The 72,089-nt window shown below is 37.8% G+C and overlaps 3 protein-coding genes and 3 non-coding genes across 7 annotated transcripts; 5 read left to right on the top strand and 1 right to left on the bottom strand.

Annotated features, from left to right (window-relative positions):
• Positions 1 to 10,016: 10,016 nt before the first annotated feature.
• LOC145778061 (nitric oxide synthase-interacting protein-like) lies at positions 10,017 to 15,863 on the top strand. Its single transcript, XM_082589465.1, has 6 exons — positions 10,017 to 10,204; positions 11,912 to 12,024; positions 12,647 to 12,801; positions 13,112 to 13,233; positions 13,435 to 13,542; positions 13,962 to 15,863. Exons 1-6 carry the CDS (start codon positions 10,082 to 10,084, stop codon positions 14,214 to 14,216), a joined length of 876 nt encoding a protein of 291 aa, XP_082445591.1. The 5' UTR covers positions 10,017 to 10,081; the 3' UTR covers positions 14,217 to 15,863.
• A 22,003-nt stretch (positions 15,864 to 37,866) lies between these two features.
• LOC145778498 (uncharacterized) lies at positions 37,867 to 49,697 on the top strand. 2 transcript variants are annotated; one of them, XM_082589983.1, is made up of 9 exons: positions 37,867 to 37,986; positions 39,097 to 39,192; positions 39,664 to 39,923; positions 40,001 to 40,273; positions 40,656 to 40,883; positions 41,891 to 42,016; positions 43,386 to 43,542; positions 45,493 to 45,653; positions 46,223 to 49,697. In XM_082589983.1, the coding sequence occupies exons 1-9, from the start codon at positions 37,980 to 37,982 to the stop codon at positions 46,235 to 46,237; spliced, it is 1,323 nt and encodes a 440-aa protein (XP_082446109.1). In that variant the 5' UTR covers positions 37,867 to 37,979; the 3' UTR covers positions 46,238 to 49,697. The 2 variants fall into 2 exon arrangements, with proteins under 2 accessions (XP_082446109.1, XP_082446110.1); XM_082589984.1 differs by lacking the exon at positions 37,867 to 37,986 and adding an exon at positions 38,104 to 38,352 and having other exon boundaries at positions 46,223 to 49,696.
• A 3,922-nt stretch (positions 49,698 to 53,619) lies between these two features.
• On the top strand, positions 53,620 to 53,692 carry Trnaa-agc (transfer RNA alanine (anticodon AGC)). The gene has a single exon. It is a non-coding gene; the product is annotated as a tRNA-Ala (tRNA).
• A 200-nt stretch (positions 53,693 to 53,892) lies between these two features.
• On the top strand, positions 53,893 to 53,965 carry Trnaa-agc (transfer RNA alanine (anticodon AGC)). The gene has a single exon. It is a non-coding gene; the product is annotated as a tRNA-Ala (tRNA).
• Positions 53,966 to 56,262: 2,297 nt separating this feature from the next.
• Positions 56,263 to 56,335, top strand: Trnaa-agc (transfer RNA alanine (anticodon AGC)). Its single transcript has one exon. It is a non-coding gene; the product is annotated as a tRNA-Ala (tRNA).
• Positions 56,336 to 61,865: 5,530 nt separating this feature from the next.
• LOC145778060 (cyclin-dependent kinase 20-like) lies at positions 61,866 to 67,468 on the bottom strand. The gene is made up of 8 exons (XM_082589463.1): positions 67,072 to 67,468; positions 66,661 to 66,786; positions 66,238 to 66,426; positions 65,189 to 65,310; positions 64,659 to 64,773; positions 63,873 to 64,082; positions 63,446 to 63,618; positions 61,866 to 62,609 (listed from the first exon to the last, which is right to left on the bottom strand). Exons 1-8 carry the CDS (start codon positions 67,144 to 67,146, stop codon positions 62,510 to 62,512), a joined length of 1,110 nt encoding a protein of 369 aa, XP_082445589.1. The 5' UTR covers positions 67,147 to 67,468; the 3' UTR covers positions 61,866 to 62,509.
• Between the last annotated feature and the right edge of the window lie 4,621 nt (positions 67,469 to 72,089).

Genomic DNA, 72,089 nt, shown 5'->3' with positions numbered 1-72,089 from the left:
ATCAATAACAGAGTAAAACGGCATCTAAATGCGCTGGTCGCTCGTGACCAATCAGGCTTCATTCCTGGTCGATATATTGGAGACAATATTCGTTTATTGTTTAACATAATGGATTACGCTGAACACAAACGCATACCCGGAACAATACTCTCAATAGATTTTTATAAGGCATTTGATACCTTAGAATGGGATTTCATATTCGAATGCTTGAAAGCGTTTGGATTTGAAAACGAAGTTATAGAGTGGGTCAAAATCTTTTATAAAAATCCTACATGCGTAATTACCAACAATGGTTTTTTCTCAGAAAAGTTTGATGTTCAGCGAGGCGTGAGACAAGGCGATCCTTTATCGCCGACAATTTTTGCCCTATGCATAGAGATGCTTGCAATAGCGGTGCGATCCAACGACGATATAAAGGGGATTAAAGTGCTAGACAATGAGATAAAAATCTCTTTACTGGCTGATGACACTTTATTGTACACTGATGGCAACGAAGAAACGATAAGTAATGCGTTAACATTGTTTGATAAGTTTGGCTCACTTTCCGGGTGTAAAATAAACCAAACAAAATCTACAGGTTTTCACATTGGTACAAACTTTGGAAATAGCAAGCCTTTAGCTTGCCCGAACCTAATTTGGGCAGAAAACAATTTTACTTACCTTGGCATTATTGTCCCAGTCAGACAGGCATCACCGACAACTATTGGCACTCTAAATTTTGACCCTTGTCTACAGAAAATTTCAACTTTGATAAACATATGGTCTTCGCGAGGCTTAACATTATTGGGGAAAAAAACAATCATTAAAAGTTTGTTGACGTCCACGTTGATGTATAAACTTAACGCTCTTCCTGTTTTGATGCCTAAAAAACTTTTGTCTAACATCAACAGAAAACTTTTCCAATTTCTGTGGGGTTCGTCTTGGGAACGAGTAAGTCGCATGACTCTTTGCTGTGATATACATGAAGGAGGCATAGGAATGCCAGACATACAGTCTTACATCTATGCGTTCCAATCTCGATGGATAAGCAAACTGCTCGATGAAGATTATTCTGCTCCTTGGAAAGTTGTTGAACAAGCTTTGGTATCCCCAACCATGCTCATGTGTCTAGCAACCAGCACCTTTACTTCAATAAACAAAAAAATCAAAAATATTATACCTTTCCAGTCAACCTCTGCTTGCATGAAGTCTCTGCAAATATTATACTGTCACCACAACGCATCACACGCCGAGACTTTGCATCAGCCCCTATGGTTAAATAAGTCAATAAAACTCAATGGGAAACCTCTGTATAATAAAGAATTAGCTGAGGCGCAAATTCTCTTTTTTGGCCAATTGCTAGACCATAACGGACAGTACCAGTCTTATGATGACATATGCTCAGCTTACAACTTGACACCCACCAACGAAACATTTATTAAATTTATCGAACTCATCTCATCATTACCTCCTTCCTGGGATGGAGACAACGGCAATTTAAATCACCCAAACTACACCACCAACATTACCACACTCACATCCAACCTAAACACAATATGCGAGTCAACAAAAACTGCATATCACTTTTACCTTGACAAAGTCAAATTAATTCCTACAAAGCAACAAAACAGATGGCAGCACATTGCTGGAATGAATTGGAACCTGACGCGGTGGGAAAACATTTACAAATCTGTACACTACAGCACGCTAGAGAGCAAACTACGAGCATTCCAAATAAAGTTGAACCTCAGAGCAATTGTGACCAATGACGCGTTGTTTGCGTTTGGTCTGAAGGAGAGCAACCTCTGTACATTTTGCAAAATTGCTACAGAGAATACCTTTCATTTGTTTTCCGAATGTCATGTTGTAAAGAATTATTGGGAAGATGTTTTTTCTTGGATATCAGCAAAACTGAGATATCCTGTTATAGCTAATGACCAGTTGATTCTGTTTGGAACTGTGAATTCTAATTTGTTGAATTGTTTACTTTTATGCGCAAGATATGTTGTTTATCGATGCAAATATGCCGAAGCTAACCCGACGATTTCCCAGTTTATTCAAACGGTGAAAGAAACTCGGCAATCAGAGCGAGTGATCGCCGTAAAGTCTAAGAATTTGAAAAAACACCAATTGAAATGGAACCACATGACATAGATAGTTTGTGAACTAGAACTTGCATGCATCTTGCTGATGTGCTGATGAGTACAATATCTTTGTGTTTGTTATCTGTGTTGTTATTGTTGTGTAATAAAAAAAAAAAAAAAAAAAAAAAAAAAAAAAAAAAAAAAAAAAAAACTGCTTTGACTCAATCCTTTGGGAACTCAAAATGAAAACTTTTTCTCTTCGAAGTAAAAAATTAATAAAAATGAAACAAATATTCAGTATACGCGAACTACAGTAGGCTATGTGAAAGTTGGTTAGCTGAGCTACAGCTCGGACTGCAATTCGTCGTATGAGTGACGATAATGACCTTTAGACAGAAACAGCGGGCGCATATTTCTACTGAGAGCTTTGGCAACAATTGTTTTGTGACGATTTTCGAAACCGTAGGAAACTTGCAAAGCTTCCGAAACCAGTTTTACGCATCTCTCCACATTGCGAATGTGAAGGTAGGCCTACATCAGAAATGTTCAGTTTCCGATCGTTGTCAACGAATGATTGAAGGTTCTAATTTGAAACTTCCTGTGTCAGTGGTGGGTTTGGGCTTTTAAGATCGCTGATATCCACTAACTCTTGCCACTCATTTGCATTCCAGTTGACTAATGGAATCTTTTTTGCTGCCCTGTGCTCACTAGAAAAATACAAAATTAAGTTAGCAACTGCTAAAATTTTTACTATCGACGCCAAGAAAAAAAAAAAAAACAGTTCAGATTTTGCTGCTCTCTGTAATTTTTTGCCGATAACTTTGGTTTTTGCTTTGGCTCGATCCAGTTTGGACTTATTCATAATAGCCTAATGTGACGGAGATCAATTTCCGGTGTCAAAAGATGTTTTTAATAGGCCTGATGCATTGCCAAGCGATGATACAGTCACTCCTCACAAGCTCTAAACGGAAAAAAGGAAATTTTACGGTGCTGTATTCGCAGACCGGCATTCTTGCTTGTCCTAAAATAAAACATGATGACATTAAAAAAAAAAGTAACTTACGGTAATAATAGATCTGTGATACAAATCAAATGTTACCGGCCTAAATTGTACACATTCAAACATCAGGGATTTATGGCAAACAAAGGTAAAATAGTTTCGATATATAAATGCAATCGACTAAATAAATCGTGCTTACCTTGTCTGACGCCGAACTTGACGTGCTTATGAGCTACTTATCCATTCCGGTAATTCTGATGGTCCAGGTAGCCTATGTCGCCTTCCTCCTCGTGGAAGTCAGGGGGAAGTTTTTGTAGCCGTTTTTCATTATTTTGTGCTTTTGAAACTGCTGATCGATCAACCAATAACATTTGAAAGATACCTTTAGGATCAATTTTTAGCGTTTGATCTATTAGATAAGCTCTTTCTTCCAATGGAATTTTGGCATTTGCAGAGAATACAGAGAATGTGCTCTTTCTTGCAATCCAAGTGCCTGCAGTTGACTTGAGTAGCCTACCTGCATGCCACGACTTCCAGCGAACAAATACATGCCCAGATTAGCTTTTGCTCGGCCTTTTGCGTGTATGCAGTTTATATTCTTAACCAATTTCAATAAATCTTTAATTTTGCTGTTGATGGCTTTGTCAGAAATTAAACGTAGGCGAGGATTTAGCTTAGGCCTACTGCCTGCCAGATACTAATTAAATCCTCGCTGATGCGCAAAACAATACCCCAAATATTTCTTTTAATTTTAGCATTGTTAAGGTGGTAATAATATTGAATTAGTTGTTTATAAGTGCTAGGTTCCGTTTTGGCAAGCTCGCAAGGGCCTCCTCCATGATGCTGTTCACTTTGTCGTGTTATTCGCGGATTTTCTTTTGGCATGTTGCAATAAGAGTTTGTAAACAAGAAAGTTTATCACATAGGCTACTAGCTGAAATTAAATAAGATTTAAAATTTTTTTTTATCTAGATCAACTGATTTACTGGCTTGTCAAATCATTGCTCAAAACGATCTATTATATTCATAAGAAGCACATCACCAATGCTGTAATGATAAGCTGATTAGGCTACTCAATCTAATGAATAGCCTATAAGTAGGCTATATGGAGACGCGTCAGACTTATAACAAGCACTAGGCCTACAGTCTATCACTGAATTAAGTGCTTAATTTCAATTCGAGCTAAACAACAACTTTTTCACTGTTCAGGTCTCCTATTCTTATAAAATCCCACTAACTTACTGTGATTAGGTAGGCCTGCATCATCTATAAAGTATGGAGAAAGTCATCGCGCGTTTACGGCTGTTATGACGACTTCCGCTAACGGCGCTACATATTCGCGCTTTTCAAAAAAAACGCGGGGAGCAACTTTTAAGAATTTAATCGTATTTCCGCAAGCGATCGTTGCATTTTACTTATTTTTTTTACTTGCGAAAGATGTTTTTCACATATTGGCACCTACCGGTACTTTATTCCATATCAAATTTTAAAATCGACCTGCCCTACTCTTTACTGTAGCCATTGTCAAACAATGGACGTTGAAAAAGCAACATTGTGCCTCTCCTGGCTCACTTTACGTTCAGTCAGCAACAATTGGAATCAATCAATCAATGGTTTATTTGTCAGTAACAGGAACATAGTAGGGGAGACTGGGGTAAAGTGTGCAATGGGGTAAGATGAGCAACCCCTGTTTTTGGAAAAACGAGTCGGCGGAATTTTTTTATTTTTATTCTGGATGTATCACTCATAATGCCACTTCATTCAATGTATTTGTTATGTCCACTGAGAATTGCATTTTACAATGGCACGCAATTATATCAGATTATATTGCTTATGTCGAAAATTCGAAATTTTTATTTTTTTGCCAAAAACTGAATAACTTTATTGTTACACTATGTAAATCAAATCTGTTTTTTTGTATTGGTAAGCATAAAGTGTGAGCATATTCAATAAAACGTTCAGGTTGGTTAGTCTTGTAGTTTTTTAAATATTTGTAATTTTGTCACAAAAATCAGGATGGGGTAAAGTGTGCAATGCTAGTTGAAGTACTGTATGTTGGAGCAGTTGCTCAACTTACCCCAAAAGAAATAGCCTTAGCTTATTTAATGTTTAAACTATTGAATTTGTGTCTTTTTAGGTTCGTATTGGATAAAAAAACAGTGTTGTGTTGTGAAGCATAATGCCTCGCAATTATACAAACAAACTGACAGGGGAATGCTTCAACTTAATCGAATTGCTCAACTTACCCCAGGTCATTGCTTAATTTACCCCATACAATTTATGCCGGGGTAAGTTGAGCAACACGCGAATAAGTATAAATATAAAAAAATATAAAAATCGCAAGGTGATAAAACTCAATCTAAAATGTAGCTGATTCACTAGTGCTTTAAGTTCACCCAATTAAAATTTTCCACAACAAACCGTTCTTTTGTAAAAGCGACTTAAGCAAAAAGGTGCTCATCTTACCCCACCCTCCCCTACAGTAGGCCTACATGTTGGAAATATGCAAGTAATATACACAATGCAAAAGTTACACAAGTTTCCATACCGACAGGGAGACAACGAGACGACCTAGTCATTTGCCACCCTACGGAAATGACGATTTTGCCATTTAAAAATTGGAAGTTTAGTAAAGTCGCTAAGCAGCGATTAGTTGAAGCTTAGAAGTAGCTCCAGTACTTACTTATTCATTTTTATAAGAATTTATAAATCCAATCTGTTGTATGACTTCAATTTGTCCTGACCAGAGCACTCAGTCTGTTCTAGGAAGAAATTAGCATTGAAGTATTATTGAGCCTATAAGCATCATTATGTGAAATTTTGAGACCAAGAATTATGCTAGGTATGATTTCTTTTACGTGCTGTGCTGGCACTGCCTAGCACTAAGCAAAGCAGTCTGAAGTTTTGAGGTTCATTGACAACTTCACAAGCTGTGCTTTATAAATATACGGTACCGTACTTTTACCTAACTTCCTCAAGTTGTCAAACGGATAAAATGAACGCAATTCTTAGTAGCTAGTAGCCTACACACCAATGTTGGGATTGATTCGCTATCAGTTTCTTCAATCTCTAGTTAGCATAGGCTATAACCCAACGGTTACAAAACCCGCCGACATGCCAACAAATGTCAGCGACAAATTAAATTAATTAATATTAGTTTTTGAAAAAATCTGCCGGACTTGGGTCGTTTTATTTTTATCCACAGTTATCAGACAAAAATAGCCTACCCCTATCTACAGGTCGGTCACCGCCGGTTGCATCAACACAGTGCTCTATTGAGATGAATTTTTAATTAAGTTGGCTAGGCCTACGTAAAGAACTACGAAAACATTTTGCGTATGCCTAGGCTATATATTGTAGCCTAATTATCGACCAAGGATTTTTTTAATTTAACTTTTACTTGCCCTTTTAGACTCTGAAACAAACCAATACAAAGAAAAAGGAAAGTGGAGCTGAAGGGCGAAAGAGACGAGACTTGCAAGCAGCAGAAGCTGAAAAGTCAAGCAGACAAGCTTATGTCCGATTGATTTTGTCCAATAATTCACTTGGTAGTAGGCTACAGTAGACTATACACACACAGCGTCAGATGAAAAAGTAATAAGCCGCGTTGGCTAGTTTTTATGTTAGAAATAACTTGGAAAGGCGCAATAGCGCAGCATTCTATCAAATTGATTAGCTCTGCAGAGAGAACAAAATTTGCATGACGAAACAATCTCTCGTGACTGCCTTTGAACATTATAAAACGGCAATAATACATTGATTTATTTTCTTCACGATTTGTTCATAAAAGACTTCTATGCAATATTTAACTTAAATTGTTAAAAAGGGTGTACATTTAAACTTTGCCATGGGCGCCATTTTGCATAGATCCGCCACTCGTAGCAGTGGGCTACCGTGTCCGTAGGTTATGTTATTTTAAAGAAATAATAATAAATTAACAAACTGTTTACTCGTCAGCAACAAAATAATTAACCCTGGCTAGCGGACATTTGAAAAAAAATTAGCCTAGAAATTAATTTTTATTTTTGAAATTAAAATAATTTGTTTGTTCATCTGAACAAAAAAAAAATTGTTTTTTCATCAACTAATCCCACAAGTTGTACCAAACTGAAAGAATAACGTGAGCATTGACGCTCGAGCTGAAATGCAACAGCCCGCCGCATTTTGAAGTCTGTTCGGCAGCGTGATTCATGATCACTCACTGGAGACGACATGGGCATTGACGCTCGAGCTGAAATCCAACAGCGCGCCGCATCTGAAGCTTTTTTTTGGCGGCGTAAATTATTGCGCGTCCCGATGTATGAGGGTACGACATCGGGGGTACGACATCGGCAGGGGACGACATCGTCGCCACCCGTTTCTTCAAAGTCTGTAGAAACAAGTAAAGATGAGTTAGTCCCCAAAAATATGAGATCATTTATTGTTACATACTTTAAGCATCTTGTACACAAAATAGCCTGCAACTTTTCCATCAACCTAACATTGACTAAAAACATTTTTTCCTAGGCTCCTTTAAATTTACTAACAGTGAAACAAACCGAACAAAGATTAATAAAAATTGCACAAACAAAGCCTAGTCCTCCATACTAAGCGAAACAGATAAATAAAAAAAAGCGCTAAGCAGCAGGGTTGCCAGAGGTTAATATAAAAAAGAGCCCAAGCTTATGCAAAAAGTAGCCCAAAAGTAGCCCAATTTTTTTGGGGTTCTAAAATAGAGCCCAAATTGGAGCCCAAGCAAAGAAATAGGCTATTATACAAAATTCTTCAAGAGCGCTTGATCATCAGTCCCAAATTATAAGTGTTTTTCCAGCTCTTCACATCTTTCAGACAGATTGGCAACCATGCATTCACTCAACTGTTTGTTAAAATAACTACAAACAAGTACCGGTTCCACACCAAGCAACACAAAAAATGATTTAATTGCTTTTCGTGATGAGCTAACGCATCAAGAGTGTTCCCCTCAAGACCATCAACAGTTTTGATAACCCACCTTGGTCGATTAACGTAGAAACTATCTTTTTTTTACTCATAAAAATTGTTAAAAAAAATTTCACTAGCCTTTCTTTTCTCATCTTTCTACATTTGTAAAAACTTTATTAAGGTGTTGCGACCATGCCATAACTGATTGTCCTGCTTTGGCGTCATGCACGTTATAGCGTCCGTGTTTTGTTGCTTCTACCTTTTTCTAGACCCTTGCTATGTTTGAAATATATTGTTTTTCGTTGTGATCGTCAGAAATAAAAACAAGCTGAACTGATGTCCACTGCATTTTCATGAAAACCTGGATCACTTAAGTTGCCAGGATTGCCAGATGTTAAAGCCTAAACATGCACATTTTTGAAAATTGGCATTTTTATACGTACCAAATTGGTAACCCTGCCTGACCGAGGCCTCCAAAAACGCTACTCCTCAATGAAATAATTATGAATTAGGTAAAAATTTTAAACATGATACAATTTTTACATAAAAAGTTATATTATATTTGTAAAAAAAGTAGCCCAATTGGGCGCCAACCAAAAAAGCGCGCCCAACGCGAATTTTTGGCGCCTGGAGAAATCAAAAGTAGCCCAATTGGGCGTAAAAGCGCCCAATCTGGCAACTTTACTAAGCAGGCAGCAGCACATATTGTTGAAAACCAATCAAGCGTGAAGTACTCTAGGGGCAATGACTTGCCATACCGTACATGACTTGCCGCACTGTTTATAAATGTGTGTGATGTGATAACATATTTATTAACTCCTATATATCTGTTGTGAATTATTATATTCACGTACAGTATTTTCAATGTATTATATTCGTATATTTTGCCGCCCCCAATAATTTGCTGGCCTAGGCAACTGCCTACTCTGCCTACTGCTAAATCCGGCCCTGGGCCTACCCAGTAGCCTACTCATAGTCTTGGATTATGATTACCGGTTCAGCTGTATAGACTTTTGGTACCAGCAAACTTAATTTTCGAGTTTAGCAACGATTGACAGCGACAGACACATATTTCGCTCATTATCTCATCAGTGGTGCAACACAGGTTGAGAGTTCTGTGGCATGAATTAATGATGCGATACTGATAAGCCTACAGTGATAGGCGAAATATGTGTTATCGAATCATGCGTTCTCAACTTTTGGTGCACTTGACTACCAAGAAACATTTGTTGATTAAAAAAGTCTTCATGGCTATCGTGAAGGCAACAACGATATGGTTAGAAAAACACAATATAATACAGTACTCGGCCTTGTGTATTGTATTTTATATCAAGTAGATTGCTCCATAGGCAGTATGTTATTTTTGCATCGAAAAAAAACACCAAGCAACATTATCTGACAACGACAGTTTTTGTTGATCGAGTCCTAGATAATAACATTCGGCATTTTTTCCTGATTTGACAGTGTTTGAAGCATGGCGACCTTTATACACAGATCGCCATGGTTTGAAGTTATAATTGTCATGTTTTGAAGTTTGGGTCTGGCAACTCTGATTGGAAGGGAATACTGTATTTTGTTTCCAGCAATCTGTTTTCCTTCTCTGTTCCATTCCACCTGTCGCCAGGCAGTCATCATTGAAAAAAATACGATTTCTTGGTTGCTACATTGTAAATTTGAAACGAAACCAAAATTGACGCAATTATTTTTTAAAGGTTTTGTTTAGTACGGTATTCTTATTGAAATCCATCAGCAGGTTGCCTGGACTAATAAAGTTGATGAGCATTGAGTAGTCTATCTAAACGCTGCAGTTTTATGTTGTCTGAGAAATAAAATGGGACTTGTAGGTTTTAAGCCGCTCGCGATTTAATGAAAGAGAAATACAGGAGAGACGTTGCTTACCATCAGGTGCAGGCGGCGTAAAACCTACAAGAGCCAATAAAATGATCCAACTTTGTAAAGTTATCACTGTTGGAATGGAATTGATATCTTTACTTTTAAGTCGTTTTTTTTTACTTTAATAGACTAGTCTTGAATTAAGCAGATTTTTGGGGCTTAGGTACATCTTTTAGCTACCGTATTAAATATATCAATATCTGTCATGACAAGACATGGGAAAAATGCTACTGCTAGTTCTGTATATTCATATCATGAAAAGAAAAAAGATACAGAGCAATCAAGCTATGGAACCCAAGCTGCTAGACTAGGAAAAGATTCTGTAAAAGTATGTCAAGCTTAAATTAATCAAACTAAACAAAATCTCGTATTTGCATTATCTCTGATTTGTAGGCTATAGCATTTATTTCTAAGTTGGAAATGTGTACACATAACAAAGATTAAATAATGGTTAACTTTTTATGTGCGGTCTCCAACCAGAAAATTTACACCATTGATATTTTTTTGTGTACGTAGTACCGGTATTCAGTATTGATGCAGCAATTTGTATATCTAATCTTTAAACATCAATGTGTATGAATTGATATCTAATACAGGCCTTGAAATTCGTTTTTATTGACAGCAAACAAACGTGTCCGGTCTGATCAGCTATCTCGGCAGACAAGTTAAGTCTCACGGCGGACACACCAGTTTTAGCGCCGATCATCATGCTTAATCACTTTATCTTGAAGTCTTCACCATTTGAGAACTATAGCTACGGTTCTTCTTCGTTGTATGAGTTGAGCTACGGTTGAGAAGGCTTTTTAAAATTTCAGCAAAGTCACTCTGAAAGGCTTTCATCAGACCAGTGACGTGCTCTTGAAGAGTCAAAGCGCCGTGTAGCTGCTTAATACGCCGCATAACTGATTAACTTCCACCGAACGAGGTTGTGTGGCTTCTTGCGTCACAATGCTCTTGGCACGAGTCGGAAAACTTCTACACTAACGCTACTATTTTCTGCTGTGCAAAGTTTCACAGGCTTTTTTCTTTAGGTTTATATTTGCATGTCATGTGAGCGAAAATGAATTTTCCCTGGGCCTTTTCTTTCTTACTGTATTATACTGTAATACCAAAACTTAACAAAGTTTGTAACCAACCTTTGCTTATCAATATTACTCGGAGATCAAAGCCAGACTCTGTGACGTAAGACTTGAACTACGTTACGCGTGATTAGTGTAGAAGTAGGCTACCGGTACTCCCATCGATTCTTGGCGAAGAATTCACCTTTGTTACGTTGATTCAATGTCATCAATTGTTGAAGCAACGGAAAAATCAAAAGTTTTCCTGCTTGATTGGAAGCTAAGTGATAGAGTATTCACATTTTTTAGATGCGCGGGAAATTATATTCTTGCAACAGTTGTTCGTGCTAGGCAATGATGATTTGTATGGCTAGTTTCTGTGTTATTTCTCGGCGGACAAATATGACCGATCTAGAGGGTACTTCCCGCGAACATCACATGCTATGATGGCGGAGATGTTCGCTGTGAATTTCGAGGCCTGTATTATAGTTTAGTTATTGCACTAAACATTAAACTTCCAGATTTACAATTTTATGAAAAAAAATTGATTCTGTTGGTGTTTCCTATTTGTGGCTGATTGGTGTATTGTACCTGCAAGTACTATTGGTTGATATTGATGAATTGCCAATAAATGATGCTTATACCAAGTAATTAAGATCATCAAGGTTTAAAAACTTGTATGATTTATTGATAAAGATTTTGCAGCCACAAATGTGGATTCTTTAGTATTTTATTCGAATAGAAGCTTTTGTTGGTTAATGTGCAAAACAGATTTTAACACTTACACAAAAAAAGAATGAATGAAACAACGGAGCACGTCTGTTAGGTACGAACAGTTAGGTGCCTGCCAAATAGGTGCACTAACTGCACACACTGTGGCGTCAGGATATTTAGGAGCAGTGCACTGTGGCGCCTGGTCATTTAGGTGTTATTCCCTGTAAGCCACAATTCTCACATTTATTTGGTATCTTGCATAGGATTTTGATGCTTGCTGCTTGACGCTGCAACCATGTCGTGATCCGGTGATAACTCCACATGGCTATTTATATGATAAAGAGGCAATTCTGGAGTACATCATTCACCAAAAAAGGTAGTTTTTAATCAATCAAACAGACATATATCGTATGTTAGTTAGGTAAATGTGAGATGGTAATAATGTTTTGTAAAAGTTAAATCTTTCCAATGATTTCTTTTCATGGCAAGTTATCTCAATTCCACCAAAGACTGAGAAATTCGATACATATCTGATCTGTTGAGAGGTTGAATTAGATGTCAGTTGGAAAATATAGTACATATTCATTGTGTTTCTTAGTTAATTGATAAAAAAAGTTGTTTTATTAATTTTTTTAAATCACCTGGTGACTACCATGACACATTGATGCAGATAATTTAGTACATTGTGTGTTCCTTTTGGTATGTCCTATAACTTGTTTTAAGAGAAGACAAATAATAATGTATTTTTTGTATTGCCATATAATAATCAATTAATCACATCTATTGTGGTCCCATTGCAACCAGTGTACTGCGAATTACAGATGCAACAGACAGTTTGCTGCTATTATTTTGGATTTTAATGTAATTAATTGTCTCATTGAGATACAGCTGCATTTACTGTCTCAATGAGATTACAGCGGTGTCGAGCCGGTGTCCTGCAAGTGCTCGTGCAACTCGTCAACTAATCTGTATATAATTCATCTATGTATTTCATGCAGAGCTAATGCAAAGCAACTGAAGCAATATGAAAAACAGAAAAAGCGAGAAGAAACTGAATTGAAAGAACTAGCAAATGCGGAGTCTAGAAGCAAAATGGAATCATTTATGAAAAGTGAAAAATCTATTGTCAGTAAATCACTGGACCCATACAAAGGTGACTCAAAAAAATCCTGATGTATATAAATAGGCCAAAGTCTAGTTGTCAAACGACCTTCAAAAAATATTTTGCTTTTTTTTTGCAATAAGAATAGGTTTCGGGAAATTTTTGTTTTGTAAATAAAACCAGATAAACAAAATATAAAGTTGTGAGTCCAGGTTTTTGTGAAAAAACGGAAGCTCCTGCGTACCACCTGAAAAACCTTTTTTCTTGTTTTGATGTATGGCTAATATTATTTCCTACCACAGCGTTGATACATCTTCCATGACGTATCACGTAGCCTATAATAATTAGGTTGAAATTTCAGATACACCTTCTACTAGTTCCGGTTTGGTGGAAGCCGAAAAGAAAAAAAAACTTCCTAGCTTTTGGATTCCTTCCTTGACTCCGCAAGCTTCGAAAACTAAAGTCACTAAACCTGAATCAAAGGTTAATCGCTGCTCATTACTTAGTGGTGAACTTTCTGCAAGTAATTAACTCACCATGACAATTTAAAAAAAAACATTAGGTTGATTTTCTTTGCTTAGAAAACCCTATTTTATCGCTATATAAATATGCATTGTACTTGAATTTAAAAAAAAAAAACTTCACATATTCTATTAAAGAAATTTTAACTTACAAGTTTTGCAGATTTTATGTCCAATGAGTAAGAAACCTTTAAAAATGAAAGACTTAAGTCCTGTGAAGTTCACTCCAATTGCCGATCGAGACAAGAAAACAGCAGTCATAGCTAAAAAGGTACGTGGCACTGACAAGACACGCTGGAGTGTATACGCGTCGTAGTGGGAAACCATTTTTAAAAGCCCCTGTGCGTTTAAGTAGTATTCCAGCAATATTTAGTTTGTTTGGGCAAACGCAATAGGTTGTGAAAGCAAACCCTAATCTTTTTAACATCTGTCTGAGTGGTAAAGACCAAAAAGTATTAAGCATCGAAATTCGAAACAAGCATTTTCATTATTATACACTTCTTGATATCAACATGTGATGTGATCATAAAAAGCCTCTTGATTTCAAACTAAATATACGCATTTGTTTGAATCACTGTAGCTTAACTTTAGACAATAATTATATTTTTTAAAGTTAAGATAAATATAGCATAATGAAAGTCAGCATGCAATAAAAGTGAAGCTTTTTGATTGCGCGTTACTGATAAATAGGATCGCTGGATGTGTGCTGTCACCCACGATACTTTGGGAAACTTCGTGCCTTCCGCTGTGCTTCGATCAACAGGTGATGTTGTGACTCTGGAATGCGTTGAGAAGATCATTCGTAAAAACGGAATGAAACATCCGTTCACGGGTGAGGTGATGCAGGAAAAAGACATTATTCCTATCACTCGAGGCGGCACAGGATTTGCAAGCACAAACGCAGATCTTGATGCTAAAAAGTACAAACCCGTCATGATGGTTTAAAAAATGGGTTGAACATTGACGAGCAGTGGCTGTTTTTTTTTCTTCTTTCACCGCATGATTTGGTGTTGATGCTGCTATACCATATATACTTTAGCACCATAGGTCGCTATGTTTAAGCACCATCTTTCTGGTCACAAATGGCGTTGATGTTACAATGTCTCGATGCCTGTCGAACCCAAGATCTGCCGTTTTATTGCACTTTAGAGGAAGATTTGTTAAATATTCTTTCAATGGCAGTGGTTGACTATTTTTTTGGAGTTGCCCATTTGCAGAGACATTAGTTAGCTTCTGCTGGAAAATCACAGCCTGACTTAAAACGTAGCCTAATTGGGTACCGGCACGTTTACGCAGTTCATCAAAATGAAAAAAATTCCGATCCCAGCATTGTAAACCTAGTGAGGTTATCTTTGGTACTAACTAAATCCACTACGATGACCACCAAACACGTATCAATTATAGTTTACGCTCTTTCGCTAGTTTCACACGATCGCTCACGAAAGAAACAACCTACCGCGTTAAACGATTCTGTGCAAACTATCCAGAATTCGTAGTCTAGGCGTTGCTAGACACTACGTTGATGGTACCTGCTGTGAAAATGCAAAAAAAAAATTGGATGTAACATTATTGTGAAAATGAGTCGAAGCATCAAATTTGTTGTTTGTAGAAACTTTTTCTTTGGCGTTAGACTACATTGTACAAAAGAAAAATGTAGAGGACTTTTTTTAAGATTTAGCATTGTTAATGCTGAATGAATTTAAAAACTCGGTCCCAGTATTCATTTCCACATGTGCATATGTTATATTTTTCAATACATTGCCCATAGCGTTAATATGTATCATTATGTTCTGACAAATGTAGATCGACCTGTAGGTTTACGCTGACTGGAATGGTTACGTCTGACCCAAATGCGTTCTTGGGCCGAAATATGTTTGTGTTTTAGAAAGGGCGCAACTATAGCACTATAAAAGAAAGTAGTGTCAGAAAATGCTGAGGAAAGACTACCGTATCTCGAGTTTTCACCGAGTATGCGCGCAACACTTTTTGAAACTGTTGACTCATAAATTATGTTAGCCGATTTGCTTTTCGAAAGGGGCGCTCTTTTCTTTTACACTGTTAAACTACTGCCAGTGGCAACTTTATTGTGCATGCACTAATCAAATTCAGTAGAAACATATTCTATGAAATCTTTCCGATAAATATTCAATGCTGTATTCGAGGGTAGCCTATACGGCGGTATACGCAGTAGGCCTATAGCCTACTCTCTGCTCTGCTTTTTCGAGCAACTATAGTATACATCCTTACTGATTCTTGACAACTACTTAACCCTTGGAGGACCAAGGGTAGGCTACACGGGTGTACCATGAACTTAATTCCGTTCTGCGAGTTTTATGCTTTCCTTTGAACTGCCCCTTATCTTTTATTGAATGTTTTGCTCTTTAAAGTAAAAAAGTTGCCTGGAAACTTGTGCCATGTCAAATGGAGTAGGTTTGAAGCTTTGTAAGAACAACCTAGAATTTTTTTTCTGAGAATTTTGCTTATGATGGCTAAGTGGAATGTATTCATAGAAAAATTAATAATGTTGTACCTCTCGTCTAATTTTAATAGGTCTAATTCATATTATGGTAGAATAAAGTTGTGTATCATTTGGGCAAATCTGACAGTAGGCTATAAATGTGCGTTTTTACTAATACAGCACTGTAAATATTATAAACAATTTTAAAAACAAAAATATTGATGCTAGGTTCAGTCTAATGTTAATTGTCGAAGGCCAAAGGTAAAATTTCGCTGAAACCTATGAAAAGCACAATGAGGCTACAGGAAAATTCTATGCTATCGTATATCAGTGTCATGCTTCGACTTTTATTCTCGAAGAGAGTAAGTTTGTCGGTCTTGATCCCGGCAGTTTCGCATACTTGCAGAAGCTTTAAATCACTGACGCAGGCCCAGTCAGCGGGTTTGACAGAGTGAAGTGTTGTTTATAAATTATTCCATTCATTCATCCACGAGCTGTCCTTGAAATGGTTTGGTTGGTTCGAATGTTTATCCTCCGACTGACAAAGCTTTGGTCCGTTATTCCTGGTAGTTTCGCATGCTTGTAGAAGCTTTTGACACGGGGCCTGTAACTGTTAACGAGATTGACAGAGTGAAGTTAACGATTGGTTCAGTGATGTTGCCGGAAAATTATTTCATCCACAAGGTGCCGCTAAATGGAGAGCAGTCCTCAGAATGCGTTGCTCAATTCTTCGTCAGTAACAGACGCTGAGCTATCGGAGTGGACTCTATAGGCCTCAGTGGCGTATCCTGGTTGATTTTCGTGGGCATGCAATGGAGGGAGGGTCATAGCCAATGTAGTGGGGTCTGGGAGCATGCTACCCCAGGAAAATTTTACAAACTTGCCTTGGGTTTTATAGCTTTCTCTGGCAATCTGAGCTTACCGGTAACTGATAATTGTTTGGGTTGTTTTGCAAAAAACGAGGTTTGAAACCCATCATGAATCCAATGTCTTAATTTTACATGCCATGTTAAACATTCAAAACCAGTTAGGCTAAAGCTTTTGCAATGCAATACAACGAATACCAGTTTAAACCTGACCAGCTGAAATAGGATTAGATAACCGACCACCCAACCGAAAGATCCCTGGTGCTCTGTGACATCTCCAATGTCGAAATATGACTGGAAACTTTGATACAGTAGGGTTACAGTATTTACAGTAGAAAGCCGCAAGGACTTAAACTATGAAGACCAAAAGAAAAAAAGGCCAAACAAATGTCAATCGGGAAACTACAAAAGGCCCAGTGGCCAAACACTTTTCAAAAAAGTCAAATTTTTTTAATTTGGTCGTAAAAACGCCAATCTGGCAATCCTGTCTACAGATTGTGATTTTTGTTTTGCATGCAATTTTAAAATCTGCATGCCTTGGTCGCATTTGCGCCACAGTGTTGGTAAAAGAGCGGCGAATAGGTAAATTGTAAGCTACAGTATTATCAACGCATGCTGAGCTCTCCTCAAGCATGCAGGGTTGCCAGGGTCAGCAAAGTTTGAAAACGAACAGTTGTTTCGAATATTGAAATTAAGAGTGCGAGGAGGTTCTGCTATTAACATTTTCTATTTCTACGCATAAATTCGTTGTTCCTGAAAGATTTCTGATTTCATCAGAACTGTAAGGCATGCATGGAAAATATGCCACTGATAGGCCTAGTTCGTATGTTGGGCTAACCAAGGTCGAGACCGTCGTGCGCGGAAATTTTGCCAAATAGACATTTTTCCGAAACTCATTACGACAAAGTGAAAAACAAAAACATCGATTGCCTCATAATTTATTTGGCAGCAGAAAAACACCATAACTTTTGTAAAAAATGTTTCCAAAATAAATGTATTTTTAAAGCCTTTTGAAACCAATGCATTAATTAATACAGTACTTTGAATTAATATACCAATAAAAAAAAGTTTACAAACTTAATAAACTTTCACAATCACTAGGTAGCCTAATGTATAAAATGCAATGGATTCTTTTAGCAAACAGATACCACAGCAAATTCTTCTATCACAACTATATATAGCATTTATCACACATTATGCAACTACTGTAAGCTGTTGAAAAACCAGTAACATGTCTGGGGTAATTGATTGGTTTGATCTTTATCCTCAGACTGGAAAAGCTTTGAGATCTTAATTCTAGCAGTTTTGCATACTTGTACTGTTGTAGAAGCTTTGAACCACTGATGCAGGCCCGGTCACCGAGATTGACTGAGTGAAATTCCCAATAGAAAAAATCAGACAGTTATTAAAGTATTGTTGCCAAGGAATTATTTCTCCATTCACTAGGTGCTGCTGAATGGAAAGCAATCTTGAAATGCGTTGCTCAAGCGCACACCCCGAGAACCGAAACAGCGTCAGGAGTGTAACCACTGAGCTAACAGCTAGCACAAAATCCTTGATGTTATAGGGATAGATAAGAAAATTTGAAAAAGTACAACTGGTACTGTAGTTCCATAGTGCGAAAAACCAAAACTGGTATGTGCAAAGAAACAACTTTTTTAAATTATTATTATCTACAGGGTGTACAGACATATCGGTACAATATCACGCTATAGCAATATACACACAACAGAAATCAATTGTTCAGCTTCATCTAGTAAAAAAGAGTTGTATCAGAATTATCAAACCTCTAGCCTATTAATGTAAAGTGAATAACCACATGATTTTTCTGGGAACGCAAGCTTGAAATATCGCATCAACATGGTAGAAACGTAGTAAACAACAATGCAGATCATGTTGTGCATTAACAATTAAGAATAAAGAGTCATTTTTCAGTCTACTTTACTGCTTAACCATTGATTGATTAATAGAAAACATACAGTTTAAGATACATTTTAACTGCTTGTGAATCTCAAATACTTGCCATTAACAACAAAAAGTTATACTACAAATACATATGGTATATACTACTACGGTAGTTTATACAGTATTGCACAATTCCACTCTTTTAGATTAATGCTGTCAAAGCAATGAGTTGATAAAAAAATTCATTTCATGCAGCCTACAATAAAAGTAGGTGAAAGCATTTATATTAATTTATATCGCCATGTTGGAAGCATAGGCTACGGTACATCAATTTAATAGCCTACCCAGATCAACTTACAGTATTGGGTTGAAACAAGTATTCTTATAAGCTATTGAAAAACAAATTAGAAAGTATTGAACAATTTAAGGTTTCATCCCTTTTTCTATTTCAAAAGGGCCATCCAATACTGTTTTTAGAAAGACAATGCAACAATACACTGCTGTATATTACAATAGTAGCTTACCAGTAGAGTAGGATATTGTAGTAGGCTACTAATGTTTATTTTTTCTTGGTTTGCTTATGACAGTTGACACTTGATATTTTCCAGATGAGACTTTGCTTATGTTGTACAAACTAATAATAGAAAATATCAAGCAAGTGGTGACGCAGACTCTGTGAACCATAGCAGATGCTGCCATTGACATGGCAAGGCAAAAAAGAACTTCAGGAAAAAATTTTGCTTGAAAAGAATCACCCAGAAAAGCATTTTCAATGTTGTTAATTCCAGTGAGAAATAGAACAAACAATGTAGAGCCCAAGAATCCTCCCACAATAGTAAGTAATTCCGTTGATGCCAGCTGCACTTTGAAAAACTGCATTCCAGAAAATACTAACAAAGAAAGCATCAATGCAACAAATCCAGAAACTGTAGTGTTGAGAGACATTGTTTGGCGTTTTGTTGACTAGTGATCACTAAATAAATCAACCCAGCCCTTCTATTTGCAACAGTGGATCACCAACTCCACAGTGAGCAATTTCTGCACAAGTAGTCCTGACACCAGCTATCGACTGAACTCTTCAACCAAAACAAACATCAAGTAACAACAGGGTTGCCAGGCGGCCAACTGAGGAAATAGCCAAACTACCGGTACTTCAAAAATATAGCCAAATTATAGCCAAGCCTTAATTACAAAATTTAGCCAAATTATAGCCAAACCTTAATCACAAAGTTACCATGATAAATCAATCTAAATGTCTACAAATGCATCATATTCACCACCATCAGCATATATATTGTCTTTTGTAAAGAGTTTCAACATTGTTCAACATAAAAGTAACCTTAAAATTAACACTTAACACATATTTTGAAACAGCAAATGTGTACGGATTCTTAGTATTGCATTCAATGTTTCATTACCAATCAAATTTCTGCTTTTCTACCTTTTACAATTTTTCACAATTGCCACCAAAGAAAAGACCCTTTCCCCCACTGCATTGCTGTCTGGAGTAGCAAGGTACGATGGACAGTGTATATCGTGCAATTCATTGAAACTTTGTTGGATGGATATCCTTCCGTATTTCGATAACATTAGCCTATCAACCAGGTTAACAGCTGGTTGACACCCATTCAACTGACTTCAATTCAAACTGAAAGCACAATACCTGATCGTGTTTTGGTGTCAACCTTAACGACTTGTTCACCTGATTGATAATCGTGGAAAATGCGAGAGGTTTTTCGCTTCATTAACTTCTGCATATTGCAGGCTATAAGTCAGCGGAAAGCCGGAAACGCAGATAAACTTTATCATTCACCAGTAGAACTTTTGATATGTCTTATAGAAAAGCATATTTCTGGCCAGCAGGTCAAAAAAGCCAAATGTAGCCAAATAGGCTTGGCTATTAAAAAAAAATATTCAATAGCCAAGTCACATAAAAAAATAGCCAAATTCGTGAAACTTGGCTATGAAAATAGCCAAGTGGCAACCCTGAGTAACAAGTGAGCCGCAGCCATAGACATCTTATTATAACTAGACCGCGCATCGTCACTTCTCTCGTTTACGGTTTTTGAAGAAAGCAGGTTCAGACGTCAGCCATTATTAGTGTACCTATTCCGCGCGTTTGCCAATGCTTTTGTAGGGACCCGTAATGAATTTTCATTGTTTTTAATTCAATTCAATTTATTTTTCCTTGTCAGAATGCAAAATAAATGATATTGTGAAAAAGAAATACAGGAACAAAACCAACAAAAGGAAAAGGTGGCAAAACTATAATGGTTTAAGACGTGCATGAAAGGATCTAATATTGCGGTATATGAATCGATAAATATACAGTATAGTTAAGCACGGCCACCAAACCTGATACTTTAAAACAAGTAGAAGTAGATGAATTAATTAGTTAAGAATCAGTCGCCTCCTCGTTCCTGAAACAACTGGAGCGCCAATTCAGCAATGAGAACACGACTGAACACAACTTAACTTTTTACAAAATGTAATTCTCCTATAATATTTGCGTTTCTTAAAAAACTCAGTTGTTGTGAACAAATAATTGACAAAACAAATAGTTTTCTATGCAACAACACAACCGCAGCTTTTTACCAGGATTCTGTTCAATAGAGATTGATGGCTTTCGATTTTCTCCGTTGTAGCAAAACGTTGCATTATGACGTAAATTCGTGTGATTTCATCAACAATAACTTTTAAAGAAATAGCTTCAGTTTCAAGTTGCTGTGAGATAACAACTAATAAATATCTCCGCAATTCACCTAGTATGACGAAATCTTTATATGATTTCACCTTTGCTGTTCTACAATCGCAAACATATTGTTGGAATTTGTTAATTTTAAATTACCGTACGTAATTGCTTGCTTTTTCTTTTATTTTGAAAGTGCTTTATATACCTCCGCACAAACAAGTTTTACATATAATATAGTAGGCTAGGCCTATAGTATAGTATGACAATTGCGAAGAGAACATTTCCGCGTTCATTTCACAGGTATGGAAATATTGTGATACTTTTAGCGAGCTATGAGAAAATAGAAAATACTACTATTGTGACGATAACACTGGTTGGTTGGTTTTGAATTTTTATCCTCGGACTGACACTGACTAATTTCTTTTCCTTCTAGGCGGATATTTTTGTAATTTTTTTTGTTATATTTTGGACAAAAATTGTGGCGCTTTTCTTATAAAAAAACAAAACAAATGTGAAATCGGGCTTTCAATATATAGCCTAGCTACTACATTAGCCTATAACGTATCATGCTATTTTACGTTGCTTAGATTTCCAACCAATGAAGAACGAAGAAAATTATGGATTGCGAACGTCAAGCGTGCCAATTGGACACCTTCTAAACACACATTTATTTGTTCTGATCATTTCAAGGAAGAGTTCATGTATCGCTGTGGTGAGCGAGTGACTTTACGAGACAACGCTGTCCCCACTCGTTTTAAGGCATTTCCAAAGCATTTGAACAAGGTAATCATTTGAAAAACATACGAAAAGTTAACTGCCGCATGGGCTTAAATAAAAACACGACTAGCCTATTATTATTATGATTATGCGCACTGTTGGCCAATGATAGGCTATTTTTGAATTTAGTTCCAGTTTTCAAACAGCCTATAGCCTACCTTGTAGCCTATTTTGTATCTGCTTAATGAAGACAGACGCTTAGGCCTATGTGCATTGCGACTTGTAGGCTATGCAAGACGCATAAACATAACTCCAAATAAATAAAATTATTTGTAGAGTGACATATTGTGAATTTTAATTGGGTATATACTATAGGCTACTATGAGATCGCATAAGCTCTGTCGAGTAGAGGGGTTCAAGCAGACATAATCCTAATCTGCCACCATTGAAACATGGAACATTGGTGGGCCGAGTAGTTAAAATATCAGACTTGTCTGGCTGTAGACACCAGGAGGTCTAGGTTAGGGTTACCATATTTGAAAAAGCAAAATTCCGGACAGTGCATGACTATTTTCTTGAGACCATATATATGCGCTACCAGTGGCGTACGCAGGATTTTCTCAGGGGGGGGGGGGCATTGACAGTGACGCAGCCAGGAATTTTGAAAGGGGGGGGTTTGACGACCGGCGGCGAAGCCCGATGGCGTTTTCGCCTAAGACGACACCCAGCGGCGGGGGGTCTGGGGGGCTTCCCCCAGAAAATTTTGAAAAATTACTTTGAATTTGGTGCATTCTGAGAGCATTTTCAACAAAAATGTGGGTATGAATATTCCTGTAAAATGATGCTGTCAGGTGGCATAGCAAAAGGATAAGATCATGTTTTCTTCGGCATTTTTCGGAAATAAAGCTAAGTCTCTATGTTTTCTTGTTGCTAATTCCTGGCTGAGATCTTTGAATGTTTGGTATTGGCAAAACTCGCTCTTTTAATGCTGTTTTGTTTATAATTAGGCAAGTTTTTTTTTAGACTGAAAGCATCATTCCCAAGCATAAAGAGACTGAAAGCATCATTCTCAATATCGTGACGTCACATGCGTGCCAAAGGGGGGTTGTAACCCCCAAACCCCCCCTGGCTACGCCACTGGCCTTTGATATCCCAGACGTCTTCATGATATCCCAGTATGGTTTTAGTTTAGACTTTATCCACTTCTTTCTCACTATAATAGGCTTACAGAACACTATGCTACATTGGTATACCTGGAGTAGGGTTGGTGGATTGGGCCATGTATTTTGTATTGGCTTAGTCCAGTGGTTCTTAACCTGGGCGCTACCGCCCCCTAGTGGGCGCTGTTAACTTTTAGAGGGGCGGAAACATTCAGGGGGCGTTATAGGGGGCGCTACATTCAGAAGGTGTAACGATATTTTTCTCACTGCAAATTTGCTTTAGTAGTTCTGCTGGGGGTACGAGAATCCACCGAGGATGAGGAGCTATATACAGTATAGAGATTGTGTTTAACAAGGGAAGTAGTGATTCTCTCTCAGAGCATTCTATGTTGGCCTATACAGCACAATGCACAACACCATCCGACAAGCGTGGACGTCGGATGGTGTTGTGCATGGCCTTTGTTGTTGATAATGGGCATTGTTTCCCTTTCCTTGTAGTAAGTAAATGGCATTTTGTGGTCAGCTTTTGGCAGGGACAGCGGGCAGGCAGTGCAAGCAAACCATAAGGGCTGGTCATAATAATAGTCAGTCAATAATGGTTATTAGTGTAACTCTTACTAACTACTAAAAAATCAGCAGAGATGTGCCTTAAGACTTTTAAGTTAAGAGCCTTAAGGCACATCTGTGCTGATTTTTTAGTATTAAAACTAACATCGGCTTAAACTAGTTTTTTCTTACTAACTAATAACTAATTACTACTGGCTGTAGGCTAGCCTTATAGTCTTGGAAGAAAATGTCATTAGTAGGCTACAGCCCTTATATTATGGTGGGCGCCAGACTATGGAAATCTCTGAAAAGGGGCGCTGGGGAAAAAAAGGTTAAGAACCACTGGCTTAGTCTATAGACAAACATTGTTAATTGCTTTGACAGTGCAATCCAAAACATATTAAATGCCTTAATCTACGTCGTAACTATTAAAATATTTTTAAGGGAGGGGGGGGCATGGCCCAATGCCCCCCCCTGCGTAAGCTAGTGTGCGCTACCGAAATGCTAAAGCTGCAAACGTTGTACGATACTCATGCTAAAGCGCCAGCTACCGAAATGAAAAGTATTGTCTTCTGTCACGAGCAGAATAATCTCACACCAGGCAGGGTAAGCACTCTCTAAATATAGCTACGGACCGTCACTAAAAAAACTCTCAACTTCAGAGTGAAAAATAATAATGAGAATTAGGTTGTGCCGAAAAAGGAAGAACAGCAATTACATGCTTAAAACAAATTAAAGACACACTTGTAAGTCAAGTCACTACAAATTTACTCTTCTGACCATGCATATTTTTCTGAAGATCTAATTCTCTTCAATATAATAATAACAAATTATAAACCAAAAAAAAAATAATAATAAAAATAATAATAAACCAAATCGAAAAAAATAAACGGTTGCAAAATAAACCAGATTTGGTTTTAAAAAGACTTAAATGGTAACACTGACTTCTAAGTGGTAAACATCATTGATAAGGAAAACGCTCTGTTACATCATAATTTCGTACAACCTCGTAGTAAAAAAATGCACACGGTACGAAATAACAATGTTCTGGATTGGCAGTGTGCACAGTACGATTGCAGATGCAGTAAAATGAGCTGGCTGAGCGAATTTTCTAGGACACCCCTAATTTACAGGATTATTCCTGCAATTTTAATTCCCCCAAAACGCCCATCATAGAATTCCGGACATTTAAGCATTTTTTTAAATTCCTCCCGGACGCAAAATTTAACCCTAAATTCCGGACATGTCCGGAATTTTCCGGACGGTATGGCAACCCTAGTCTAGGTTCGAAACCTGAGTCTGTCTGATGTGCTCTAAGAAGAGCGAAACCGGTCACGGAATCCTTGTTCACTTGAAATAATGTGATTTGAAAACTGGGATGCTTAGACATGATAATATTTTCATAAAAAATTACGATTGGTATGCTTGTAAATTTTATGCTTATAAAATTAAAACGATGTAACTTCAAAACTTTTTTTGAAAAATGAGACTTGGTTTTAATAAACGTTATGCTTATACAACTTTAAAATCAATGCAAGCTACTGTGCAATTTAATACATGCTTTTATTCATTTCATAGATGACTAAAACCTCTATTACACCAAAGTTCTAAATTATAGTTAACAAGTTAGTTTTCTGCAGAAGCGCAACCAGCTCAGAAATGTTATCGTTAACAGCGCAGCTTTCACGCGAGTTTGAGACACTAACAATGGCCGCCGCCTTTTTTCAATTTCTTCAATCGAAATACGAGAAGCGCAGTCTAGTTATAATAAGATGTCTGTGGCCGCAGCGTTTGCCACGAAACTACGTCGCGTGGCAACATTCATAATTATTGATGTAATAAATTTGGAGGGGCTACTCAAGTGTCTAAATAAACCCTACAAATGCAATGATAGTGCAGCAGATCAAGCAAATAAAATATCTTCTTATAGGTGTCAAACCCACAACAATGCTTGATATGAACGACTCGGTTACATGTCTTGTATTACAAACGAATTTATTTTCACACAAGCCAGTTCAATCATAAACAGCTAAAAATCGATTTCGATCAGCTAGCAGTTAGATCATCTTCAGTTAAGCTTATTCAAATGAAGAATTAGTGTGAGCATAATATGATTTTTTATTAATTATTCTGATAAATTTTTTTGCAATTTTATCAAAGAATCCACGACACCGTCACAAGCCTTTTCCAATTTGATATACAATACTGTAAGTGTGAATACATCAAAGCATGATAAACAACTTTTGGAGTGTATGTGTTGTGTCCACATAATTTCTGAGTTTTATTAACGCCCATGAACCTTTTGCAACTTTTCTACATATTTTGTCTCATAGGCGTAGCCAGGGGGGGGCGAAAGGGGCCATGGCCCCCCCCAAATTTTCAAAGTTTGGGTTCCTTTGTTGAAAATATAATATAATTTGTATAAATTTATATCGTTTTCCAAGACATCTGGCTATTAACTCCACCCAGGACTTGTTTTAGACACACAGAAAGACACAAATAAATTTTGCAAATTGTAAATCGCGCAAAGTTTACGCGATTTACGCTTCTTTTAACTAATCTGTGGAAGCAATTTCAGAATCGCTTACTATGTTGGGCTTTTGTGTAGCTGAGTTTTTTGTGTTCTCTAATTTTAGCCGCAGATTTTGCCCGTTCGTGTGTAACAGCTACCTTTAATAAGTTAACAGCTGTTTATCTGCCTATAAATTTCATAAAAATATTACCCTGAAAGTGTTTCCAGAAAGCGCTATAATCCATTATTTTAGTGTAATTTTGCAAAAATTTTCCGGGGGAGCATGCCCCCGGACCCCCCTAGAATACGCGTGCCTTCGGCACGCTCTAACCCCCGCCAGCTTTATTGCTTCCCTTGCTTAACCCACCAGGATACGCCATTTCACATCAGGTGGCGATGTCTTAAATCAAACACTTTGTCGTTCTCTTCAATTCATCAAATATTTGGCCCCCCCCAAAAAATTTTTCTGGCTACGCCACTGTTTTGTCTATATGATATTTCCAAATTAATTTGTTATCAATGAAAACGCCAAGATATAACTGAAAAGACAAGAAGGCTTTCACATGGAAATTCGGTCATATAAAAAGTTGCCTGCTCTGGATTGAAATGTGATTAATCATTGAAAAACAACTTTGAATTGTGCAAATTACTTTTTTTGTCATCAAATTTTTAATAAAATAATAAGTTCATTGGTTAGAAGCAGTGCTGCCAGACCTTTTTACACTATTTGTGCTAAAATTCATATCATTAAAAGTTTGGATTCTTATCATCTAGTTTAGATTCTAAGCTAATTTACTTTTGTAGCTTTAATTTTTTGTACAAATTGTTACAGTGATATTTGCTTTTAAATATGCTCCTTAATTTGCTTTTAAATACATTTTTTTTGCATTTTATCACTTTGGCAACTTTTTTAGGTGAAATGATTATAATTGCATTTATATCGCCAAAACTTTATTTCACTTGTAGCCTTTGTAAAACTTTTGGAAATTGAAACTGGAATTGATTGATATTGGTCAAAGTTTATTTGAACAAAAGTAGCATGTCTGCATTTTATTATATTTAATTATATCCTTATAGGCTACTTATAGCCTAGTGGTTAAGCGCCCGACTGAACATCACACCGCACTGGTTCGGTTCTCGGGATGTGCACTTGAGTATCGCATTTCAGGACAGCTCTCCATTCAGCGGCACTTAGTGTCGATAGAAAAATTCCCAGGCAACAACACTTCAACAGTTGGAAACTTCACTCTGCCAATCTCGGTAACCGACCCTGCGTCAATTAAAGCCTCTACAAGCTATGCGAAACTACCAAGAATAACCAGAGATGTACGTAGGCTATACGCCGCAGACTTGCGGCGTAGACTTTTTGTTTACGTTAACGTTTACGGCCACATTTTTTTTGGATGGTTGTCGCTTGAGGCTACGCCGTAAAGTTTTCGCGTTTTTTTAGCGCATAGCGTCAACGCGTACTTTTTAATGTATGTTTTTCGCTACAACACGCCAATACCTTCCAGCGCTGCAGTTGAAAGAATGTTTTCAATGGGCAAAGACATATTGAAACCAAAACACAGCAAAATGTCAGATGAACACTTTGAGATGCTTGTGTTTCTTCGTGGAAATTCAAAATAAAACTTGTTTGTCTCGAGTGGTTTATACCGTGTGAATGTTTGGCACCTAGCAAACAAAATGAGTTTGCGCTAATGCAGTGGTTCCCAACTCGTTTTTAAGGCGACCCATTTTTTAAAAAAATTCAGTTCGGTAAAATCTTGCGACCCAAGCAAATTGTCGTAATATTTTAAAAGCCATACAAGATTGTGTTGCAAACAAACAGCACTACAAAAGCAGTAACTTTTTCCGAAAATAATATGTTTATCAAATCACTAATGAGATAGCTGTGCTGGCTTGCTGTCAGTGAGTTTTTGAAATCGAGGCGTTATTTTGCTTAGGCATAGCCGCATGTCGGCTTTAACTTCCAGACGGTTTCGCTGTTCAGTTTTCAATACACACATGGCGCTAAATCCAATCTTACAAAGCCAAGTTGTTGCAAATGGAATCTGATTTTGAATCCCTAATTGTGAAACTGTGGGATACACTTTGTACATGGAAGCCCAAAAGTGGATGTTTGCAGAATCTTTGGGGTATTTGTCTTTGAAGGACGCAAAAGAAATACGGTTTGCTACTTCTATCGTTATGTCCATAAACTGTTCTGCAACATGGATGGAAAGTTGAGGCAGATCTTTTCCAACAAATGGATCAATTATCCAATCACTTTGGTTATTAAGTGTTAGAATTTCTCCATAGTAGTGCACAAACTTTTTAGCAAACTGTTCCAGGTGTCTAATTATCGTTTGCTTAATATCAACTTCATTGCCACAGATATATTGCGTTAGCTGAGGAAATATATCGTACTCATCTCTGGTGACATAACTTTTCCAGAATATGAGTTTTTTGTGGTAAGCAGAAACTTTTGCGTCGCGATCAATCACCGTAAAACCATTGCCTTGCATAGATAAATTTAGAGAATTCAGAGAGTCAAATATATCGGCAAGGTAAGCAAATTTTGCCTTGAAATCTTCTTGCAAAAACTTCTCGGCTAATCTCACAAGTTCTGTCGCCTCAGAAAAGTAGCAATCTCCTCTCGCAAATTACAAACTCGCTTCAGGACACGACCTCGTGACAACTATCGCACTTCTGTGTGCAACAGCAATGCTTGATAATAATCAGAATCCACAAAGACGAAAACAAATGCCGATTTAGTGGACTTGTTTTGATGAAGTTTACACACTTCACATCATTCAACACTTCGTGCCGCTCTTGAGACAGCTTTTTTGCAGCAAGGCCTCTCTGTGGAGAAAGCAATAAGTCCATACAGCACTTAGGGCTTTGTCTTTGATGCGTTTTACCACACCAGACTATGCGTGGTCCAACGTGTGGAAAACTTTGTCATAGTTTGTCCGACATAGCGTTCGTGACACATAGTGCACGTTACAATATATATCCCGTAACTTTGTCAAGTTAATTTATGTTTGAGACTGAAATTTTTGTTGGGTTTGTAATAATAATAACAATAATAATAATAAAAGCGAAAATTGTTAAAACTTCTTGCACTACGATCATGCTACAAAGCTTTCCGATGTCTCGACATGAAACGCTTCATGACTTGTGTTTATATTTTCCAGTTTTGTGATCGATCTCATCACGTTTTAAATTTTTTTATTGTTAATTTTTTCGCCCAAGATACAATATGCCTGAAAAACAAGCGACCCAAAAAAATTATCAGGCGACCCAACTTTGGGTCGCGACCCATGTGTTGGGAACCACTGCGCTAGTGTATGCGCTGACGCCGCCAACTTTTTTAGAAGTTACGTTGACGCATACGGCGTATGGTTTTTCGAACGTTTGCGTTTACGCTGACGGCGTCAATATTTTTTGTATGCGCGTACATCACTGAGAATAACCTATCAAGGCTTTGTCAGTCCGAGGAATCATTCAAAACCTAACCACTTGTGCTCATTTACTCTTTTCCATTAGGCCTACCATGCAGGCACTTTCACTGCTAGTAAGCTACCGTGCTTGATTCCTTTGCCCACTTTGTAAGAAAAAAATTGATCTTTTCATTAATAGGCAATAGCCTTTAGATAAAGTAGTCTATTTTGTTCTTGCAATTTATTCAACAGCATTTTTTTTTCGCATTCCGACAAATAAATCATATTGCAAGGTAGATTTGGAATTGATTGTTTTTCTACATTGCAAGATATATTTTATTTTCATAATTTTACCTCAGAAATTAATCAAAGAAGTTAAAGGGAAAAGAATCTATAGAAGCATAGGACTAGAGTTAGACTATGCAATGTCAAAAATTCTCTATCAAAAGTAGAAAAAATGATTAGCCTATTTATACAAAGTATATTTTCTTGAAAAACTAGCAAAACGTTAACTAGCCTACATTAGACTTACCATAATTTCTTGGGCATAATCTGGGACAAACTCAAAACTATGAATGAAATAACTGGACGAAAGGCCGAAGGCCTGAGCTTGGCAAATTTTTATTCCATGTTTATATTTATAAGCTTTAATATTGCATAATAAAGTATTCTTCTTAGATTGAATAAAATTTTTTATTACTTTATAGGAAAATACATGTTAATTTAAGCAACACTAAGTCACAAATCAGACATTTACAAGAAAAAAAAAGAACAAACACTGAGAACAAAGAAATAACACTAACTCACAAATCAAACATTCATAGGGGGATGCATTCAGAAACCATTGGCTTCATCGTTTCATTGAAGCCAATAAAATAATGACCCAATAAACGTCACTCATTATTCCCTAACTAAAGGATTTCTCAAGCTATGCGCGATATTTTACTCAACCTAATAAGCTAAAAAAATTAGGATATTAAAATAAGCCTCGAGTTAAAGCAAAGTTAAGCCTTTTGGGACGGAATTATTTCATAATTTTGCATCAGGTTGGAGTTAATTTTGAAAATTTTACTAAAGTAAAATTCCGAAACATTTTGCTAACCGGGACAGACGTTTAAACCGGGACTGTCCCTGCCAAACCGGGACGTATGGTAGGTCTAGGCCTACATAAAAATAAATTCCATGCACTTCTATTTTCTGGGTAGCCGAGGCAGGCGCGAATCTAAGAGTTTTTTTCGGGGGGGGGGCCAGAAAATTTGAAAATCAATTAAAAAGAAAGAAAAGGCTAAACAGATATGAACAATGATACTACGACATATACGATATGCTATAAAATAGACATTAAAAAAACCACTTTCATCAATTGTGATGCCGAGGGACTAATATCAGCTGTTTAGAAGCTTATCAAACCATTTGATGCGGAAACATACAATTTCTACAATTTTTCACAAAATTTCGGGGGGGCCCGGGCCCCCTGAGCCCCCCCATAAATCCGCGCCTGAGCCGAGGCCTTTATAGCAAAATCGTAGGCTATGTAAAATATTGCATTATTGAATTTTTACAACTTCAAGAACAAGTTAAATCGTTTATTTGATACATATAACAGATCTTCTGGAAATACAAGGAACTTCGGTTTAACTTTAATTCGGCCTACACAGTGTTCTTTTTTCCAAATCGTAAGTAGGTCAATGGGCAAGGTTTTGTAGGCTATCCATACATTTTAACAAACCCAAGAAATATGCTTGGTGGCGTTGACCGGGAGTAGCCTACTTTTGAAACCAGACCCGGGATGATGTTAGGGGACCGTAACCTTTTTAAGGGGTTCGGGAACTTGAAGAAACAACCTCGTATTCGTTGGATATAAGTTAGTGCGTTTTTCTCAGGAAGGTCTTAATTAGAGGCCCGAAGAACACATTAGTGTTGGGTTGAAAATATCATTACAACGACCCTGCATATGCTTGGAAAAGAGAGGAACTATGTAGGCCTACGTGGAATATTAGCCTAACAAGATTGCAACATCTCTGCTTGAAGTCATGCGATTTATTTCCGATATTGAAATATTTAACCTAGGCTACTTTCTTTTACGCATTCCTGGCTGATAAAAAAGCCCTGGAATGGCTTGATAAAAGTTGCTAAAGACTTTACGATTTCACGAATAGGTGGTCTACTTCAACAACCGCAAGCCAACACTATCATTTAGATATGTTTAATGTTAAATTCGTCATTGGAAAGTCCCTTCTGAAATGACCTGAATAGTTGTTGCAACACGATTTTTGTTGGCATAGCAAGAAATATGGGTTTGATCTGACAACTGACATTACAAAAATAAATTTTCAAACGGAAATAGAGGTCATTGAGTTTAATTAGATTGCTGTATAGTTTGTGTACCCAAGGTCTGAAGCTTGTTTACAGTGACGTACGATGGGAAGGGGCATTGGGCCATACCCCCCCATTCAAAAACTGTTTATTTTATTAGCGCTGTTGTGATTGTGTAGTGAAAACATGTTGCGCAGTTGCAGATGGTGTTATCTGCGGTTTGTTCCTCCTTACCACACTCAAAGATCGCGGATGGAGCCATACCCCATTTGTGCATGTTATAGTAGAATAGTCCAAATGTAATTGTTTAAGAGCGATTTTGAGTTGCAGGGCCGTATTAACTCGCCCCCTCATATGGCCGGGGGATGGTCACGGTTGTTTAAGGGTCCACTCTTTTCGGTATGTTAGATGTTTTTTTGGCTATGTGAAATAAAGAACTATTGTAAATATTGTTGTAGAAGCTCGATATTGGTGCAGCGTTTATTGGCAGTTTTAAATAAACAATTTGATAGTATACTGTTATAAAAGCTCTACATTTTATACCTTAGGCTGCATCCATCAGTTTTGTATTGTTGATCGTCATTTGGAATGCCTATTTTAAATCAACAAAAACTGTGAGAGTATATATTTCACCAACAGATAGCCTCGGCTGTCTTAAACCTTGATCAGACTATAAAGTTGCATTAAGGCTACACTCTTGATAAAAAATGTTAAGTTGTATCGAACGCTCTCCTCCCCCAATAAGAAAGCACTGAACGTACCCTCAATACGCGTGGTTCATTGGGAGTAAGCTAACTACATCGTCTAGGCCAGTGCTTCCAAACCGGTGGGTCGCGAACCCATTGGTGGGTCGCGAAGCTATATTTCAGGTGGGTCGCGAAGCATTTTTAAATGTTACTGAATGTTAAAATTTTCTAAAAAAATAAGTTATTATCATTACTATGGATCTCACAAGCCGCAGTTTGGTCTTGAACAGTAGGCCTATACTGCGCCAATCGCCATCGCTACTCTTATCTTCACTTCATTTGTTGACTTTCCGTTTTCATGAATTGTACATCCTGCTTACTATTAGATCGGAAAATTATTGCATTGTCATTACGTAACTATTATGCAACAATGTAACAATTAGATGTGTTGTGTCGCATTAACTCTTTCAGTACGTATAGGCCTACTCCAGTAGTAAAGATGTCATAATAAAGATGTCATCTCTCATTGTGAGTCGCACAATAAAACTTGCATTAAAAATGGATCGCGAACTGAAAAAGGTTGGGAACTCGGAAAGCACTGGTCTGGGCTACGTAAAACATTGTACGCGACGTAGGTCGTGGGGTGTTACATCACATTTTTTTGTTTTCATTACAAAATCTATTCAAACGAGTAAACTAGTTGCTGTAAACTAAACAATTATCATCAATGCAAGCTGAGTATGGTAGGCTTCCAGACAGCCACTTTTTCTGGTAAAGATCTGGTTAAATTCGCACCAGATCTGGTAAAGAAAATCGAAAACACACACTTAGGCAAACAATCGTGAAAGTAACTCAGTTAATTGCAATTAGTTTCCAGGTCATCAGAGACTATGTTGCGGATGTGGTGTTATAATAAACATTTCCTAGCACGTTTTTCGTGCGTAATATAGCCTATTCTTGGGTGAAGTTTTCAAAATAAGCAACTTAACATTTCACGTCCTCTCCTCAATCCTCATTGTAGTCTGTAAATATGATTATAATTGTTCTGAAGAGTCCTCAACCAATTCTTGACCACTGAAAAGGTGAACGTTTGCGTTGCGGTTATTGGTTTGTATGATACGTGAACGTGTTACGACATACATGATCCACAAGATTTTGTATTGAAGAACTTTCCTGAAAACTGTTTTAAGATAAATTCACTGTATTTTTATTTGTTCAAAAAATCTAACAAATAGGCCTAAGCAAAAAAATATCTTTTTTAAATTTGACTTCTATGATACAACTTTTTGACAAGTTTCTACTTGATTGAAAAGTTTGGCTTTTGTAACTCATAAAAATTATCTAAAAAAGTCCATCACAAATAAAATACATTCATTTTTTGTATCGCTTTGATGCAAAATTTGTTTTCGTTTCATTTCAATTTAAATTAGCCTTCAGTAGGCTACATTTGTGACAATGGACATTTTTGCGGCAATCCTACTTTTGTCCTAAAATAAAAAATAAAACTTTTAACCTTTTAGCCTACCAAAGTTATCCCAAAGCCGTCGAAACTTTGTTACCCCTTTTTTTAATATGTCAGTCAATGTCCTTGTTCACTTGAAATACATAAAATATTTTCGCATTTTGAGCATGAGATATTATCGCCTATCATGTGTTTGCTAATTTGTTAAAAACTCTCACTTTATCAATTTCAAACGACTTTTTGCATCACATCATGTGAAAAATGCCATGTGACCAGCTATGCTTTGCCTTCGGGCTTTGCTTTGCACTATAAACAACAAAAATACTCTGGACAATGTGCAGCCTGGGTTCAGTTTTATGACCACGAAAAATGCCATTTAGAGCCTACGTGGTTGAGTTTAATAACAAGCCACTAATTTGAGCAGCCAATTCGATTCGAACGACAGGCATCCTTTATTGTTTCATATACCGAATAAGACGCAGTACCGAAACACAAACTATAGAGAAATAGCCTACGCAACAAAAAAATACACGAAAATGTTACTTTCTAAAATATGTCAAAATTTTGTAGTAGGCTATTCTGTTTCATTTGATGCAAACACAAGTGTTGCACAAATTTGTTTGTGACTGATATATTTTCGACAAGTGACCTCAAATAGCCCACATAAAAATCTTTGGAATGCTTTTAAAAACTTTTACAGTGTCACTGAAAGAGTTGAGATTTACCGAGCCAGACTCATAGTGGCGGTGCTAGGTTACAAAGATGGAGGGATTTTAGAATTTAAAATCCACTTCCGGCTTTCAAGCTAAAATCCAAATCCAAGTCCAAATTCAGATTATAAGCATTGTAAAATCTAAACCTGGTTAAATCTTACAATATAGGTACCGGTACTAATATTATAGGCCTATAAGTAAAAAAAAATACAATGCCTTGTAAACAGAAGCTCGTTTGAAAACACTGTAGCCTATTGCAATTGAAATAAAGATAAAGTAGCCTAATATCCAATTCAGCAGTAGTCCAAATCCAAATCTGGTTGTTAAAATCCAAATCCGGTTGTTATAATAGCTTAAAATCCAAATCCGGCAGCTGACGTCAAATTTGCAGGATTTAAATCCAAATTCAACTCCATGGTGGTTCAAATTTTGCTTCGGATTCGCAGATATAGGCCTACTGTATGCACTATTGCATATGGCTAATGAGCATCAATCACTAGTAACATTGACAGGGTAGGTCCAGGAGACGCTTTTGGATCCAGACCAGGAGCAGGGCCTGATTAAGGCTCACGGGGGCCCGAGGCACAGCTAAGGTTAGGGGCCCCTATTGGCAATCGTTTTCGATGCAGAGCAGGAGTGCACAACTGTTACTGCAAAATCGTTACACAATTTGAAATCGTTACTTAAAAATAACAACTGTGCACACACTGGCACAACAACTTTCACTACCTACGCCTACGGTACTAATGTAAAAAAAAATTGGGGGCCCCCAAAACCAGGGGGCCTGAGGCCTGTGCCTCGTGTGCCTTATAGTTAATCGGGCCCTGACCAGGAGTGATTTTAGGACCCGAAACCTTTCCAAGGATCCCGAGAAGTCATAGAACACGACGCATATATTTTTGCAATGGTGCATTTTTAACGGTGTCTTGTTCTGGGAGGCTGGAAATGTCTTTTGTACCTGGTCCTCAAAACGTGAAAAAAATTGCATGTTTTTTTTTTCTCAATTTGTTTTAAGGGGAGGGACGCATGACCGAATGCTTCCCTCGATCCGCTATTGACGCAGCCTATGCGCAGCAGTATTGACAAATGTTTTTTGAATCCAGGCCCAGGGTGATTTTAGGTGTCCGAAACCTTTCATGGGAGCCATGGGGTTGAAGAAAAATGTCGCATTTTTTGCGATAGCGCAGTTGCGTTATGTATATTTTATTTTTGCGATAACTCTTGTTTTTTTTGAGAAAAACTTCTTCTTATCTCAGTGCAGTCATTAGCACTGTAGGCTACTTCTCCTCCCAAGGTAGTGTATATTGTTGGCGGTGTCTTGTTTTGAGAGCTTGGGAATGTCCATTGTCCATGGTATCGGGTCCAAATTAGCTTCACGGTGGCTCAGCTGATCCCAATTAAAAGTAGGCATGGCCACCTGGAGATGCGGCCTGATTTGTCACATTTTGCAGATTTTGATTACAGCTACTGCTAGTGCTTGACTCACATTTTTTGAGATGTTTTTACTTTTTCCGGTTTCCTAATGATATAAAACTTTTTTGTTGCCTTGGGGAAGCAATAGCAAATGAGAAAAAGTAAGTTGAAAAACGCAAAATCAGACTGTTATTGAAAATTAACAGTCTGACTAAAATCTTCGAAATCAAATTTTTTTTGGTTTTCAACATGTGAGGATGTTAAAACCTATTGTGTCATCTGGGGAAAAGAATAAAGAAAGCGTAAAAATCTAATTTTTAGAAAAATTTATTTAAACGTTCGCCCAAAGTTAGAAAAACCTGGAAATTTCTGCAAAATGTGACAAATCAGGCCGTATCTTTAGGTGGCCATGAAGTAGGCTACACATTATTTGCGCAATGTTATGTTTTCTGATTGCTATTTTAATTCTACATTTTATATTCACTACAACAGTATTTTGTACGTTGTTTGATGTAGCCTGCTTGATGTTGTGTTAGTCTGGTATTTTGTGTGATGACTGTGAAAAATTTGAATTCTATGGACTTTGGGTCTGATTGCAAATAAATAAATAAATAAAATAAAATTAGAACTGCTGCAACAGTCAGCACATTTTTCCTTCCAAACTGAAATTATTTTTTAGCATTCAGTTGACAATGTAGCCAGAAAAAAACTTTGATGAGCCTCTCAAGCTTCAGTCGTCAGCTAGAAGCTTTGTAGATGTGAATATTGCTGAATGTATGACGTCATGGGCCAGTTTTACGACATGGTTGGTTTCATTCACTTGATCGACCTGAAAGCAAAAGCATTTTACAAAAGATTTGCGGAGCAGCTTTGCTCCAGATATTCCTCGGGAGAGAAGGTAATTCTCTTTTTTATATCATCAGCTGCTCCTGTTGTTTTCATTCGCTGTAGTTTCTTTTTTCTCTCAGAAATGCTTTGTCTGTTTAGTTTAGTTTTCGTTCAAATGCTGAGCTCATCGATTTCTGTCAAAAGAATTCCAGTTTGTAAAAATTCTTAAACGATTCACTCACAAAACTAATTTATTGTACAATTCAATAATATGCTACCTCACAAAATGCATTTGATTTTTCGAAAACTGTAGAAGAATTTAATACAGTATTGTGCACAATGATGCATTTTCTTACAGTTGCAAATATAATAAGCCCATGTCCTAAAACTGCATCGAAATTATCGTTTTATACATTGAGAAGCCTATCTCAAAATTATGCGCTGATGTAGAGTGCAAACTCAGAATTTACACTTGTTGGGCATATCAAATCAAACTTTTGCAACAAAGACGCCACTATGAAAAAACTCTTATTTAGCGCTTATACATAAAAGTTAGCTTTTAAAAGCATGGGTTGCCTCGGTTTAGGGCAAAGCAATTAATTTGTATAAACAAACAACTAAAAATAAAATTTTAGTTATCTAAATTACGTAAACAATTATGCAGACTCACAACATATCTCAATTCAAATAAATACTGCAGTTGTGGTTCCATTTTGTTTATGTGTGTTGCGCAATGGTAAAAAAATGAGGAGCATTGAGCCTTCACCGGCACCCGAGGGCTCCAGCGTTCTTCTCTTTCATTTATTTGTTTTAGAGAGCATTGCTTGAACCGCGCTTTTCTGTGACGATTTGAGACGATAGAGTAGGCATCCGTATTTTAAGCGGAGGTGAAACACTGCAAAGAGGCAAGGACTTTTCTCTTTATGCTTTGTTCGCTGACGAGTTAGGTTTTCTTGTTTGTTTCATATATTTTGTATCATTGTTTTTGTGGTCTTCGAAAAAAATTCAAATGGCAGGTAAGGTTGTTTGTTGATTGTGAAGAAACGAGGTTCTCAGTAGTTAGTGAGTTGTTTGTATCAGTTTTGTTTTGGAAAATTTTGCATCAAAATTGCTAAAAGCAAGAGTGAAGGAAAAGCGCAATATTTGAATGGCGATGGCTTTCTCGTCTTTTGTGAACAACAATGTGGTGCCGCATAAACAATTAAACATCTATACTTTTTGACATAAAACGCACAAGCTCGTAATCAAGTCAACTGTATTTCATTTTCTGCGCAAGCCAGGTCTATTTCATGAAAAAATTACCTTCAGGATGTTAATACATAGAAAATATACAGAAAAAAGCTTTGGTGAAAATTGCACTGTGCTGGATGGCTACACTTGAGGTTGCTTGTTTTTATGCAATCAGTTTCGCTTTTCATAGTTGGATCTATGACTTTAGAAAAAGCCACTACACTTCTATCTTTCACGGTTACTATTTTGTTTGGCTGTTGACTGTCGCTGGTTTATGGTTATTGCTATGGTAACCTATTGACCAACCAGAATGCATCAAGTTCATTCCTTAGTTTTACCAGGACAGATTAAATTCAGGATCTAAACTACCCTACACACTTAATAATGTGTGTTTTACTTGGCAAGATACTAAATTTATTTGCAGATTCTAAAATCTAAATTATTGTTTTATACAGTCATTTATTGAAAAACTAAAACACATTACAGTCATTTCTTTCTTTTGTATTGCCACAAATACTTTTGGCTATAGGTAGACACAATCGTGTTTAGTGCAACATACTTTTTGTTGACTCAATTTTTATTATTTCAATATAGGCAAAAGCAAGGCAAATGAAATTAGGCAAAAACGATTTTTACAAGCGCCACTGATGCTGAGTAATCTCATTTTAGTGCTGTAGCTAGTAAATAAACATTGCCTGCCATCATTATGATATGTTATAGCCAACAAAAAGATAGGCACATTGTTTTTGCAGTAAGCAATAACATATGATTTAAACTTCATTTTTGGCTGATAAAGTTAGATTTATTTTTTTGAAGCTATGCATCCAATTGTAAAAGTTTCTGATTTTGACATGTTTGTGTCTGCTAAACTCATACTTATGTGCAATCAATTGCAGATGGACAGCAAGGTCAGGGTGGTCAGCAATTCAATTCTAATGATTACTACCTCAAGCAGCAAGCTGCCCGAATGCTTAGTGCCATTCAAAAAGGATGTGAGTATTAAGTCTCATTTGATGTACAGTACAGTATTAATTATTATCTGTGAAATAGAAGTGTACAATTAAGCCATGTCTACTCTCCATGCAAGGTTCATATCCATTGAAAAGATACCAGTGTCCTGCTGATTTACTATGCACAATTAATCTATTGTGTTTAACTTAGCTATTTCAGTAAGTGTAAAAAGTTATCAATTTAGACTGAGTTGACTTCGATAAAATTGTTTTAATGGTTTAAATGTCTTGCTGTTTAGTAATTGGAAAGTTCAAGAAATATAATTTATATACACACAGTGTGCTGTAGTGAGAAAACAATTTTGATTTTTTGTGAGAGATTGAGGGACATTAATATGCATCATTGGCATGATTGCAATACTGTTCTTCAACTTATTTTTAATCTATTTTGGTGTTAAATTTTTAAAGCATGTCTTTGAAATACTGAACTTCTTGATTAATTCAATTTTGTAGCATATTTGGTCACTTCGGATACGGACAACTTTCCTTCTCAAGTGCCAGTTGACAGCAATTCACAATCAAATGGCCAACAAGTATCAACGTCTGTGTACATGAATCACCAAGCAACTCAACAGCAGCAGCAACAACAAGAGCAACAGCTTCAGCAACAACAGCAGCAACAACAACAGCAAGTTCAACAACAAGGCCAATCATCCGGTTCATCACATCACATTCAAGTGCAACACCAACAATTACAACAACAATTGCAACAGGTATATATATTGTGGCAACCAACAACTGAGTAAAATGCCACTGGTGCATTTTCTTATTCTTTTTTTCTCTGTTACAGGTACAGCAAGCTCAACAACAGTTCCAACAAATGCAGCAGCTTGCTCAAATGCAACAGCAGTTTCAGCAGCAGTACACCCCAGCAAACTCTGCAGGAGCTATTAATACAGTCGTATCACCTCAAACTTTTAGTCCTCCAAGAAGAGGACGAAAACCAACAGACAAGAAAAAACGAAAACGTCATACATGGGTGAAAAGACCAACGACGGCTTATCTCTACTTTGTTTCAAAATACAGAGAAACACTGAAAGAAGCCGGGGAAGTTGTACCCAAGGTCAGTCGTCTGCTAATCAAATTTAAAATATAGTGTGTATATAACAATGATTGTGTCAGAACTACAATTGCAAACTTTAATGTTTTGGATCTGGCACCTATTTTGTCATAAATTTATTACCGTAACTAACTTTAGCATTTTGATTCAATTTTTTATGCAACTGTTTTTAAACGTTTGAGGTTGTAGCATATGCATTTCTATGTTTACATTTTATGTATAGATACTTTCATGTGAATGAATTAAAAAAATTGTTGTTTAATAGCATTAAAATTACGTTGGACTCAGTATGAAAAAATTAGAGATTTCAAATGCTCCAAAATATTAGTTTGTTTTGTTATTAAAACGTTATGATTTGATTTCACATATAAATTTTCACTTTTAGGCCAAGATTATTACCCAAGCTTGCGCTGAAAAATGGAGAAATATGACTGACAAAGAAAAAGAACCTTTTGTAGAGCTATCAAGGAGAGATCGCGAAAGGTGGCAAAAAGATAAGGCACTAGAAAAGAAGCCAAGAGACCCAAATAGGCCAAAAAGACCTCCATCTGCATATTTTTTATTTCTAGGCGAATTTCGAAAGACTTATGCTGGGAAATCAGATCCTGCAAAGGTAATAAGATATCTTGCTATTTTGCACTGTTTTACATGTTATTTAAAGGATATTTTTTGTTATACAGTATAATTGAATAGTAAAGCGTTTCATGCAAAATTGATGTATTTCTGTTTATTTTAAATTTCTATATTGTAGGAAGACAAACTGTAGCTAGAAGCCGCTGCCTCTTTGATTATGACAGGAAATAAACAGTAACTAGTGGTATTTATGCCAGTTCTGTCATATTAATCATGGGTTAACTGGTATTTCGGGCACTTCACAATTATTGTTCATGAAACAGCCTCCTACATCTTTGGAAAGAAAAGCTTTAAATTATGAAATAAACCCTGCAAATTTAAGGAGATTAAACAAATGTTAAACTGTTGCATTCAATGATTTTATGTGCCTCTCGTAAGGTTTTCTGATAACTCCATTACAATACTGTAGAAGTCAAAACTAATCCTTGTCAAAATGTCGACATGAGATTCAAAATGCTATTTTGCTATGCCATTTTATCAGTAGATTTGTAAGTTTTGCGCCAGATTTTTTTAGAGGTTTATGTCAAATAAGAAAAGTTGCCTGATTTAGTGAAAACCTTGCAATTAAATATGACGACACTAAAACGATATGTATAAAACAGCGCATTAACTATCAACTAGCAATGTTTGGTTTGGTCCCAACAAAATAGGCTACACAAATGGGCTAAAATGTAATGAAGGTACATGCGCAGTTAGCCAAATTTAAACGGTATTGAATTACCGAAAATTTTCTTGCCTTAAAATAAAGGAATGATATAGTACAATAGTTACAAAATATATGTTACCATGATCATGCGAAAATTATATAATTTTTAATTGAAACACATGTATGTTTGCAAGAATTTTCATGTGACTGACTTCCCAGACAGCAAATTAACCATGTTTTACATTGATTCAACGTCCGGATGTTGCATCAATGTAAAAAAACGACTGATTTGTAGTCTGGACTGTGGATTCATGTTGTGTTGACATATTGCTTTGCCGCAGGAAATTACGAAAAAGGCAGGGGAGGCGTGGAACGGTTTGTCAGACCAGCAAAAAACTCCCTACTACAGAGAAGCTCAAATTATTCGAGCCAAATGGGAACGTGATTTGGAGTTATATAAGCAGTCGGTAAGTGATTTTTGCATAACTTATACATCGCAAACAACAACTTGTAACCAACTAACCATAATGTATTTGTAAGGCTTCTAAGAAATAAGCATGGTTTAGGTTTGAAAAGTTTCCCGTAACTAGAAAATATTGGTCGTGTTCTTGTTGTGTATAGAGGGAAGTAAATTTTGAAATGAACAGCAATTCCTTATGCAATACTGTACCAGTAGCTGCCAGATTTTTGTTAAAATTCTTGATGCAGTTAATAAAGTTTGAGCCATACAAAATCATGATTAAAATTGAAGGACTTGTTGCTGCCTACTTCGCTTTGTAATTAGTTGTGTAGTTGGTGTGGAGTCATTATTGAACCGCTGCGTAACAGTAGGCGTAACTGATTTACTGAGCTACAGTAATTAGTCCAGATTAGACCATATATTTGTTTCTCTTGATATTATCCCATCTTGGTCCTTGGGTGTTGTTGATAAATATTAACATTTGAAAAATCAAGCAAATGTGATAGTTGGTGCAGTTGCCATAAACTTTATCACTTGTCAGCATTTACTGCTCGTTAATTTAGTTTAAACTCCTTCAATGTGACATACTGTGCTATTTAGAATAACCCAATACAATACCTCAACACTCTCAGCAAGCAAAAGTCTTTATTTTTACATCGCTTCAGCGTCTCGCGACGTTGAAGGGATTACAAATGGCGACTGTTAGTTATGTTAATACGCGGTGGCAGAACTTTGTAAACTCGCCTTGTGTGGTTATGAAAATACGTGAAGAGTGCTTACACGTAATTATTTCTCTAAAGAATCTTTGATTCAATTGTACCTAAAAGAGTTTCCAATAACCGCTGGGCAATAATATTGCTTTCAATATTGATCCAGCACCAGCTAAGTTAGTAGCAATTATGTATTGTACAATGAAAAATAGTTTTTTAACCCAGCCTCAAGTGACCACGTGGGTAACGTATGTGAGGCAACAATGACTATTTTGAGTGGTCAATTCAACGGTCCGGTTAATTATTTATAACAGGTGCGGACACGCACTGACAGGAAACCATGACCATTCTTCCTGTTGAGCGTATCAACATTGCTTGTTTGCGTTGTGCACTGATGCGCTGAACTGTTGTTGATTTGCAACTTCATAAGATTTCGCTGTCAAGTCTTGCTACATCCGGTTTCCTAGAAAGATTTCACGTGAACACGAGGCGCTACTATAAGCCTTGGTTTAGCTGTTTGTGAAGTTTGTTCTCCCAGCCAGCAAATCAGACGTCATTCATATTTACCCGTGACGTATTGTGAAACATAACCCCAGACAGCAAAAGTCTGTCATTGTGCAAAAACGTCCAATTACGACCACTTGACGAGATACCGATGCGTTGCAGACATCTGTGGCCATGCAGAAGAACGGTCCATTGAGTAGGACGCCATCAATGCAGTCCGACCCTGGCCAATTGGACATGGGGGGTTCAGACACCGACCTTGGTGCTTCTTCCCCGAATGAGAATAGTTTGTCTCAAATTAACCACGGGATGTTACAAGGTATGCTATCAATATATCAGACCTTTTTGCAATTGTATAATGTATATATGAAACTTGTCAATGTAGTTGACTTGCTCAAACGACAGTAAGGGGTTATAAGGCTATTGTTATTTTTATCAGCACAATTTTTATTATCTTGACGCTGCAATCATTTTGTAATTTGTTTTTGATGTCGTCTGCCGAAGTTGTTTGTTGCTGAGGTTATTAGAACAAGAACACGCGGGTTTAGTCATTGATATCACCGCCCCTTGAGCAGATTCAACCCGCAGTTGAAAACATTAAACACTCTTCTTCGCCTGTACCGAGCTTGCGTTGAGTGATGAGTAATGCTTGGCCCAATCACGTGCTGCTGTGGTACTGATTCTTACACATTGACCACATTCGTCTAAAATGTACCACTCTGTGCATGAACCGTCATTTAATCTTACGGTTTGTCGACTATAGGGGTGTTCAATTTCGATTATTTGAATATTCGAAATTCAATTTATTTTCGATTTCCGAATTTCGATTTCGAATATCACAACTATTCACCACACTGCAAAATGTGATTTTATTGAAAGAAACGACATGAAAATTCGCTAGAAAACGCGAAAAAAAAGCGATGAAAATTTGCGAAAAAATAACACAAAATAACGTCTACAGCTCCAGGCCCATGTTGGTGTTTAAGAACACAAGCGACATGGTCACCCATCAGTCGGGATCTCAGCTTCGTGACGGTCAGGCCAGCTTTTGAAAACGATCGCTCCGCTGAAGCCGAGGTCGCTGGGATCCCAAACACTTCAAGTTCATTTTCACAGCGAGCGATTCACTGCCGCGACATTTCGCTGCAGAGTGCAGAGGTTTCGACTCGAAAGCGACATCGAGTATGTTTTCAAGCGCATAAAGCTAAACGCACACTCCGTCTACGTAGCAAATTATGTTGTTTTTGGGTGTATTCAACATCTGATGACATTGAATCGACACGAAATGGTAGATTTTTGCTATGTCCCAGGCAGCAAAATCAGTCATTTTTACATTGATTCAACGTCTGCAGACATTAAATCAATGTAAAAATGACAGATTTTGTTGTCTGTTGTTGGATTGTAGCATCGCAACTCGTTCTAGTGATTATTTATCGCGAAGCTGTTGCGGTTTGCATTCAAAAAGTGTTTTCCTGCTGCCGATCGCTAGTTCATCTATTGTTTTATGTATCAATACAGCATAAAAAGTTGCCCCCACACAGAAATATGCGTGGGGGCCTGGCCCCCACGCAGGCCCGTAGCCAGCCGGGGGCCAGGGGGGCCTCGCCCCCCCCCCCTGAAAAAAATTTCGCCCCCCCCCCTCCCTTGGCAAAATCTCAACATTCTGGAGCAACAGCTACAATTATAATGATTTTGCCCATTGAAATTTTTTCGGCCCCCCCCCCCCCCCTAAAAAAAGTTGACCCCCCTTTGCTCTGCGGTCTGGCTACGGCCTTACCCCCACGGCTTAGGCGCCTATGGATTCGGTAAAAAATGGATAAAACTGCGACAAAGCTCAGCTTACACTTTCTGCTATTGCACAACCTAGCTATCTTCATTCTTGAGAGAAATTTGTGAAATTTGGCATTAAAAATGCCAACCTGGCATCCCTGGTGCAGGACTGGCCGTTGGACCCGCGAGAGCGTGTGATAGTCAGGTGATCGACGATGCGCATGCGTCGAAGTCTTTTTTCGCTTGCAAAATGTGACAAGACAGATTTCGCGCCACTCGAGTTACATTCAACCGCGTTCAGCCGAAAGGGCGGCTATGATTTCGAATATGTCCGATACGAAAAACGAATTTCGAATATCACCTTAATCGAAATCGAATCGAAAATCGAAATTGAACACCCCTAGTCGACTATGAACATTGAACTTACACACAGTATAGAATTAGATGACGTAAATAAAATCAAAACAGCCATGTGATCCAGCGTAATTATTTTTTACAGGAACTCGCGGTATAATGGGAGTTGCTGGTGCCCAAGCTCTCGATGGACCTCCACAGACACCGTCTCCAGTCAATGCCGCATCGTCATCCATGTCAACATCAGGCGTATCTTATCAGTCTTATCCTCATCACATCGTAAATGCGCAATCGCCAGGATTGCAGGTTATTTCAAGTTGTATGCTTACCTTTTTATCGAGCAAAGCTTCGCATGTTGGCAGAAAACAATTGTTCCGAACAAAATTCGTTGCATAATTTAAATTATAGTATCAACACAATGTAGTTATGGATATGTTCAATTGTAGTTTTGTAGTAGTAGTCCAGTTTTAATCCGGTGATGTTCCCATTACCAACGTTGGCCTTTCGTTTAGTTTGTAAACTTAATTTTAACAAAACTTTGTAAAACTAAACCTTAACAAAGTTTAGTTGCGGGATCTTAAACTAGTTTGAAATTTGTAGTTGCCTGCTGAAGGCTTTGTGCGTTTACTTCATGGCATTCTATTTTCAGCTGATACGATTTGGTATCACTAGTTTCAAAACAAAGCTGATATATGTCTCTTATAATGATGTCCGAATTATTACGTGACAAGCGTCGTTTAGTTGGCCGGTGCTGCAATTTCCTGTTTCTAAGGTCGCTACCCATTGCATGACGTAATACTTAATGCTATTGCTAAACGTTTTAATTGCCCGCGTTTTTTCATCAACATTTTTGAAAAAGAAAGTTTTTCTTACAGTTTCAAGGGAGATGAAAATCTATGAGCCTCACTCCACAAAGACGTGATGGCGGGTCGTTGATGAGGACATGGGAGTCTACATGCTCGGATACGTTGGTAGCACCACAGACACCCTCTATGATGTAGGAGGAGATGAGGGTTGTGATTATCGGTTGCTGCAAATGAGTTTTTCAATGTTCTCTTGTACAGTTTTTACTATTATCATTTGTAGATTTGCTTCTCACTACCGATTGTGTAATCTACTTGAATTATTTTTTTAGCCTCAGACCTCTTTTACATAACGCAAAAACCTCAGTTCAATCTGGTGCTTTTGACCCTTAGCACTACCCCTTTTTTTAAAGCTTTGAAGGTCTGGTCTGCTACGACGAGCCGACTGTTGTTGTTAAAATATACGGCTCGTGTTGTCTGGAACCATACCGCTTCACTTCTATATCAAAAAGGTGTTAGGTGCAGCTAGCATAATACCTCTTAGCTGTTGCACTTTTTTTTCCACTTTATTTTCTGTACTTTTTTTTTTCTTTTGGTAAAAATTGCTGGATATTCTTAAGAGGAAGAGCTATAGAAAGTTTGTTTGTTGCAAAAATTCAGTTTCAAGTATTTTGTTGCAATATTTTTGACGTGATGAGTGAAATGTGTTCAAGTGGGAGATGACACGCTGCAATGGGTTGGGCAAACATGTCCGGGCACACTGGTTCCTTTACGGCAATACGGCAGCCTTGCACAGTTTCAAGCTGCACAAAGGTCAAAACAGCTTCATGAGTAACACGTCATGGTTCGTAACAGAGGGATGTAAACCACTCAGCTTCGTTTTTCCTAAAACTTATTTTCGTATAAAAAAGTTATTTTAGGTCGCTAAACGTTGTTACGCTGCATTTTGTGCTAAGCTCTTGTCACAAATTAAAAGATAATAATCTCACTAAGCTTAAAGATATAATTCGATGCTAGAAAATCGTTCAGCGTGCAAAATGAACGTGTAGGAATAACGTGAGTTTTCAACCCTGAGTGTAAGTACTTTCACATCAAGCATGGCATGTTTCATGATAAAAACTAAACATATTTTACGACCTGAAATGATTGGCTTCTATTTCCTGTCGTGGAAGGTCGACTGATCGTCTCCATTTTTCTTATCAAATTAACACGAAGCCACCACCATTGCACTATAGTGGTTAAAGTTCGATGGCTTCAGAGGAGAGGAACAGCAGCCAAGTTTTAAATTGAAAAGTATTCAGTGAATTTTTTTATGTAAAATATACGTGCAACTTTCATGAGAACATTTTCGCGAACATCTCTTTGCCAGCATAAAAGTTACCAATTTTATGCCATGTAAACGTCTGAGCAAGTGGCAGCTTTATAAGCTGGGTTTGTGTTTGCCCTGTCTTTTTGCAGCACGTTTCATCGCATAGTGAGTGCCTTTGAAAACAGATTTGAAATGAATGGTTAAAGGCGTACGCTATCTCTTCCACAGTTGTATGATTTTCGCCAGTATACCTTGTCCAACCGCAGATATCAAGGGAATTTCATTCAATTCGAAAATCCACAAATTATGTCAACAACCGGTGTACTGATTTTGGTTTCTTGTTTTAGCTCTGCTATTTCATCGTGCTTTTGACAATTTAAACGTTTCCATCATGTTTTACCTCGAAATAGTTATTTCAACCCAGCCAGCAAATCAGTTCTTTTTCACATTGTAAAAAAATACTGATTTGCTCACTGGGAGCTCAGTCACGCTTTCGCAAATGGCCGTTTTCAACTTGTGGTACTGCGACAGTGGCATTCTGGGTATTCATGAAAGCTAGACACGTAGACAGTGTCCATCAGCCTACCTCATTGACTGCAAAGTTCTTTTTTTTTTTTTTAGAGCGTTTCAATGATTTTTCTTTTGTATCCACGTATAAGTGACAAGGCCAAGGCTGCTGTATGTGTAGCGACCAGTCCAAGTAGCAAAATGACGTAATGAATATTTGATTATTTTTTATGGCTTTTCATCATAAACTTTCCATGACCGAACAATTTATTTTTGGCAATGCGTTTTTAATTTGAAACTGTAGGTGACAAATAAAAAAAGTCACTTGTTTGTGGCGCCTGTCATAAGAATGGATTTCTTCCACCCAGACAGCAAATCGGTCCCTTTTATATTGATTCGGACTGATTTGCAGCCTGGCCACTAGTGTAGAATTTTTTCCATTTCGTGATTTCACAGTTTAGATGCATTGTCGTTTTCAAGAATCTCATCCCAACTATCAAACTCCGTTCTTTTTACATTAATCTGCAGACGTTGAATTAATGTAAATACGGACTGATTTGGCCAACTGGCATGACGTTCCCACGTCACAAAATCACTGGTTTTACCCTTGTTTGCCATTCCACATAACCCATCGTGCATATTGTATCAATGTATATAACACATACGTATTTCCTATTAAAAAATCTTTAAAAATAATCTCTTTGCTACGGGCCTGGGGTTAGCACAGCCTGGGAAGTAAAAAGCGTATCTTGTCGTTCTTCAGCTGATTTTTGAATTGGAATAAAGTGAATATTACTGCGATAGGTTAACAGTTCAGCTCTGTCGTGTAGCGTTACTGCCGTATTGTTAACGTATTGTGCATAATCCTTTTTGTGTCTTCAATTGTAGGCTATTAGAAGCACTACTGTCATTTGACCACTTACAGTCGTTGTCATGTTTTCTGTTTTTCCTTGCCGTCAATTTTATGTTACTTAAACGTTGGCAATCAGCTTTTAAACGGTAATTATTCTAATGAAGGTTGAAAAAAAGTTGCTTGTACCCTTGTTCAAGCTAAAAAAAATGTTGAAGGTTCAATTAAAGAAAGTAATCCTGCCCAGAATCCCACCTATGTGACGCAGTGCTCGAACACCACCTCATAAAATGTCTGTGTTGTGACGAACCCTCATTGTTGCGTCTTCACCACTAATCCCGTTTTAAGATTCTGTTTTGTGTCAATCAGCTTCACATAATATTAGCAAACACATCTCATGGTTTCTTGATGTTTCGGTAACCTTCTAGTTTAAATAAAAAGTATGCTGGTCGAAGTTGTGGCTTAGTAATTGAATTTTTGTGAACCAACACCTCCAAGTAATAGAAAGAGGTTTGAATATTAATACATTTTCCTAATTCAACGAAAGTCTTGATAGTAAAAGGGTAGATGCTGTCGGTATTGCTAGTTTATGTTTTTTTTGCTCACGTGAAAGAAGGAAAAATAGCTGTGTCACGTGGTAACTTCAGTCAAAAACGTCACAATTTTCCTTTTCTGCGTGTTTGTGGTTTTAGTTTGAAAATCTACGCCGGTGTCCGACAAATTGTTCGTAAAACAATTGTTCGTAAAATTTATTCTTCGTAAAACAATTCTTCCTAAAGCATTTTTTCGTGCATGCAGTTAAAATTTGATGTATACGAAAAAATGCTTTACGAAGAATTGTTTTACGGATTTCATTTTACGAAAAACAGTTTACGAACAATTGTTTTACGAACAATTGCTTACGAACAATTTGCCTATAACCATCTACGCCAATGCAAATATGAAGCGGAGCTAAGCATTGGAATGGCTTAGGAAAATTTGTATGAATATCATGCTGCAAGTTGATAAAAAGCTTGAACGGTTATTGATGTGGGTAGCTACGATTTCAACACTCTCCGGAAACGTCATAGCTTAATTAAACGGTCTCTTTCAAATAGAATTATTTTTATCATGTCCAGGCTCATATCGTCTTCCGTTAGCTCAGTTGTTATGCGCCTGGCTCAAGATTACGCGGCGCTGGTTCGACTCTCGGGGTGTGCGCTTGAGCAACGCATTCTAAAGACATGCTCTCCATTCAGCTGCACCGAGTGAATGGAATAATTCCCCGCCAAGAACACTTCAACAATTGGAAAACTTCACTCTGCCAGTCTCGGTAACCGTCCTTGCGTCACGAGCCTCTACATTCTACAAGTATGCGAAACTACCAGGAATAACTTATCAAGGCTTTGTCAGTCCGAGTATAAAGATTCAAAATAAACCATCTAGTGGTTGAAGATGGAGATTAAGTTGACTAAGAAAAACAATCTTGTCCACCTCCACACATGTGTGAGGACTTTGCTGAAGACTCGAATGTCAACAAAGAACCTGGGCCAGCACTTTCACCACAAAGCCAACGAGAAAACGAACTCCTGGAGGTTGCTTTCGTAAGCAATTCTGAATAATGGCCAGGATTATTTTTTCGTTGACCTATAGATTTTTCTATATAATACCGTAAAAAAAAGGTTTAGACGCATTAATTTAATTACCAGTTTATACATTATCGTTGGCGCACGGTAAAGATCTCAACTTGATTGCCAACAAATATGTTTTCTAGCATAAAGGAAGAGTCTGAAGTGGTAAAGTATATTTTGTAGCAAACCTAGCCTACCACGAAAAAATTAAATGAGCCTGTTCATGAGGGATTTTATTAAAAACATGACTCAGTGTTCTGGTGCAATCAAATTATCACAAAGCGTTTCAGGTGGTAATCCGCATTTATTCCGAAAAAGACGTATTTTTAGTTTACTGTATTTTTGCAGTACGAACAGCTAACGGTCGAGAGCAATGACGCATTGTATCCAGGGCCGGATTAACCATTAGACCAATAAGGCTATCGGCCTTACCTGCAAACTACTCCGTCTCCTTCCTGACAGGCACATGGTCCATATGATTATGGAACTTGTGCAAAACCGCAGCTTTACCCTTTCCACCGGTAGCGGCCGACGAAGTAGACTACGTCGACTCAGGAACGGCGTCCCACAGGGCTCTGTCCTGGCTCCCTTCCTCTTTAACACTTACATCTATGACCTGCCTGACACCATCTCCAGGAAGTATGCTTACGCAGACGATCTGGCTCTCCTGCATCCAGCCGGAGATTGGCAGTCAATGGAGAGGAACCTAAGCCAGGACATGTCAACTATATCAACATATCTCCAGAAATGGAAGCTACAGCTCAGCAAGGCAAAGACAGTGTCGGCGGCCTTCCATCTAAACAACAAGGAAGCAAAACGTGAGATCAACATTACCACCGATGACGAACACCTCCCCTACTGCGCCGAACCCACCTACCTCGGCGTAACCCTGGACAGGTCACTCACGTATACCGACGACACCTGGAGTCACTGCGCAAAAAACTATCTGCGCGCGTTGCACTTTTGAGGCAGCTGGCGGGTTCCGGCTGGGGAGCTGATGCGAAAACCCTTCGCACAGCTACCTTGGCTCTCGTCCATTCTACCGCTGAGTACTGCGCACCAGTGTGGTGCCACAGCTCTCACACCCGCCACATTAACACCGCCATCAATGACGCACTACGCACTGTGACTGGATGCCTGCGTCCCACTCCAACGGACTGCCTTCCCATCCTTGCAGGCATCCAACCTGCTGAGCTTCGCCGTAAAGGAGCCATGATTTTCCTTGCTCGTCGCGCACTGGACCCCGACCACCTCCTCCACAGTACACTTCAGCGCCTACCTGGAGGACAGCAGCGACTGAAATCAAGACGCCCATTTGTGCCCGCCGCACGACAGCTTCTGAACAATGTTGAAGATCTTGGAATAAGTGCAGCACACTGGACGAACTACACATGGAACATAGAGTGGCAAAACAACACCTCCCGACTCCGTGATTTCCTACCCGACGTCGATCCCCACCTTCCGAGAATGTCCCTCGCAAGACTTGCGTGGGTCCGGCTTAACCGCCTACGAACCGGCGTCGGTCGCTTTCGTTCAGACATGTGCAGATGGGGCCTGGCTCCCTCACCGGGATGCGAGTGTGGTGCCACAGACCAGACAGTAGATCGTGTCGTCCATGACTGCCCAATCCATCAACCACCACATGGAACGCTTGGACTGAAAGCCCTGGATGACGAGACTGTCGAGTGGCTGATGACATCATGCCCAAACATATAGTCCGGAAGAACAGCTCATACGACGAAGAATTATTTTTTTTGAGAAAAGATTAAAACCTATTTTTTTCGCAATCGATCATTCCTCTACTTGAGGTTATTATATCGTTTAAGCTTTCAGACGTTGCAAGGCTTAAACTATAGGAAAGCATTCGATATTTTTCACCAAGTTCTTGTACGTTGTTTTGTGCAGACTAACGTTTACCAGTAACAACGCTATGGTAAAAAAGCAAAATTATGTAGAATCCTATGCAAAATATAGATTTCTCGCTATCGTTTTCAATAGCATTGAAAAAAATTGGTGTCGGGTATTTTGTTTGGATGTTCTTTCAGCAACAGGTGCACGCATTGAAAAACTTAATAGTTAAAAATATGCAGCACCAACCGAAAACGTAGATTATTCTCATTATTTTTTCTCCTATTATCTAGCTAAGCTCGATAGAAAATGGAAATAACAATCGGAGGAAATGTAATAAAAGCTGTGATAACATCGCAAAAAAACGTTTTTTGTTTCGGAAGTTTACGTTGGAACAGCAAAACTAAACATAACTGGATGTCAGCATGAATCAAATATGGTTAAATTTTGCATTAAATATTACCATAGGTAGCTACTATCCATTTCTTTTTTTCCAAAATCTTTTCCATCAGCTTCAAACTTGGCAATAAAAATTGTGTTTGTTTCCAAAACCAATTATGAGCCATCATTAGCCATTTTTTTGTTATGTTTATGTTATTTTGCAGTAAATAATTTCAATTTTTAATGTAGGCTATGTATTTTTATTACTTTTTGTAGCTTGGTTTGCAAAATAAGGCCCTTCTCTAGTAAACAGCCTTAGGCATACAGTAAGCTTAATCCTGCCCTGATTGTATCCAACCCTTAATACGAGGAAGGAACATAATGATGATGATGATGATATTTTTGATTGCTAAGTTGTAGATCTGACACTCGATAGGGCACTAATTGGATCAGGAAGGGAGAAAGTTACTTGGGTAGGCCTACGTGCTTCTTTAAAATTGAAAAATAAAAATCTGTTGTCTACTTTTTATCTAATTTTGCAAACATTTCTCGCTCAATTCCATTTCAGTAACCTAATAAACTACTGGCCACGAGTGCTCTTAAGCAATGGATTTAGCCTACGTTTTAGTGGATAGAATTGTTTTTATATGCCCTAAAAAAGTTAACAAGATAATGCATTAAGCTTATTCTGATGTAAAAGCATTGCTCACTCAACCATAAGTTAATTATTATCCTACCCTAGTGTCAATAAAGGTATTTGTAATAAACTGAAGTACAGTGTCATCGTCATGGTATCTAGTGCCTCTACAGTCGTGGCAAGGCCTGTGTATTCAGATCGCTATGACTACAGTATAGGCCTACTTCAATTAAATATTAAGTGGTTTGACTTTATTGTATTGGTGAGTGGGCAAAAGAAACAACTTGACAGTGCTTATGAAACTATCCAATGTCTTCTTTATTTCAAGGGGGTGTAGCTCAGATGGTAGAGCGCGCGCTTAGCATGCGCGAGGTACCGGGATCGATGCCCGGCACCTCCACTTTTAATGTTTAGCAGCATGCACTTTAACAAAGTTTTACTTGACCTGCTGACATTTTCATGATGCCTTGATATGACAGTTTAATAATTGCATTTGTAAATAAAACAATAGCAAATCAAAAAAACAAGTTTTCTACTTACATCAATTAGCACATAGACATTGTTGGGAAAATACTTTAATCATTGTAGGTCACCGGCAGTGGGGGTGTAGCTCAGATGGTAGAGCGCGCGCTTAGCATGCGCGAGGTACCGGGATCGATACCCGGCACCTCCAACGTCTTGACACGAGCTTTTTCCACCAAATGAAGAAATAAAAAGGTTAGCGAGTTAAGGTTTATATTGGCAATGGAACTTCGTTACTGCAAAAATGCTTCATTGTAAAAACACCCAAGTCCACAATCTAATATTTTTTAAGTAATGCTTTTGAATACTGATAATAATTAATAATAGATTAACAGCAGTTACGGTAGAGTAAGCTCACTCAGTGCAGTTTAATTTGTTTTTACCTTTACTAAATTCAGTAGGCCAGGACTTTTGGTCCGGCCGCGATGCATTTTTAAACTTCGAAATGATTAACAATTACAGTAGGCCCAGTGGCGTAGCAGCGCAATATGTCGCCCTTGGATTTTTGCACGAAACGCCGCCCCTACCCCCCTGACACCGTCGTAAAAGCTAATTAAAGTTACACACGACAGAAGTATTAAAGCAGTTTTGTTTAATTTTATTGAAAGTTTAAAATAAAACCACTTCTTACTCATACAGCGGAAGGATTCTTTGTCTCATTTAATTACTCTAATCGCTGGCTTGAATGACCCTTCTTTATTCTGAAACCTTTCGGGCCCTAGTTTGATTATCTCAACTCTCATGTTATGAGTTAATGTTTCTGGCCAAGTAGTCACATCGTTATGAGAATAATAGATAGGCCTACCGTAGCATCTGTTTTATCTTTATCTGACAGTTATCATTCACAGGCTTTCAATGACCACTTTGTTATTGTTTTGCTCGAGGTAGCCTACACTTCTTCTTCCGTCTCAATTTGAGGTACCGTAAAGATTTACTATGCTAATCTCTTCTGTTTTTTTAGCAGAGGCAATTTTTACGAACTTTAAAATGACTCCTTCATTCTTTTTAGTTCCTCTTCTCCAGCTTTCTTTTTCTTTCTAAAAAATCTTCACTTTCTTTTACTCTCGTCATAGGAAAAAATTAACTTTAAAAAATTGCAATTTAAATCTTGTTCTGGAATCGGCAGCACATTAGTTAAAAACAAAAACCATAATTGCAAATTTGCTAAGTTAAGACAGCAAAATCTTGGACCGAATAATTAAGTGATCTATTTCAGACCTGAAACTTTAAACCTTTCACTAACCTAACCCATCTTCAAACATGAAGATGGAGGAATCCCCTCTATCTATCACAGACAGATAGTAAAGGTGACAGTTGACTCGATGTGAAATAAACTTAAATAAACTTAGAAGTGAAATAAACTTAAAACTAATCTGAACTTAACTACCGTACCAAAGCTAAACTGACTGAGCAATGCTATAGCTTACAAGTTACAACTGACATTCTATCATTACTTCAACAGCATGAATATCATTAAACCGTCACAAATACGACATGGTGAGGCACAATCTAAAAAAGTTGCAAATTAGTTTATAGGCATGTTTAATTTTTGTTTAATTTTTTGGCTTCACTTAGATCAGTGTTAACTTAGGTCGTTTAAGTCTGAGTCTCTTCGAGGATAAATTAATGTGACTGTCTTTGTTCGTTTAAACTTTAAAGCGTTATCACATTTTTCCGCCCTCTAGCAACGTGCCGCCCCTGGATTTATCCACAAGATCCAATGGGTAGTTACGCCCAGGCGCGAATCTAAGAGTTTTTTAAGAGGGGGCCAGAAAATTTGAAAATCAATTAAAAAGAAAGAAAAAGCTAAACAGATATGAACAATGATACTACGACATATACGATATGCTAGAAAATAGACATTAAAACAACCATTTTCATTAATTGTGATGCCGAGGGACTAATATCAGCTGTTTAGAAGCATATCAAACCATTTGATGCGAAAACATACAATTTTTTACAAAATTTCGGGGGGGGGGGGGCCCGGCCCCCCCCCATAAATCCGCGCCTGGTTACGCCACTGAGTAGGCCTATATATTTTTTCTACAGATTTATAAAGATAAATATCGATCTAAAAATCTGAAAACGTCCATCAAACTTTACACGACTTTTTAACACTACTGTCACGCCATTTAATTGTGTGCGAGAAACTTGTATTGTTACATCACAATCACATTGCCTATTCACTTATTGTGTCATTATCGCAATAGTAATCTTGGTATTATTTTTGCTGCTGAAGTCAGTCCTTCAAGGGTTTAGTTTTCCCGCGCTTTTTGAAAGTTGATTGCAAAATTTTACTCTCTTCGTTTTGTTTGCGTTCTCTTTTGCTTTTCTTTCGTACAGTATTGCATCGTAAGCTACAGATTGTGCAAATGCAAATAACGTAAATGTGAGGTAGAATGAATCCACGCGAAAAAATAGAAATTACGAAACAGTGATGAAACGCAAGGGGGTGTAGCTCAGATGGTAGAGCGCGCGCTTAGCATGCGCGAGGTACCGGGATCGATGCCCGGCTCCTCCAGTTAATTTTATGCAAATTTCACTTTTTTTTTTATAATAAAGTTATTCAACCTGACTGCACATTTCTCTTGAACATTTCTTTCAAACGCACAAACTTTATTATGAACAAACCGTTTTATAAAAAAAGTTGCACAAAAAGATCACTGGAGGCGCCGGGTATCAATCACCGATATCTATAGCGCATGCTAAGCGCGCTCTACCTCTACCATGGCTGAAGAGTGATGACTTAATAACGACTGTACTGTAATGACTTTATTAGAGCTCAGCAATTGAAACTCAATTGGCTTCATTGTAGCCACATATTTTTAAAATTAGGTACCGTAAGATATTGTCTTTCTGGGAAATTTTCACAAATTTGCTTTTGTATCATCATTTTGGTTATGACATAGCCTATGATTTTTTCAAGATGTCGCGGCCTCCAACTGAGGTACGCTGCAAGCAGGGAATGGGGTGGGATGGAGTGGAATGAAAGATGAAATGGAAGGCATATTTTGCGATGAAACTAGGGACAGTGGAATACCGGGACAACTCGCTTTATTGATTTTTCTTACGGTATGGACAACTGGAGATAGCAAAATTTAAAAATTGGCAGAACTGCAAAAAGTTTTCTTTGCTTTTGGGTAAATTCATTTTTATCAAATGAAGTGCTAAATTTTGCGTGAGGTTTAGGATGCTAAAACATCGGCAGAACCTTGCTACTGCAGTGTGAGGCTAACTACTGTATATTAACTCGAGTAAAAGTTGCCGTTTGATAACGTTCTTAAACTGAAATAATCCGGTTTTCGGTTTGCATTAAACAGACAATTGTATGCTTGCGGCTCGTCTTTTTTGCTCGGTGTATTGTAGCCTAAATTAGTTTTTCGCACTTTGCCTATCTGTACAGTCATAGGCCTACCACATCGCATGATCTGTGTAACGTCGTATAATGCAGTGACCTTTGAGATTCTCGTCTTTATTGTTGAGCTAGTCAGAACCACTGTGCAGTTTTTTTCCTGTTGATTAAATTAATATTTAACCATTGTAGGCTATTTTGTTTAGATAGCCTATAGGTAAAATTACTGTATATTATTCTTGAAGAGGACATCATGTGATGTCGAAAACGTTCGAAATTTATTTCAATGTATTTTTTCTTTCTGTAAATGTTGTAGCCTACTAAACTTAAATACAGTATGTTAAATCTTGAATAGAGCTTCACAGTGCCAGATCAAGACAAAAGTAGCGCCCGCTCCTTTTGCGCCGAGTTGAGTCAGTGACACTTTTCATCGACTGGCAGCGGGAGTGCCATTCTTTTGGCACATTGTAGCGGTAACGATAGCGCTTTACTTTCAAAGTAGCAGATGCCCATCTGTCGCGTTTGCACAGCAATTATGTAGTTATGTATTCAATAACATGGGCAACCGTAGCCTACCATGTTATCGTTTCTAGCACTAGTTGCAACGTTTATCTGATGAAATTGAAAGTAAAAACAACAACAAACAGAATGGTTTATTGCTTCACTGACGTTTCGCGCACCATGACAATGCGCATCCTCAGAGCGAATAACATACAAAAATAAAATTTTACAAGGTTATATACTGCAGTGCGATTGAAGGCAAGAAAAAATAAAACACACAATATTTTTTAAAAAAATGGGCCAAAAGTGTGAGCGGTTTTCTTGCCTTCAATCGCACTGCAGTATATAACCTTGTGAAATTTTATTTTGTATGTTATTCGCTCTGAGGATGCGCATTGTCATGGTGCGCGAAACGTCAGTGAAGCAATAAACCATCCTGTTTTTACTTTTAATTTCACCAGATGAACGTTGCAACTAGTGCTAGAAACGATAATTGTCCTGATGAACACCCAAACTTTTCAGTATTCGTAGCCTACTATGTTACTTAGAGCAGTTTCATGTACGGATTGACCAGGTTGAAATAATTTGATATTTTTGGCTTCCTAAAGCATGGCAGAGTTGTAACATTATTAAACATATAAGACAGTAGATAAAATTTTAGGGTCCACGTCTTTTAGGCGCTGACAGTTAGGCGCTGGTCTAATAGGCGCGCACACTGTGGCGTCTGGATATTTAGGTGCGGAGCACTGTGGCGCCCGTTCATTTAGGTGCTATTTCTAGTAAAGTCTGTAGATTGTATCAGCTTAGCAGGTAGGGGCGTAGGGCAATGCTTTTCACACAAAATATTATATTGAACAGGAAAATATATTGTTTTGTTAATGCGTGTGCGTTGTTGGTCATGGCTTCAGTGAGTGAAGTTGCTTAAACCGCCAATGCTTTTTCACACAAAATGTTATATTCAACAGAAAAAATATATGGGTAAGGCTGCTTAAACCGGGAATGATTTTCACACAAATTGTTATATTGAAGAGAAAAATATGTCATGGCTAGGCTTAAGTGAAGAGTAATTTAGTTTTCCGTCAAAACCCCGACTAGGTTTAATAACAAGCGAAGTCCCACCATTATGCTTGCAACTTGTAGCCAAGGTGTAGCCTATATTCCCTGTAGAAATGTATTCATGTGAACAGAGGTAGAGCGTCTTACGCGTTCTCGTCACATGGCCAATCCATCCCGAACAAAAGTAATTGCGAAAGATAACAGATTAAGTAAAGTTCCATCTGGCTGCAACTTGTGTTCAGGATGCATTGCAAATGTCCTGTAGAAATGTGCTAATATCAAGAGTAGTAGAGCGTTTTCACGCACCTCAACTCCACACGATCTATCCGTCTCAAGTAGAAGTAATTATCAAAGGTAACAGATTGCACAAAGCTGCGTCTTTAAACCAGCAACTTCTACTCCAGAAGTACGTGTCCTGTGGAGATCAGGTGGTCTACTGGTCTAATTGCCCTGCATACAAGCCGATGTTGGATTTGAGCACTTCATTTGCACTGAAAAGTTTGCCACATCATAAAGCAAAGATTGATATGGCAGCTTCGACTATTTCAACTTCACGTAATCGTGAAAAAATTGCTGCTAATGGCTTCATGTATACATTGCAGTGTTTGATTGCGCATTTTCCGTATTTATTAATTGTTTAATAAAAATCTTCATCCTTCCACCTCGTGTAGCCTACCTTCTCAAACAAAAGAGCTTGCTGTGGGTTCTTTGCTGTAGCCTAGGCTACTTGCAAAGTGAGGCACTGCACACCAAAATTTTAACCACCCGCTTCAATATAGGCTAAGGTACGATTTTTTTTACTGATGTTTAGTGTAGTTATTATTTGACTTAACTCTTTCGCAACCACCGAGGTCAAGACGTTTAATCTAAATAACCAGACATTTTTCACACAAATCTGTTGTATTTACGCCGTAAAAATATCTCATGTGATCGACGTAGACGCACAATCTTGACATCAAATGAAAGCATACATCTTCAGCTATCCGAAAATGCAAAGCTTTGCAATAAAATTTAAAACATTCAATGTACAACTAGCAACTTTCCATACGGTGTTTTTTCTAATTTCTAAAAAAATTAAAAATTGGCAGAAAAGTGTACTTCATTATAATCTTTACTACCCAAGCATGATAAAATAATTTGAAAATATATGTAGTTTAATCGAATGCCAAAACAATTCTGCACATGAGAAAAATTTTACTTCGTTTCTGCGCGCAATGCTTTAGGAGGTACAGCAGAATGATTATGGAAAAAATTTGGAAAATTTTAAGCAAAAAGTTTACCTAATTTAGCCTACAGTCTTTTTGATCGAGAACCTTTTGTGTGAAAAGCATTGCCGGTTTAAGCAGCTTCACTCACTGAAGCCATGATATAATTTTCTGGCAAGCTGCCATGCTGATACAATCTACATACTTTACTAGGATAAGCACCTAAATGACCGGGCGCCACAGTGCTCCGCACCTAAATATCCAGACGCCACAGTGTGCGCGCCTATTAGACCAGCGCCTAACTGTCAGCGCCTAAAAGACTTGCTCCCAAATTTTATGTTTTGTTGCAATACAAAACTATCAACATGAGTAAGTCTACTTTACGCGTTTATTTTGAAACCTTTGACCAAATAATTGCAGGTTGTTGCTAAAAATTGCGACGTTTTTAAATTGCTCCCTTGCACCCAGGTCGTACGCCTATGAATGATTCAATTAAATTCTTCGGTAAGAATCTGAGCTTAAAGTGCCTCTGACAGGTAAATAAATTCGCTAAATTTACCTAAGATACCAAAAAGATGACACTAACAAACTTCCCTGACCAGCAAATCGTAAAAAATATCAACAGGCTACTAAGTTACACGCTTGCAAACTTTCGTTGACATCGGCGAATCTGGCACTCATTTAATTGCGAAAATAAAAACGGCAACATCGCTGTGACGTCACAGTAAGCGGGAAGGATACATTCTTTCTCTGTGATGACTTGGTAAAGTATGGTACGGCTACTGCAAAACGTGAATGTGTGGGGCTCTGTTGGTCTAAAGCATGTGCAAATTAAGAATTACCGAAATGAAAAAGTGAACTTATTATTACTATCAGGTTTCGATCAAATAGGTTGAGTTTATTTTTATCAAACAGCATCATTTCAATTCAATTGAAATTTCATAGGGCTACAATTTTCATACTTTTTTATTTGTCCTAATCTGGCTATAGCCATTTGCAGTGTAACAACAGTATCTCACAAACAGTACCTTTAATTTATGGTTGAGGCAATGCCTACAAATTGCTGTTTATGTGACAGTGACAAAGGCCGTGTGCTTTCTTTTCCCACAAAACAAGGTACTGAGAAGAAAATGGTCAAAGTTTTCTTCAAGTGTTCGAAAGTGGGATGGGCCATACAAAACTAGTCGTATATGTTCTCTTCAATTCACTGAAGATGATTTTGTTAATACCACTCAAGTAAAAATGACTACAGGCATGTGTTGGAGTGTATACTACAAGGTGATGCTCTCGGAAGCAACAATCGGATTGTGATGCCGTCATGCATTGTTTGGCGAATCCGAAACAATTTTCCAGATCCAGATGGCCGTTACACAGGATTTCAATGGCCAACTGAAGCTGAAGGCACATTATGAGAGAGAGAGTGAGAACTTTTTTTTTTTTTGCGTAGTGATGATGAATTAAATATGAATGACGATTCGTACGATTTCTTCATTTTTCACTTCAAGTATATTTTAGGTTTTGTAGGAACGTATCCAGCACAGTTTTATTAAACTGCAAAAAACAATAAATCTTCGAAAAAAGCAACCGCTTGTACCAACTCCGACCAAACTGTGATCCATCAATTACATCTAATGATCTAAGAAGCGTTTGTTTTATCCGTTGCTAACGACGTCCACTTAGGATGACGTAATACCACCAAAGTCGTCCCAGAGCAGTGAAGTATGGAGTTTCGCCTGTGGTGGTGCTGCGGAGCAGTCGTTTGATTAAATTACGCCCTAACCAGTCGAGCTACGAGGTTAAGATTAAAAAGTTCGCTAAGTGTAATTCTGCGCTAGGAAATGCTTTAAAAAGTTACTATACTTGGATCCAACCTGTCAGGGGCACTTTAATTGTCTGTTAACGCGCTTAACGAAGAAACTTGCGTCAAAATGATTTCTCGAAAATAATGAAATATTTCTGTTTCGGACAGTAACGTGTTTACGCATTCTGCCTTTCCCCGAAAACGTCGCATCGTTGTCTTTTCGTTCGTTCAAATAAGACTCAAAAACGTAAATAATGCTTCTATACTGTGATAGGGCAACACACAAAGAAACAGACAGGAAGAAAATACAGGGCACAACTGTTATTTAGGCCAAAAACTGTTCCTTTTTTACATTTATAGTTGCAAAACAAATAGGCCACTGATCTGAAAATCGATGCACAAACAGAAAAAAAAGTTAACAGTGACTGTATAACACACCACAACAGTTAAAACGCGACATAATTCAATCCAAAGATCAAAGCAGACGAAAGTTTAGACTACTTAAAAATCAGCTACCGAGAAAACAATGAATGAAAATAACGCAATTGCATGATACTTGTAATTGTTTCTACATTAGTTCATTTGTTATGCCAGGTCAATGCGTTTGAACATGTTAGGCTACTGTAAGATTGCACTAAGCCTAGCTATTATCTTGTATGTAATAAAATTTGAAAAACTCATGTCATCTCAGTGATGATGATGGCGTATGAGCGATCTTTCCAGGCTAGTTTGGAGGGCAGGATATCTTCAGCCACTCAGCAGTCTCGTCGTCCAGGACCCTCAGACCATGCGCACCGTGTGGAGGCCGGTGGGTAAGGCAGTGGTGGATGACATGGTCTGCGGCCATCTCCGTAAAAACGCCACAAGGTATGAATATACACTTCGCCACAAACATGAAAAAACATCAGTAATAAAAACAATTTAGATGATGTACTTGAACAAACTAGAATAAAAATTATTTTCAGACACACAGTAATCACAGTGATTGTAATGTTTCTCTGCAGCTCAGCCCAAAAAGGCCGGTTTCATTAAGGATAAACGTCATGCATCTGGCAAGCAGCACCACAGTTCTCCTAATGTTGAACAGCAACGCGCTTGCATGCATCGGCTGGGCAGGCAAACCAAGAAAATCTACAGCTGAAAACAAAGGTTATTTTGCCTAACGTTTCAAACAGACACCGTTCGAGAGCACTGCAACATACTGATATACAAGCAGTATGACAGTTTTCCTAAATCGCAAGGAACTTTCCTATGCATTGGCTGGACAGGCAAATCAAGAAAGCCAAACAAAACAAGCTTAGTTCGACACCATTCTGATATCGATAAGGACAGTAAGTCCTTTGCCACTGAAATCTCCGCTATTGAGTTTCGGGGGATGAGAAGGTTCTCACTGCTGTGCAATGACCTGAGTGAGAAATTAAAGACATGCTTGAAAGTGGACACGGAGATCCTCATCCATGCTTTCCTGTCGATCTAATTTTAATGGCAATAGAATCGATTTGATTGGACAAATGAATATATGTGACTGCACCAAAAGTCTTGCTTCACGTTATTGTTACTACAAGCTTATTGTCAGTCAGCTCAGATATTCTCTTAACTTGTACAACAACAAAAATAAGGGATTCTGGTGAGAAAGTAGAATGTAAAGTATCAAAATGAAAAAGAAAACTTTGACGTTCTATCTTCCGTTAAAAATTTGCAAATTCCGCAATTAACTTTGGGTCGATGCAGCTTTGCTCTAGTGGCACTTCGATGTCGTATTCTTTAAAGTTCGAGCGATGACGTGATTGTCTACGTGCTCGTTGTGGAATTGGAAGCTCGGAATGATGGGCTGGCAATGGCTCTGTAAAGAAATAGGCGTGCAGGAGAGCCTCCGCTGCTGCAATTCTCTGTTGGAATAAATGAAATCTCTTTATCATTGGAAAGTAAATTCAACAGCCTAAGCCCAAGTTCAAAACATTTTACTTACACAAAACTACACGGTAAAACTATCTAAAGTGCCGGATCTTCCAGTTACATTTCCGAATATAAAACTAGACATTCTAAATTAAGTTGAATTCCGGTATACTGAATCGACAAAATAACCAAAACTAAACCAAGATATTATGTTTCATCATTTGTTTTGCAAGTTGGGCTGCCTCACCTTTTTGGAAGCATAGACTAAGAATCGTTTAAGCAAGTCAACGGCATCCTTCGAGGCGTCGGGGACGATCTTTTCCAGCGGAATGGGAGGGTTTTCCGGAAAAGTGATTTTGTTGTAATCCGGAAGAAGCGACATTCCCGGCCATAAAGTCTCGTTTGGAGTTCCCAGCACACGAAGGACACAGCACAGCTGCTCAATATCGTTCTCACCCTGGCAAAGTAAATCACACGAGCTTATGAAAAACCGCTCCCATGGCAATAGTTAATTAATAAAAGTTACTTCGCTTGATTGAACTCATACTGAAAACATGCGATCCTATGCCAAATACTTTCACTATGAGTTCAACCAAGCGACGTGACTCTTATGAACCAAACGTCCATTGTATGCATCATTGACGTCCACTTAACTGTGTACAGCGTGTGGCAAGAATAAAACGGACCATCTGCGCACAAATTACACCTTAATTAGATTTGTACATAGCACTCCACTTGCAAAAAGCTTAGTTCTAATGCGCGATGCATTCTTTCAGCATGCAACGGATACATGTTTGAGAAGAAAAACAAAATTGAAAAAGTGTTTCAAAAAAGGGTTGAACATCAGTGACACGCATTTACTGTTGATGTGAACTGAGTATGTAATCTTTGCTTGACGATTACAGCTTCCATACGAGGAAAACCTTTTAAAGATATAGCACAAATTACTTTCCGCTACATTTATCAAGTTTCCTGATAATGATAATATTGCTGCCAATCTAGACAACAATATAGGCATAGACGAAACACGTACGGGAAACAAAGGAGAATTATTGAGCATTTCTCCAAATATGCATCCGGCCGCCCATAGATCAACACCTTCATCGTACCGACGGGCTCCGTACAAAAGTTCAGGAGAGCGGTACCACCTGTTGTGACACAAAATAAATTCAACTGCTGCCAAAACACTAGGTGCAGTTTTTTCTCTCAACAACACTGCTACTAAAAAGTCAGGTCACTAGCAGAAGATAAACTTTGTGACAGTTCAGCTTAGTGACAGTTCAGCTATATATCATGTCATTTAAATAGATTAAACTGTTGCGTTGATAGTCTGGAAATTTCTAACCTGGAAAGGTTTTAAAGCAAATTGTGTCAATACCAATACAATGCAAGATAATGAAAGGGATAAAAGCGACATTTTCCGTTCTACATCTACGTATCTACATTGTAGTCAACCAGTTGCAGGATGGGTCATTTTCCAAGAAATGACAATTCGGACATAACCAAAGGTCAAGTAACTGTCTTGTTATTTTTAACCATGAACCATATCTGCAATACCGGTACCTTGTAGCGACTTGGTGGCTGTACAATCGTTCTGAATCATTGTCAAACACCCGAGCAAGGCCAAAGTCGGCAATTTTCAAGTGACCAGTTGAACTAATCAACAAATTTGCTGGTTTCAAATCCTGTTGGTTGTGAAATGAAAGCAATGACTTAAAATACAAAAATCAAGCATCACATGTAGGGATGCCCAAAGTAGAATAATTGCCTATTCTAGAATTATTCTAGAATTTATTTTCGGATCTAGAATTTCGAATCCTATTCTAGAATCCTCGGCGTAAATTTTAGCCTTTTCTTTTTATTGAGAAAATACACATAACGGCATGAAAAAAAAACTTTGCAAAGGTATCATTTTAACAAGTTCTCAATCGTTCACAACAGTGATGAATTGCAATGTAGAACGTTTATCTCCTCCTGATGCTGCCCTGTCAGCCTTGTTTTGAGTTTTCCAACAGTCAGCCCAGAGCTTGAAAACGATCGCACCAAAGAAGCTGATGTTGTTGGAATGGCCACGTATTTTGCAGCTAAATTGTGCAAAAGTGGGAAGTCTGCTTTGTTGCAAGACTTGCAGACGTATTTTTTCAAATTTTTTTTTTTTTTATAATTTTTTCTTTTCTCCGTATTATTTCCGAATCCAATTACCCGATAAAAAAGCGGTTTTTAGATTCGAATCTAGATGGATTCGAATCTCAAGGATTCGAAATTCTACTTTGGGCATCCCTAATCACATGACATACATACTGTGTAAAAATTGAATTATTTGTCCATGTAAACACCGATTGTCAAGTCTAAACAAACCTTTTCAGGTAATAAAATCATGTACTAAAAAGTACACTCAAAGTATTTCATTGTTCATAGTAAGATAAACTCGATCCTATGCAAATTCATTTGGAGAAACCTAGGCAGAACAAACAATCTTTCTCAAATAAAATTGTCTTGATTCTTGAATACAACCTCCAAAGGTTGTTCTTAATTTATTTAAAACTATCTAATTTAAGTTAAACTTCAGTATTAAAACTTTCTTAAATTGACAAAATGCATAAGTTACTTACTCTGTGCATTATGTTGTTCTGGTGACAGAAAGCTACACCTTTCAACAACATCATCATGTAGCTTTTTATTTGTCCTTCAGTTAAAGGACGCTCTGAATTCCGAATAACTTCAGACAGATCAGAAAGCATATACTCAAATACAAGAACAAATCCAGTACCATGGGGAAACACATCATAAAGTTTCACAACCTGAAAAAAATTGAAAATTGCTAAGATGAAAAATAGTGTGTTGTTTTTTAAATCACATAAATTGTAGTATCTGCAATATTTTTTTTGCAATCACTTAGGCTACATCCTAAAGAAAACTAATGCAGACTATTTTAGATAAAAAGCAACTTTTTATTGGAAATGTTATTATAAATATGATAGGCTGTACACAATTGATAAGTTATTGCCATTTTGCACAATGAATAAACGACTTACATTTTGGGCATCTTCGCTGTCTCCACCAATTTCTTGCAAGGCTTTTATTTCCCTGAGTGCTTGATTAGGAATTCCATCTTCAATCTTTCGTAAAGGAACTTTTTTTAATGCAACAACTTCTCCACTCTGCAGAAAAAAATAATAAACGTGTAATCAATCAAGATTATTTCGGCATGGTTTCTGTACAAATAATAGAAATATAATGTTTCAGTTTTAATGTAAAAAATCATAAAGCTGTATGCAGACAAAAGCAAGCACGGTAATAAGTTGTGAATATCGTAAAACAAAGTCTTTTTAATTTGATTTTTTGCTAATAAACAAAACAAATAATATTGCAAGTTGCCGTCATTACCGTACTTGATCATACCATTTCATTTCATCTAAGCTTTAAAAAGTAAAAACAATGATTACCTCTATATGTTTAGCTTTAAAAACAATTCCATGTGCACCTTCACCAATTCTTCCTAGTATGTGATACTGCTCCATTCATCAAATCTTAATACCGTACTACACTTGCATCATGGATTGAACAAACATATGTTAGTTTAAATTTTAATCAAACATTGCAAGAATTGAATGTTATTTAACACTACTTTTTTTTTTTCTTCTTTTGCGCAACTTTCTTCAGTATAATCTTATTCAAATAGAAACTATTAAAAATATTTAAATATAATTCTATTTGAATAAAATTGAAAATATAATTCTATTTGAATAAGATTGAAAATATTCAAATATAATTCTATTTGAATATGATTATACTGAAGAAGCCACACTTGTGTAGCAAAAGCTCTATATTTTAATAAATTGATTTTTCTGATGTGGTGTGATATTACTTATTTTAAATTAAGGTTAACCACATCATTTTTATGTCTTTGTGAAGTCATAATAGCTCTGAAGTCATAATTGTTATCCCTAACTTCACAATAGCTTAAAGTGCCTCTGACAGGAAAATAAATTCGCTAAATTTACCTAAGATACCAAAAAGATGACACCAGGGATATCTATAACTACATAACTACATTCCCGTAGTTATAGATATCCCTGGATGACACTAACAAACTTCCCTGACCAGCAAATCGTAAAAAATATCAACAGGCAACTAAGTTACACGCTTGCAAACTTTCGTTGACATCGGCGAATCTGGCACTCATTCAATTGCGAAAATAAAAACGGCAACATCGCTGTGACGTCACAGTAAGCGGGAAGGATGCATTCTTTCTCTGTGATGACTTGGTAAAGTATGTTACGGCTACTGCAAAACGTGAATGTGTGGGGCTCTGTTGGTCTAAAGCATGTGCAAATTAAGAATTACCGAAATGAAAAAGCGAACTTATTATTACTATCAGGTTTCGATCAAATAGGTTGAGTTTACTTTTATCAAACAGCATCTCAATTCAATTGAAATTGCAGTTTTATAGGGCTACAATTTTCATACTTTTTTATTTGTCCTAATCTGGCTATAGCCATTTGTAGTGTAACAACAGTATCTCACAAACAGCACCTTTAATTTATGGTTGAGGCAATGCCTACAAATTGCTGTTTATGTGACATTGTCAGTGACAAAGACCGTGTGCTTTCTTTTCCCACTTTCCCACAAAACAAGGTGCTGAGATGAAAATAGTCAAAGTTTTCTTCAAGTGTTCGAAAGTGGGATGGGCCATACAAAACTAGTCGTATATGTTCACTTCACTGAAGATGATTTTGTTAATACCACTAAAGTAAAAATGCCTACAGGCATGTGTTGGAGTGTATACTACAAGGTGATGCTCTCGGAAGCAACAATCGGATTGTGATGCCGTCATGCATCGTTTGGCGAATCCGAAACAATTTTCCAGATCCAGATGGCCGTTACACAGGATTTCAATGGCCAACTGAAGGCACATTATGAGAGAGAGAGAGAACTTTTATTTATTTTTGAGTAGTGATGTTGAATTAAATATGAATGATGATTCGTACGATTTCTTCATTTTTCACTTAAAGTATATTTTAGGTTTTGTAGGAACGTATCCAGTACAGTTTTATTAAACTGCAAAAAACAATAAATCTTCGAAAAAAGCAACCACTTGTACGAACTCCGACCAAACTGTGATCCACCAATTACATCTAGGAAGCGTTTGTTTCATCCGTTGCTAACGACGTCCACTTAGGATGATGTAATACCACTAAAGTCGTCCCAGAGCAGTGAAATATGGAGTTTCGAGTGTGGTGGCGCTGCGGAACAGTCGTTTGATATAAATTACGCCCTAACCAGTCGAGCTACGAGGTTAAGATTAAAAAGTTCGCTAAGTGTAATTCTGCGCTAGGAAATGCTTTAAAAAGTTACTATAATTGGATCCAACCTGTCAGGAGCACTTTAAATATAATTATTAGCTTGCAATGGGTATGCTAACAGTTAATGTGATAAAAGCACTTAGAGAAAAGTTCAGTGAAAGATTTTTCATTTCTTGGTAAACAAACAATCACTTTACAAAATGGAGCCAATCAGAAAAAAATTTATGCACTCATGGGGGAGTGGGGGGGGGCTTAAAGTTTGAAGAACTTTTAAAAAATAACATGAGGATTTTCATATCAAGCAATTATTTTTTTGATATTTTAATAGCATAATTGAATTTCTCACCCATGAGAACATGGGAATAGACACTATGTTCATCATAATTGGACAAGAAATGGTGACTTTAGAGCATTTTCCCAAAATATTCCCACGCACAATAGCGCCACTAGTGGCAAAAATGTCAAATTTTAAATTGCAATAACTTGAAAACGACACGAGGTATCAAAAAAATTCCAACAGATATGAATACTATTCTAAAATATGTACCAAATATGTAAAAATGAAGAAAATCTAAGAGATGGTGGTGTTCACCATTTGTTGAATTATAATGGAATGACTCTGTAATAATAGTAACAGCTCATCTTAAATTACTTTTCAAGAAACGATTTATTTGCTCTAGCAACTGGTAGAATGGATTGATAGCCTATTCCTGAAAATTTCGAAGTCTGATATAATTGTTGAGTGGTAAAACTACCGTACCTTCACTAGCTAATAAACATCTACAGGTATCTATTCACTACCTCGGTGAAAATTAAACCTATTTTCTACAGAGGGAAGGTGATTGTGGGGTGTGGTTAGTCTTGTTATTCTACAGTACTTTTGTAAGACTAAAGAGGCTCAATAGCTTATATCCATGTATGTTTCTCCACCACTCTCTTGGATCCATGGCGACCTCTTCTCTTGCTTGGATCTGACAGTGACAAGCAGGGATGCCAGCGACAAATTTCCAATAAACTTAGATTGTGTGCTAAAAAAAACCCAGATGAGGCAAAAAAAACCCAGGTCCAGAAAATATGTAGTAAAGCGGTTAAAAAAACCTGTGTGTGCTTTCAGCACCATTTTAAATCATTACACAGAAGCCTCAGAAAGCTACAAATAGTGACACGTATAATCGTATATATAATTATACAATATACATGCTTATGCTAGTATGGTAGTTAATATATGGGAGGAAGACTTGGGAGACTTGGGAGGAAGACAAGCACCTTCACGTGGTCCCCCCCGTCAGTAACATACAAAATTATACAAAATACGTATGCGAAACGAAGCTTGTCAAACAAGAGCTAATGAGACTGTTCAGCGCAGGGTGGGTAGGAAAATGCCCTTTTCAGGGCACGGCAGTGCTCGCACTGTCGAAAAGTACCGACGACCCACCGTACTGCAGCTGAACACCGAGGGCATCACTGCCAGCAAGCTCAACATCATCGAGCACCTGGCCACCAAGCATCAAGCCCTCATCATCTTCCTCCAGGAGACTCACTGTACATCTGTGGATAAGTTGGTAATAACCAACTTCACACTCGCAGGCGCAACCTGCAGCAGGAAACACGGCCTCGCCACGTTTGTCCATGACCGGCTGAGCTGGTCCTTGGTTGACCAATCCCAAGCTCAATCGGAGATCGAGTGGCTTTGTGTAGATGTAGCAGGCTACAACATCGTCAATGTCTACAAGCCCCCACCTTCGCGGATAACATCAACAGCCATCCCAGTGTTCCCCCACCCCAGCCTCTACGCTGGCGATTTTAACTGCCACCACACTGACTGGGGGTACAACTCCATCAACAACGACGGAGATAGTCTGGCCGCTTGGGCAACCAACAACAACCTCGCCCTCTTATACGATCCTAAGGGCGCACCGAGCTTCCACTCCGGTCGTTGGAACACTGGCACGAACCCAGACCTGGCTTTCGCAAGTGATGACCCCGATGATCGCCAGCCGGACAGACGTGTGTTAGAGAAGTTCCCAAGGTCTCAACACCGACCCTCGCTAATCACGGCCCCCTTGCTTGCCACACCTATTCCGAGCAAGCCTGTCAAGCGATGGAACTTCAGAAAGGCCGATTGGGAATACTACAGCTTCCTCACAAACGAAGCTACGCAGTACCTCCCATCCCCACACACCATCAAAGTGGATGAAGCCTACCAGGACTTCTGTGATGCAATCATATCTGCGGCAAAAGACTCCATCCCGCGAGGTCGACGGAAAAACTACATACCTTGCTGAGATGTGGAGTGCGACAGGCTTTACCGCGACTTCCTCCGTTCCCCCCAGGGTACCGCCACCACCAACTCAGCAACAGCCCTGCTGGCAAGATTGGATTCAAAGAGGAAGAAGCGCTGGACAGAAGCCATAGACTCAATCGACTTCACGCACTCCAGCCGCACAGCTTGGAGTACACTCAACAACCTCACTGGCAGATCACGTGCCTCTCGTCGCCAATGCCCCATTTCAGCAAATGCCATCGCCTCACAACTTGTGAAAAATGGAGTGCACAGAACGAGAGACCGTGAATCAGACAAGTCCGTCCTCAAGGAAATGACGGACCTCTGGAAGGTCCCAACACCTGTCGAGGGCAACATCTCTGGTGAGTTTACCCCAGAAGAATTTGCCTCCGCCCTCCAGCACCTAAAGCCAGGCAAATCCCCGGGCCTTGACCACCTATGCCCGGAACTAATACTCCAAGCTGCTCCCTCTATGAGGTCCTGGTTAAGTAGAGAGAGAGAGAAGTTCTTTTATTTGCATCAACAGCACATGTGGAAAAAACAATACAAGATTACAATGTGAACTAGGTTGTTTTAATGTTTGCTGACGATGATGGGAGTGGCAGAAGGACCGAACTGGTCATCAAGTCTGCCACACCCGTGTGGTGTCATAGCTTATTTGACATGGAACGGTGTCGGAGTTGAACGCAAATATATATTGTATACATTACAAAATAAAAAACAATACACACACGAAATTTAACAGTACAATATAAAACAGGAATACAAGAAGCGATGCAGAAATACAAAATGGCATAGGCTATACATACAACACAGCATAGGATACTGGTAAGGAAAAAGCGAATATACAGTAATTAGCGAGATACGGTGAGAA

The sequence above is a fragment of the Aplidium turbinatum genome, chromosome 10, assembly GCF_918807975.1.
Source record: "Aplidium turbinatum chromosome 10, kaAplTurb1.1, whole genome shotgun sequence".
Lineage (NCBI taxonomy): Eukaryota > Metazoa > Chordata > Ascidiacea > Aplousobranchia > Polyclinidae > Aplidium > Aplidium turbinatum.
Note: the sequence above shows the minus strand (reverse complement) of the source record. Positions and strands in the feature narration are given on the sequence as shown.

What these genes read in the sequence shown, in the direction of transcription:
- LOC145778061 (XM_082589465.1), top strand. Translation starts at nt 10,082, where the DNA reads ATGACAAGACATGGGAAAAATGCTACTGCTAGTTCTGTATATTCATAT. An exon ending in TCACTAAACCTGAATCAAAG is followed by an intron (nt 13,234 to 13,434) that starts GTTAATCGCTGC and finishes CAAGTTTTGCAG; the next exon opens with ATTTTATGTCCAATGAGTAA. An exon ending in CAGCAGTCATAGCTAAAAAG is followed by an intron (nt 13,543 to 13,961) that starts GTACGTGGCACT and finishes ACTGATAAATAG; the next exon opens with GATCGCTGGATGTGTGCTGT.
- LOC145778498 (XM_082589983.1), top strand. An exon ending in TACAACAACAATTGCAACAG is followed by an intron (nt 39,924 to 40,000) that starts GTATATATATTG and finishes TCTCTGTTACAG; the next exon opens with GTACAGCAAGCTCAACAACA. An exon ending in TGGAGTTATATAAGCAGTCG is followed by an intron (nt 42,017 to 43,385) that starts GTAAGTGATTTT and finishes GATGCGTTGCAG; the next exon opens with ACATCTGTGGCCATGCAGAA.
- LOC145778060 (XM_082589463.1), bottom strand. Translation starts at nt 67,146, where the DNA reads ATGGAGCAGTATCACATACTAGGAAGAATTGGTGAAGGTGCACATGGA. An exon ending in ACAGCGAAGATGCCCAAAAT is followed by an intron (nt 66,427 to 66,660) that starts GTAAGTCGTTTA and finishes AATTTTTTTCAG; the next exon opens with GTTGTGAAACTTTATGATGT. An exon ending in ATAATTCTCCTTTGTTTCCC is followed by an intron (nt 64,083 to 64,658) that starts GTACGTGTTTCG and finishes TTACTTTGCCAG; the next exon opens with GGTGAGAACGATATTGAGCA.